Source organism: Mustela erminea, chromosome 1, assembly GCF_009829155.1.
Source record: "Mustela erminea isolate mMusErm1 chromosome 1, mMusErm1.Pri, whole genome shotgun sequence".
In the NCBI taxonomy this organism is placed as follows: Eukaryota; Metazoa; Chordata; class Mammalia; order Carnivora; family Mustelidae; genus Mustela; species Mustela erminea.
In genome coordinates this window covers 138356531-138428110 of record NC_045614.1, presented here as the reverse complement: position 1 = coordinate 138428110, position 71580 = coordinate 138356531, and the positions used below count along the sequence as shown (strand labels likewise).

At 43.2% G+C, this 71580-nt stretch overlaps 1 protein-coding gene and 1 long non-coding RNA gene across 6 annotated transcripts; both read right to left on the bottom strand.

Moving 5' to 3' along the window:
* Positions 1-32190: 32190 nt before the first annotated feature.
* On the bottom strand, positions 32191-45183 carry LOC116591148. Of its 2 annotated transcripts, XR_004285853.1 has the most exons (4): positions 44520-45183; positions 39989-40058; positions 33941-37828; positions 32191-32811 (listed from the first exon to the last, which is right to left on the bottom strand). It is a non-coding gene; the product is annotated as an uncharacterized LOC116591148 (long non-coding RNA). The 2 variants fall into 2 exon arrangements; XR_004285851.1 differs by lacking the exon at positions 32191-32811 and having other exon boundaries at positions 33820-37828.
* Positions 45184-46505: 1322 nt separating this feature from the next.
* CCNL1 (cyclin L1) lies at positions 46506-59442 on the bottom strand. Of its 4 annotated transcripts, XM_032343816.1 has the most exons (12): positions 59028-59432; positions 58641-58715; positions 58044-58153; positions 52265-52385; positions 51125-51189; positions 49310-49409; positions 49100-49204; positions 48858-48999; positions 48300-48411; positions 48099-48197; positions 47479-47554; positions 47295-47383 (listed from the first exon to the last, which is right to left on the bottom strand). In XM_032343816.1, the coding sequence occupies exons 1-11, from the start codon at positions 59328-59330 to the stop codon at positions 47539-47541; spliced, it is 1248 nt and encodes a 415-aa protein (XP_032199707.1). In that variant the 5' UTR covers positions 59331-59432; the 3' UTR covers positions 47295-47383; positions 47479-47538. The 4 variants fall into 4 exon arrangements, with proteins under 4 accessions (XP_032199700.1, XP_032199707.1, XP_032199724.1 ...); XM_032343809.1 differs by lacking the exon at positions 47479-47554 and having other exon boundaries at positions 46506-47383; positions 59028-59430; XM_032343833.1 differs by lacking the exons at positions 47295-47383; positions 47479-47554; positions 48099-48197; ... (1 more) ...; positions 48858-48999; positions 49100-49204 and adding an exon at positions 50871-50884 and having other exon boundaries at positions 49316-49409; positions 59028-59442.
* Between the last annotated feature and the right edge of the window lie 12138 nt (positions 59443-71580).

The following is a 71580-nucleotide window of genomic DNA, read 5'->3' as shown; positions in this document are numbered from 1 at the left end:
TGACCAGCTTCAGAAAGTTCATAAGTCATTGAGGTACTCGGGACTCAGAGACTGTGCTCTATCAAAAACAGGGCCTACCTTGCACTAGGTAGAGGATGAGGAGGAGATTTTCAGGAGAACCTGTCCCATTTCCTCAAACTTGGGGTGGTATCGATGCCAAGGTTTGACATACCCTGACCACTTTCCTTTCCTTAGCAGCTCCAGCTCTGACAAGGGAGCAAGAAATATACCTCTGCCTCGACAGGAACAATGTGTGTGACATGAAGGACCTCAGGTGCTACGCTGGTTTTTGACAGTGCCTCAGAAGAAAGCACTTCCTGCCTGTTCTAGTCAGTCCCAGTCCAGGTGAGTCACCACATTTTCAGTCAGGCAAGTATTTTAAGGCATGAGAAATTCAAGCTGGAGCCAGCAGAGAAAGGTGAGGGATGGAACATAACCATCGGCTTTGATGATGACTTGTTTTCATGGCAACCAGGAAGGTCATTCTGGTGAGAGTCCCACTCCCCGCTGTTTTGCTGGTATGGTGGACGGGGGAGACTGGTGGCCACCCTGATGCAGGGGTGGGGCATGGCCGTGGGCATGGGCACATGTGTGCCCCTAGAGCAGAGGGCCACCCTGGTAGGCTCATGTTGACTATTTGGGTCATGGATAGAAGTCCGCGCTTGCATGGATGGCCCTGCTGTGCCCTCTAGGTGATCTGGCAGGGGGCCAGTAGGGTCCTTCCGCAGAGTCAGTCACAACCTGAACCACCTCCAGCTCTGCTCTCGGGTTCAGCCTCGGGCTCTGCAGAACGTCACCACCAACAGCCTCTTTGGCTGCCATCCACGTGGTGAAGCTGTGCGTCATCTATTCGGACGGGACCAGGAGGCTAGCTTTGAGCAGAAATGCAGGTTGTGTCATAGGCCTGTGGGGTGAACCACGCTGTGGGAGCATCAGGATGAACTGTGCTCCTCACCCCTAAGGAGGGGGGAGCTGCAGTGATAATAGCAACAGGGCGGGGCTGGGGAGTAACCTTGCTCTGTCATTTTTCCTGAATCCCCTTAATTAAGCTTTCACATGAATGTAAGAAACAAGCAAGGTCCATCCCCGGGCCCTGCGGTCCTCTCCCCCAGAGTCTGACTCAGGGGCTTAGGGCAGGCTTATTTTTTATTAAGGGCCCAAGGGATTCGATTGCAGGTGATCCCGGATCATGCTTTGGAAACCACTAAGGCAGAAGTAAGCCAGCAAGTGTGTGAGACACATCTGGTGTGAGTGGTGCTTCATCTGGTTTCTTAAGATAGTATTATGGGCCTAACTGTGATCCCCAGCCCTGAATTTATCCATTGACATCCTACCTCCTAGAATCTCAGAATGTGACTGCATTTGGAGACCGGGCCTTTCAAGGGATAATCACATGGAAAATAAGATCACTGGGTGGACCCCAATCCAATATGACTGCATAAGGAGAGATGAAAGAGAGATTAGGACACATACACCCGCAGAAGAAAGACCATGCAAGAACACAGAAAGAAGACAGCCATCTGTAAACCAAGAACAGAGACCTCAGATTTGGGACCTTGAGAAATATAATCCAGCACGTATGTTCCATATACGTAATATAATATCAACATACGTAACATCCTACAGCATCTCCAACAGTAGTATCCTGCAATCAAACATGCTTATATTTCTGGAGGGAGATGTCTACGTTGCCTAAATAAAGATGATAAGCAGCCTTAGATCAACTCAAGACAGGTTTTGTGCCAAATGAATTTATTTCAGGTCAAGTTTTGCCATCAAATGAGTTGTAAATGGAATTTTGGGCATTTGGAACTTTTAGAGTTTTGAAATCGTGGACCCATATTATCCCTTGTCTTCATCTCAGATGAAGAAACAGAGGCACAGGGAGATAAAACAACCTATCCACATTCATTAACTCATGGGAGTTGGGGCTGGGTTACCACCCAGGCAGCCTGGTTCCCATTCACATCTGCCTGGCTGTGCCCCCCGGTACGGCCTATCCCTCAGGGCCTGCCGTGTCTGTAGAATAAGTACACCAGGCTTGTGGCCTTGCTGTTAGGACCAGATACAGTGTAGCTTGAGTTCTGTGATGGGTCGAATTGTGTTTCCTCCCCAAATTCCTATGTTGAGATCCTAACCCTAGTACCTCAGAATTTAACCTCATATGGAAATAGGCTTATTGCAGATATAATTAGTTAAATTAAGATGAGCCCTAATTCAATATGACTGGTGTCCTTATTTAAAAAAGAAATTTGGACGCAGAGACAGAGGTGTGCTCAGGGAGAATGCCAGCTAAATCCATAATGCGGAGATCAGGGCGATGCTTCCAGAAGCCAAGGAGTGCCCAAGATGGCCGGCAACCTGCGGGGAGCTAGGAGAGGAGGGTGGAATGGTTCCTCTCAATGACCCTTCAGAAGGAAGTTACACTGCCGATACCTTGATCTCAGACTTCTGGGCTTCAGAATGTAAGACAGATTGGTGTTCAAGCCCCCCAGTTTGTGGTAATTTGTTATAGCCACCCTAGCAAACGAATATACATTGTTTACCTGGGTCCCAGATTTCAAGTGGGAGACCAATCAAGGGTAGCTCCCCAAGTTACTACTTTATTATAGAGGCTGCAGGAGATAAAGCCTATGAACTAGATGACTTCTAAGGCCTCTTCCAAGTTCGGGGTCTAATTTTCTATGTTGACAACATGGGGATAGCCCAGTTCCACTTGCCACTTGCCCCAGCAGCCTGATTCTTAGGGCATTTCTTTGCTTTTTAAAAAGATGGGCTCATGTGGGGCTCCTGGGTGGCCCAGTGGGTTAAAGCCTCTGCCTTTGGCTCAGGTCATGATTCCAGGGTTCTGGGATCGAGCCCCGATCAATTGGGCTCTCTGCTGATCGGAAAGCCTGCTTCCCTTCCTCTCTCTCTGCCTGCCTCTCTGCCTAATTGTGATCTCTGTTTGTCAAATAAATAAATAAAATCTTAAAAAAAAAAAAAGTTGGGCTCATGTAAAGGTGGCCTTAAAAAGCAAAACAAAACAAAGCAAAGAATGTTTTTTCCGCCGATGTGGGTCATGTCCGTGTACTTTAAAAATGAAACCATGGGGGCCCTAATTTCCCTTCGGATGTTCCTACTTGTATCACGAACTCAGTCAGACTTTTCTGAATCCGTTTCACTTGTCCCTTCAGATCTGCCAAGTTTAACGCACAGTATGTGTTTGGGCTACAAATTCTGCAGAAGAAAGCAGAAAGCTAAGTGAGAGGTGGTTTTCTGTAAGTTAGGAGTGTATCGCTGGAGCCTTATGTTTGTCTGAAAATTTGGATCCTTCATGTGGAAATGTGTCCCCTCATTGCCATTTTATTGAGCAGATAAAGGCTGCTTTAAGAAAGTATAAAAGGCTGATGAATGCTTTTTCTGTTTGTAGAACAAGTCATGTTTGGCCCAGTGTAGAGAAGGAGGTAAAAATGCTAAACCATTTCCCTCAGGCTTTGGGATGGGGTCCACCACTGTTGAGCTGGTTTGCACTTTTAGGCCTCTACCATGAAGATACTACACATCAATTTCAGACAATTACCTGCGATAGGTGGAGTGTGGCCCCCAACTCCCCATCCGTGGAGATGGGACCTTAATGGTGAGAGCGTTCAAAGAATGAGCTTCAGGTTTCCTTCTGACATCCATTTGCAGCTGTTTATCACCTCCCTGCCAGCCCTCAGCCTTTGTCCGGCAGGTTGCTTCCCAAGGCTCTCCTCACCAAGCCAAGGGATATCTCTCGTCTCCCTACAGCTCCGCCCAGAGCCAGAGCCAGAGGTGCAGTGAGCATTAGCTTAAGGCTTCTTTTCTCCTTGTTCCTGGTTAGCCTTCCACCAATTTAAAGGGAAGTAGGGCTTTTCCTATCACAAATACAGCCACAGTGGAATTCTTTTGGGGTACCAAAAAGGTTGCAGGGTAGGAGGTGACACTTTGGGGATTTCAGGGTTGGTGACTCACATCCAGTGTCACTGGGAGAGATTTAATTAAGCCAGAGTAACTGCCTAATAGATGGGAGCTACTCCGGAGTAGAGACCACATCTTGTTCATCTTTGAATGCTTAGTGCCTAGCTCTGAGCTTTGGCACATAGTAGGTGTTCAATAAAATTAGTTGTTGAATGAATGAATCTTGATTTTCTTGCTTTATCAGATAGGTGTCTGACATGTGTTAAGTCCAAGACTCACAGCCACAAACAAGGTTGGAGAATGCTTCTGTTACATCATAATAGCTCGCATGGGTCATGTCCAACGAAAAGGTCCTGAGGCCAAGGGGTAGAGGACAGAGGCCCAGGTTTGGCTCCACCGTTGTCCAAGAGACCCTAGGATGTCAGCCTCCCTGTGCCTCAGTATCCTTCAGTGAAACACAGACATTGTAATATCTGCTCTCTGCCTGCCTTACTGGGTGATTACAAGAATGTGACAAGAGAATGGATAGGAAAGTTCCCTGAAAATTTCAAAGGCCATGCCAAGGAGATTATTTTTATTATCATTTCTATTATTACAGATATTTGTATAGTTGTGTTGCTCGTAATTGTTTCTGATTTCTTCAGTTTCCTTTCTACTTGCTCATGTTCAAGGATCAGAGTCAGGATTACCTCCTATCCCAGATAAAGGGATACTCACCCTGGGAGTCCAGGTGAGGCCCAAAACCAGCTTGCTCGGAGCTGAGTCGTCTGCTTGGTCAGCAAACATTCCTGTCCCACAGGTGGGGAGTGGCAAGTGAACTTGCAGAAGACTAGTTGACATAGAATTGCCCTCTGATGCCCTTCCTGTGCCCAAAGCCACAGAAAACAGAGGACTGTGCTCCTTAACATTATTTCTAGCCCATCCAGAGAGTCCTCAGTCTCCATTCTCTCTAGAATAGGCTGGCGGGGAGGTGACTTGTGGGAAGCAGCCAGCCAGTGGCCCGCAGAGCCCCTGCAGGAAGCCTAGCCTCCGCACTTCCAGGCCAGTTCTCCCTTCTTTCCCCCTGCCTCTCTGGTGAAGGGATCAGGGATCGGGGCCCTAGTAGGTAGTGCTGTGCCTCCTTTTGTTTCCTGTTGCTAAGGCAACTGGGTGAACCTAAAACAGAAACAGCCCACGTGGTCTTGCTGCCTCTACCCACACGGTCATCTCATCCAGAGAGCCACAGTTAGGCAGATCGATCTGGGCCGAGCGTGTGTTTGGGGATGAGGACCCCCCCCCCCCCCAGGAGAAACACCTGAGCTGTGTGGCAGTTGATATTCTCTGTACACTCTTCCCAGGCAGACAAGATGCTGAAGCTGGGGAGTGGGGGCGGTAGAGAGTGAGGAGTTGAAGTGGCTGGAGTGTGCCAGTTGGCGGAACGTGACAAGGGCTAAAATTGTCCGAGGCCAGGGTTCTAGCTGCCCGCCCTTAGTTACAGAATGAGAGAGCAGGGGGCATGGCCACTATCCCTCACCTCTGAAATTTGTGCCTCTAGCTTTTCTGCTTTCCCCAAAGAGGGGCCCTTCCGAGATTTTAGACAAGGGTCTTTTTTTTTTTTTTTTTTTAAGATTTTATTTATTTATTTGACAGAGATCACAGGGAGGCAGAGAGGCAGGCAGAGAGAGGGAAACAGGCTCCCGGCTGAGCAGAGAACCCGATTTGGGGCTCGATCCCAGGACCCTGGGATCATGACCTGAGCTGAAGGCAGAGGTTTTAACCCACTGAGCCACCCAGGTGCCCCGACAAGGGACTTTCTTAAAGAGCAATGTGATACTGTGGGGATAAGGGCAAAGCCATCTGAGAACCTGGCAGCTCTCTCAGCACAGAGCCACAGAGCTGGGAGTCACATGAGAGAAGCGCAGGGTACACCATCCCACAGCTGTCCACCCAAGACCTCCCTCCAGCTTCCAGACTCAGCTCAATGATGACCTTCTCCAAAACCGTCTTCAGATCCACCTGGACAGGCAATGACACTGTCCTCTCTCTCCTCTCGTATTTTCATCCATACCTCCCCATGCTCTCAGCACCTGCTGGCCACGTACTCACCCTTTGAATAACTGTCATTGCACACATACTAATATACGCCCATTGAAGGAAAAATCAGAAATGCAGACACCCACAAAGAAGAAAATAAAAACCTCTCTTAAACCTGCCACCTGGAGGTAATCACCGCTGATGTTTCGCTTATGTCTTTTCTTCTGCCTACATTCAGCTCGTCAAAAGCCAAGTCCACACCTTGCCCCCTCTTTGTACACTCACAGCCGCCACGTGCTTCCCATTCAACAGTGGGTGAATAAACAAAGGGAGGAGTGGACAGAAGGACAGAGAAAAGGTTCTCCTACCCAAAGGTTGCCTCGACAAAGGAACTATAAAGGGAAGAGCAGGTCACATGCAGCCCCCCTCTGTTCCCCTCCACTCCCATCGGAGCAGAGTCAATGCCAGGAAGTGAGCGGGGCACGGAGAATGGGCCGGACCTGTACAATGATCATTAGCGGAAAGACAGAGATCCCTGCCGTGTGACTTGGAAATGTCGGCCAGGGCTTAAGGGAAAAGAGGATTCATGGAAATAGCCAAGTCAAGGTCGCCACATGCGTGCAGTATTTTAGGCTCAGCAAGCAATCTGGCAAATTCAAAGCCTCTCGTAAATGACTTCCAAGAAATCTACTTTTAGCGGCGCCATTGACATGGGAGTACATCCCTATGACTTGCCCCTCACTGGGCTGAAGATTATCATTGATTTATCTGGAGCAGAAGCAGCAGGATTCCACATCACCTCTTGGAAGGCAGCCAGGGCAAAAGCAGAGAATTAACAAATCTTTATTATTAATTCCAATACCACAACACCCCATGGGTCCTGCAGCAAATCACGGGCTCTCTTAAAGAGTTTCTCTGTGTTTAAGTGGAGCTGATTTTTTTTTTTTTAACAGAACATGTCCTTATTCTTAACTGTAAAGACAGTCTCAAAATACTCATTAATCATGCACAAGTCCAGAACATGCTAAGTGCTGCAGGAGATGCAAAATAAGTAGAATAATCCCTATATTTCATTCATTCGAGCATCAAACATTGATTGGGGCCCTTTGATGCACCAGTGTACATCGTGCTGGGTTTTACCGCATATCACCGTCATTATCCTGCTTTTAAAGTGAAGAGATGAGCCTCAGGGAGGTTATATGACCTCCCCAAGTTGCCCACAGCCACATGGTCTGTAAGAGACTTGAGACTAGAATAAAGGGAAAGGATCTGACAGTTTATTATTTTTATAATCATTTAAGCACCATTTAAGGAGCCTTAGAAATGTTAAGCCAACATTTGTGTGAGCTTCCCTCTCACTAACCCAGAACCAGCTCTACAGCTCATGTCGGGTAAGTTAGGAAAGAGGTTTGGGCTCATTTCTTCCCCCACCTGTGAGCCTCTGGGGGAGGCTGGTGTGTGCAAAACCAAAGGTGGTCTGGTCCTTGCTCAGTGTTTATTCTCCATGGTCTATTGATGCCCGCCTTCCACGCGGGGCCCAGAGAGACAGGGGTGATCGCAGGCCCATGACCGAGTTGAGCAGGAGAAGAGGAAGTTTTGGTCCCTGACAGTGTTTTGCTTCTGCCCTCAGTGTTTTTTCCCCTCAACCCCAAAGCAACGCTTGGGTGCTAAGAGAAAGGAGCCTGAATTCGGGAGTCCTGTGGATGAGGGTTTAAGCCCTAGCCCAACCTCTAGCAAGTTGTGTGAGCTTGGGCAAGCCTCTTCCAGGCTTCATTTTATCCCCACGAAGTGGAGGTAATACTTCCCGGCAGAGGGGTTCAACTGGGCAGCGTAAGTACAGTGCTGCTCAGTTGATAGTCATCGTCTACTATTGTTCAGACGAAATTCCACCCAAAAAGCAGAGTCGTGATTTTTTTAAAAAACCATGAGCTAACAAGTATTTATTAAAGATCTATTTTAAGCAGGAAGATGGAGAGAAACCCTGCCCACCCACTTCAGGAGTGAGGGGCCTGGGCAGGGAGTAAATAAAACCCATGGTAATGAGCGACTTCCAACAGCTCAAGCAGCCAAGATACCGGAAGTGAGAAATTCAATTCCCGAGGGGTCTGCAGCTTTGGAGGTAACGGCTGTGAGTGTGGGCAGATGAAGGCCCCTAGGAGATCCCTGGCTGAGCAACCACCCCCCCCACAAGATCACACCACAGGTCCTCTTCAGAGGCTGTGTTTCCACACCCTGGCCCTTTCTCTCCCCTCCCCAGAGCCCACTTTTGCACTCGGTGCAGGTACTTTCCTTCCTGAGCGCCACAAGGATCCCGGGCACCCTCAGGTTATCTGTGGCGGGCCTGGCTGGCTCCTCACCAGGCGCTGACCTCACCTCGGCGTCAGCCTTATCAGGTGTGGACAGAATTGTCTCCCTGCTCGGGGAGCTCCGAGCCCAGGATTCTCTCCACACCCCAGAGAAGAGGAGGGCCAGGCCCCTCGGAGACTGAACGAGGCGGCCACCTCCCCTATCGGAAGAGCCACAGAGGTCTGTGAGCACGGCTGTGGGGCCCAGATGCGACTTGGGCAGGAAGGGGAAGGTTTATGTAAGTGTTGACAAGGACCAGAGCCGATGCTGAGCTCTGCCAAACAGGAGAGAAGGGAGGAGTGCGATGGGGAAAGACAGCAAGTCGGCAGTTCAGGTCCTCATGGGGACACCAGCAAAGGGCAGCAGGTCACCTTGGGGATCCGGTCTGCTCTGGAATGCGCTTCTTCCCAGGGAGCAGAGAGATCCAGACCGGCCCCATGTTTGGAGAAACCGGCCTTGGCATGGCGGAAAGGGAAGTGAGGGAGACGGCCAGAACCGGGGAGCTGGCGTGGTCCCTTTGCTCCCGAGCACCCAGGCATGCTACCAGTTACTGGGTGCCGACTCCTGTTCCCTAGTCACCAAGGACAGCCCACGGGGACCGCAGCTCTGTTGAGGTTGGTGAGCTTGAGTGTGCTCCTTGGCGCTCATGGCCTGGGGGTGAAGTGGGAGTGGGCTGTTGAGTTAGAACGCATCACACATGGGCTCCTTCGTCCCGCTGCTCCAGCCACTAGTCTGTGTGCCCCGAGACTCCTGCCCTTACTGGACTTGTCACTGTCTGTCAGTCAATGATAACTTGCCTGAACTGTCCGCAGAGTCACAGTCATGTAGCTGCCAGAGCCACACATCAGTGTTTGCAAATTCTAGGGCTGGGAGGGGAGGCAGGGGTCAGGAAACCCCTCACCGCTGGGACACCAGTCCTGCCTGGCCTCAGCCTGGGCTGGTAGAAGGTGGGGTGAGTCAGAACTGGAAGCTTTGTCCTTGTCAGCAAAAGAGACAAGTAGGGACATTGGAAATATGCAGCTGGACACCTGCGTCCGAGAGAAAAGGGGAACCCGAGGGGCAGAAAGTGTTTCCTTCCCCGCAGGTTATATTCCGTGTGTGGCCCTGTTGCACTCACACGGTGCCAGGCACGGCCAGGAGTTCATCCTGCAGAAACGCTCAGGTGTGTGCGGGTGATGGGGCGCAACGGTGTTCGTTGCATGTGTCTCTGCACATCACAGAAGTCTGGAAACAATCTAAATGCTATCAATAAGGGCCTGATTAAATAATTTATGGGCTGCACGTAGGATGGCACACTATAAAGAAAGCTCCTCGCGCACTGGGAGGGAACGAGCTCCAGAACATACTGTTATGTCAGACAAAGACAACTAGCTTAAGAACTGGCGTGTCATCATTTGTTTAAAAGAGAGGGGAGGTCAGGGAGGGAGGAGAATATGTATTTATACAGAGACTGTCTTTGGAAAGATTCCCAAGCTGGTAATACTGTATCCCCCTGGGAAGCAGTGTCCGCAGGTGGGTGTGGGAGCTGGGAAGGTATCAGCTGACCTGTGCTGTACTCCACCCCAGCCCAAACTTAGTAGCTGAAAACACCCATTCTATCCAGCTCACATTTCTGTGGGTTGGCTGTGTTGGCTGGGGCTTCTTCGCATGGCAGTGTCAGAGCCCCCAGAAGAAAGAGAGCAAACCCACGGCACAAACACTTGGAAGCCTTTACTTGCGTGATGTTTGCTAGAGTCTCTTTGGCCAAAGCATTTCACACAACCAAACCCAAGTTCAAGGAAGAGAAATAGACTCCATGTCTTACAGCATAGAGGATATCAGTTTTCATCTAATGGTGAACAGAGGTGAGGAGGGAGGGAGGGGCTTTTCTCTTTTAGTCCTTTGTACTTTTTGAATTTGAGGCATGTCAATATTACTCAAAAAGAAATACAGGCACCTGGGTGGCCCAGTTGGTTATGCACCTGCCTTCAGCTCACGTCATGATCTCCGGGGTCCTGGGATCGAGCTCCACATCTGGTTTCCCGGTCAGCGGGGAGTCTGCTTCTTTCTCTTACTGTCCACCTTCCCCCTCATGCCTTCTCTCTCTCTCTCTCTCTCAATAAATAAATCTTTTAATAAATAAATAAAATTTCCTACAACAGGAATTTTAAAAAATAAAAAGAGTACCAAAATCCCAAACTTACTGAGGTTTACTGACAGGGCAGGGGCATGGTCTGCATCGTCCCCTTGGATCTCCCAGCAGCCTTGGAGGCAGGCACAGTTTGGGCCCTGACAGCAGCCTTCTTGAAACTGCTGCTACCAGAGGGTCAGTGGCAGGGATGCTGGGCCTTGAGGCATCACCGGAGAGCAAGGAGGAAAGGCGGCTTCTGGAGTTGCCTCCACAGTGTGGGCAGGCCTAGCCGATGAAAAATCCAAGGGTGGTGTGCTGTGGGTGAGGGCAGGGAAGGCACAAAATGCTTAACTGTTTGAAAACACACAGAGAGAGTCTGAGTGTGGGGAACAAGAAGGCAGTATCTTCAAAGATGCCAGAGGAAAGTTATAGAGCTCATGGGCCCATCTGAAGGAAAATAACTCAGGGAGACAGAAAGGGTTTCTTGCCTCTTCTTTATGATGCAAGACAGCAGCACGTGTGCACAGGCCGTTTGCCATGGCTGACATCTCTCAAGCCAGCCACGTGGCCTTGGACCCACCTTGCGGGGTCCCACCTTGGAGCAGCTCTGGGAACGCTAGGCATCTGGGTGAGCCATGCTGTGGACAGACAGGGAAAATCCTTCATCATCTCTACCCCATCATTCGGGCCCCTAGCCAGCCCTGACGACCTTCTCCTCTGTTCCAAACAACTTCTGAGAGCTTCACCAGAGACTGTGCCCCGAGGCCATGCTCGCTCCCTTCGTGGGCATGGTAGTTCTATTGTGGTTATGTTTGGTTCTATCTTTTTATTGAAATATAATGTCTACACTGAAAAAAGTTACAGGTAGACAACTGATGAGTTTTTTTTTTTTTTTTGGAAAGGGGAAATTTCTATCTGTATTGCCAGCCTGCAGATCGACAAACAGGCCATTGTAAGCGTGATAGTACATTCAAAGAACAAGAACAAGAACAAGGAGAGGAGGAGGAGGAGGAGGAAGAAGCAGAGGAAGAGGAGGAAGAGGAAGAGGAGCAGCTGGATGGCTCAGTTGGTTTAAACGTTGACTGTTGATTTCTGCTCAGGTCATGATTTTGGGGAGGGTGGAATCAAGCTCCACAGTCGAGCCCTGCATGGGGTTCCGCTCAGCAGGTAGTCTGCTTGAGATTCTCTCTCTCTCTCTCTCCCTCTGCCCTTCCCTGTCTCTCTCTCCCTCCCCTCCTCTAAAGTAAATAAATAAATCTTTAAAAAATGAATGAGGGACGCCTGGGTGGCTCAGTGGGTTAAGCCGCTGCCTTCGTCTCAGGTCATGATCCCATGATCCCCATCGGGCCCCTTGTTCAGCAGGGAGCCTGCTTCTCCCTCTGCCTTTGCCTGCCTCTCTGCCTACTTGTGTGTGTGTGTGTGTGCATGTACTCGCACTCTCTCTCTCTCTTTTTCTGACAAATAAATAAACAAATAAAACAAAAAAATGAATGAAAAAAAGAAGCACTGTTTTTTAGGAATATATTCTTTTTTTTAAATTTTTAATTTTTTATAAACATATATTTTTATCCCCAAGGGTACAGGTCTGTGAATCGCCAGGTTTACACACTTCACAGCACTCACCAAAGCACATACCCTCCCCAATGTCCATAATTTAGGAATATATTCTTAAACATTTACAGATGAAATGATACGATGTTTTGGGTTTAAATCAAAATCATCTGGAGTTAAGGGAAGTTACAGTTTAAACAAGGTTGGTTATGAATTGGTAATTATTGAAGTTCAGTAATGATTACATAAAGGTTCTTTGTGTTCTCTGTCTCTTCATATTTAAAATTTTCATGATAAAAATTTTAAAACAATCAATAGGGAATCCTGGCTTCACCTCAACCCAGTGGCTCTGAGGCATGAGGTAAAAGCTGAGCAGTATGGTGAAAAATGTGTCTTTGGTATATTACTTGGTAATGAAGAATCTCAGAGTCTAATGGACTAAATACATAAATAATTAACTTAAAAATTTTTTTAAATGTTCATGTGCCTATCTCCTGTGTAATGGAAAGCTCCCTACAGGTGCTGGGTTTTATTCATATCTGTATCCTGAACCCTTAGCATGGTGTCCTACACATGGTAGGTGTTCATAAATGTTTGTTGAGTGAATGAATGCTTGAAGGCTACATCCTATCCTACCCAAGATCTAACAGACCAAGATAGCATGGGTGCCTCAAACTGGTTCTTAACTTGAACTGAAATTGATACTACCAAGTTCTTTTTTCTTTTGTAGCTGTTCCCAAATAATAAATTGTTCAAATCCTGAAATATCATAATTGAGAGGCCTTAGAGATCCCTTTGTACAAAATTCTCGTGTTATAAATGAGGACACTGAGGTCCCGAGTAATGACTTTTTTGAGGTCACACAGCTGGTAGGGGACAGAGACTAAGCTGGAACTCAGGCTCCTAAAGCCCAATCTGGTTCCTTTTTGTTAGAGCACCCAGCTCTACAGCTGGGAATCTGACATATAGGGGCAATCCTATCTTCCCAGGTAGAGAAAGAGAACTTCAAAGAAGTGCATATAATTATCCCATGGTCTTGGGTCATTTTGACTCCACAGTTCTCTCTTAAGAGCAGTGTTTCCCACACTGCGTTATGTCCATTATTTCAAGAACCTTAAAATTCAAAAACCTTAATTTTCAAAACAAACAGAGGGGTGATTATTCTCATTAGAAAGGGCTTTGGTGTGTGTTTTTTTAAAGTGAGCTCTCTCCAGCGTCTTTGAAATATGAGTCAGTTTTTAACAATTCCATCTGGATCCAGCTTGTTAGGAACAAAGTGACTGAATAAAATCAGTGCCGTCCAAGTCAAGGCCCCACGGTCCTATCATGTCAAGTGTCACAAGGGTGCTTTCAACATTCCCAAGCCAAAAAATAAACAAATCAATCAAAGATAATATACCGAGGGTGGAAATAAATGAAGAAAGGAAAAGGCAAGAAATGAAAACATTTTGTAACGTATCTTTTTAAAAACATGTTGATTTTGTAAAAAATTTTTAAATTAAACTGTTAGCATAACTGTACCTTATGATTTTCTTTTGTTGGCACACAAACAAATGTAACTCTAGTAGTCTTTTGTGCCATTCATGTTCTGGGCTTTTCCATGCAAAGTATTTCTGCAGCTTTGTCCTGTGCTTCTTTCAAGAATCTTGTGACACTTCCAACCCCCTACCTAACAGGGGTGGCTGGATTTTTTTGCTGTTAAGAGGATTACTGAGCCATTCCCCTTTATAGAAGCCAGAAGACTCCAGGAATAACAGGAAAGAGCAAACAAGAGATGTCAAGGAGAGAGGTTACAAGCAAGGGTTGCACTTCAGGGAAGCTCTTGAAGCAAGGAGAGGTCAAAGAATGCTCCTAACGGATGCTGATAAATCTGGGGCTCGGGAAGCGATTTACTGGGTGCTATTTTCCAAGGCGAGCAGGGAAATTAGCTTACATTCATCCATCTGGGGTTAAGCTTTATGCCCGAGAACTTCGGATGAGGCAGGGCCAGAGCACTGTGAAGAAAGGAGACACCTTATCTCTAATCAGCCCTGCCTCAAAATAGCTCTCTTTTCCCTGAGGTGGAGACTCGTCATCCTTTCCCTGCACAGCAGAGCACAGCCCGGCAGAGCACGGCACAGCAACGTGGAGGTGCCTGAGCCCCACTTAGTCAAAGTCAATGAATATGCTTCCTTCGGCTCTTACACAGTGAGATCTCTTGAGGCCTTGCATAATTCAGCAACCCTCAAGATGGCTCACACAGAATCAGGATGTTCCCGTCAAAAAGGATGTTGCAGTTTACTTAAATCAACCTGTCATTTTACAGATGGATAAACTGAGACCCTGGGAGATGAAATAATTTGTGCAAGGACGCACAGGGAATCTGGCTGTGCGGAGGGCAAAAACTCTAGCTAGAGCAGACATTCTCTTTCTCTTGGCAATGCCACTGCACTCATCTGAAAAATGAATGAGCGTCTCACGCCCCTGGTCAATTTCCCTTCCGTTGTTAAGGAAATCATTTCCAGTGCTCCAAGAGTTTGCGAATCAACACTTTCACAGGCAGCTCTTGTTAAACCCTTTCATTATGAGTCTCTCAAATTTCCTCTTCCATCTTCATAATCCAGACAGCTTTACTTCTGAGGTTCAATATATGGGCTGCCACTGTTGTTTTTTTCCCAGCTGCTGGAAGAGTATGTTACAATTGGGCAATTGAAGTACTCCAATTGTAGCTTAGAATGGGGTCAGACCAAAATGCCCACCAGTCTCATCAGCTGCTCACCCATGCCAAGGGTTGTGACTCCCAGCAAGGACTTGCCCTCCCAGCGGCCATCTGTGAGATGGCACAGTTCAAACATTCCTGCTGCCACACTTCCTACACGGCTATTTGCAGACTGGGTACCCTTTGTGAATCTGCTACTCAGTATGGGCTCTGTCGAAAGCTGTATGAGGCACACAAGGTCTAAACAGGGGTGGGGGCAACAAAAACTGGGGCTTGCAAAGTCTGCAGAAAACCAGGCAAAGTCATGGGGGTGAAGAACATAGACAAAGGGCTGGAATGTGCTATTGGGAAAATGTCTGCTTCCAGCAACTTGAAACAGTTTTGTTTCAGGTTGTTGGTATCCATGACTATTGTGCAGGAGACTGAAGAGAAAGAGCTAAGAGACAGAAATTTAATTTCAACTCCTTCTCTTTTCTCCATGACTATCATCTCTTAACTGTTCCCATTCATTTCTTACATGAGTCACTTGGGCTGGACATATCACAGCTCTTAGGTGGAAATTGGTCCTTAGCTGTTCATCATATGTGGGATTTCTCTCTTCTAGCTAGACTCCACGCTGCCCTCCAGAAAGCCAAGAGCATTGTAATTCCCAGGGGGCTCCTACCATAGAGTAGGGCACACAGGAGGTGCTTAATAAATGGTTAATAACTATGTCCTACTGGGTCAGCATCACAATTCTCACTTTGTGCTCAAGCCAGATCATGCCATGACAGGCCTCATTTTACTAATGAGAAGGCAAAAGGGCAAAGAAAAATGACCATCTACGGGTTACACAAAATGAATGACAGAACCAGGCCTCGATCCTAGGCCTTTTGAAACTAAATTCAGCTGTATTTATCTATCTATTATAAAAAATATGATAGAAAATATGCTGAAGACCTTTAGGCTGAAGTCAGTGAAAGAGAAAATAGTATTAGCTCATTGCTTGAGGGGTCTTATAATATTCATGTCAATTTTTTTAGAAGGACATTTTAACTGATATGTCCTTAGCTTAAAATATGAGTTACATAAACATTCTCATACATTTATATAATTATAAAAATATGAATTCTAGCAGTTCAGTCATAATCAATTGTTTAATTGGAATAAAAATAGATTCCTTTTTAGCTGAAGAACTAAAAGTAGAATGTAAATTAATACCTAGTAAATGAGATATCTCTCTCTGTGAGGTAAGACCCTGTTCAACTCAACACAGAGTTTGGAGGTCTTGGTAGCATGCATATTGATGTTTAAAGATCATCCTAGAAAAGGAACATCATTCAAGCATTCATTAAGTGCCTTACTGGGTACACAGCTCAGTTCTAACTGGCCTTGTAGTTTTGCCATTAACTAGCTATGGGATCTTAGGTATACACTAAAGGACATTTTTGAATGCTAGTCAAGTGCCAGGAACCTTGAAATACCCATTACATACATTGTTTCATGTGGTCCTCATGCAGTCTTATGATTTACAAATAAGGACTCTGAGGATCATTAACCTATTCAAAATCTCACAGCTAATAAATGGCAAAGCTGGGATGTGATGCAGATGTTAGTGACTCTAAAGCCCATTCCTTTCCTACTCTGCCCAAGCCTCTGGATCCTAGGTTGTGTTACTATTACCTACAGAGTTTTTATAGAATACTGATTCCTGGGTCCCCCTCCAACTAATGACATCAGAATAGCTGACAGCAGAGTTAGGAGTTTTAAAAACCTCGCTATAGGAATTTTAACATGAAACCAGGGTTCAGAACCACTATACTATCTCTGCCTTGCATCAGTTTCTTCAACTGTAAAACAAGGAGAGTAGGCAGGCATCTCTAAGATCCTTTCTACTTCTGTAGCCACCAGAACTGTGATGACAGTGGTATGGGGACAGCAGCTGCTTGAGAAGCCCCAGTTTGTACTTGGAGTAGGTCGTAATCACCTGCATGACAGATACTCTCTCGACTTTCTACAGAAGTGTAGGCTAAGAGTGAAGCTGATTAAACACGCAGGGATGAGACTCTCTAAAGCATACAATTTATTTCATATATTTATGAACAAGACCTTAAAACTCGAAAAAGATTCCACATGCCATCCTTCTCTCTTTCTATCTTCTTTTCAAGTATCAATCATAGTTATTTAGTGAAATTCCTATTGCTCAAAACTATTTTAGTGCTACCCCTCTACACCAGCACATCAAAGTTTTCTGAAAATATTCATAGCCTTTAACCCAAAATTCATCTTATAGAAATCTACTCCAAGGAGGTAAATAAAAAACAGGAAAAAACTTCATGAAAAAAGATGTTCATTGCAGTATTATTTATTACAGTCGAAAACAGACAACCACTCAGATATATAACAATAGGGAAATGGTTTAGTAAATTATGATATAGCCTACTAAGTGGATGGCCATTGTGAATTATATTTACATGCAGACTTTTAAAAATATATATTTTATTTATTTATTTGACAGACACATCACAAGTGGGCAGAGAAGCAGGCAGAGAGAGAGAGAGGAAGGGAAGCAGACTCCCCGCTGAGCAGAGATTTTTTTTCCCAATGCGGGGCTTGATCCAGGACCCTGGGACCATGACCTGAGCGGAAGGCAGAGGCTTTAACCCACTGAGCCACCCAGGTGCTCCTACATGCAGACTTTTAAGAGATGTGGGGAAATATTAACATTTATGTTATAATATTGAATGAAGAATGTAGGGTACAAAATTACATAAAGTTAATCTATTAATAAAATTGCATAGGCTTATGTCACTATGCACTTGCTTTTGTACATTGAAAAAAGATGAAAAGTACTATCATGCAAAGGTTAAAATACCTGAAATTGTTTTCACCATTAACTCCATTCCAAATGTTTGAAGAACACAACAGAAAAGTGGTTCTGAAGCAGGCCCTGTCCAGAAAAATTTTATATATGTCCATAGGCTTCCAGAACTGTATAGGCACGGGACTTACCAACAGCAGAGGAGAAACAGGAAGCCACAGGTCACATGATTCTTTTAGGCATGGGAAACAAAGGTAACATTTACAGAGTCAGGATAAGGGATAAGAAGCTAAGAAAACCCAAAGGCCAAAATCAACTCTCCTTTAATCTAGAAAGGCATCAAGAAGGAACTGTGATTCACGAGGGGGTAAGTCGCTGAGTTAAGGGCCCCGGTGGCGATTTTTGAAGCACTCTCACCGTCTGTGGTTGGCAGGACCCTCCCACGCAGGGCCGCGCGCAGGTGCTCCGCGCGCAGGTGCTCCGCGCGCAGGTGCTCCGCGCAGGTGCTCCGCGCGGTACCCTCACCACGCGGAAGCGGGAAATGAGCCTCAGGCGGCCGGCATGCATGGCGGCGGCAGCACGGCCCAGAGACCCTCTGCCTGTGGCTGCCGCCGGGCCTAGGCCGTTCGCAGAATGGCGGGAGTCCCAGGGCGGCGGCTCGGTGCGTTCCGGGTCACCCGACCTGCAGGCTCAAGGTAGGGACCCACTGCGCTTCTGGGAAGCAGCGACCTAGGACGGAGCTCTGGGCTGCTTAGCAGCCTGAGGCCGCAGTTCCTTCACAGTCCACTTGCGGCTGAGTCTCCCCACGAAGCTGGCGCACAGCATGGGGGAGAACGGAGCTCTGGGCCCGCCACTGGAGGCCCTCCCTCCCCCTGGGGCCCTGCGGATCTGCCATTGCCATTGGACCCCCGGCAGGCAGACGAGCTTTCCGGCCCCTAGCCTAGCCGAGGCCCCTGTGTCTGTGTTCCTGTGCTTTAGTGCTTGGTTTGCCCGTTCTTACAAAATTGAACCTCGTACTTTTGCAAACAGCCGGTGTTTGCTCAGCAACCCAAGCAGCATCAGAGGACTGCAGGTGGCAGGCTGCTGGCTTGTGGCCAGCGTGAAAGGCCTGGATTTCCAGATGGGAGGTGACCCAGGAGGCACCTGCTGGGATGCTGGCCACTTGGGCTGAGCCCCTGAGCCCTGCCCTCAACTCTAAAGGTTTCTTAAGCTCCCTTAGGCCAAGTTTCATAATGAAGGGTGTCCTGGGCCACAATTTGACCATCCCAGAGCCCTCTTTACCCTTAAGAAGCTAGTTTACTCTGGGTATTTTATGAGACTGATGAATCACTGACCTCTACCTCTGACACTAATAATACATTATATGTTAAGTAACTGAATTTAAATTTTAACTTAAAAAAAAGCTGATGTATTTAATAATTATAATAATAAGTTTAGGAAGACTATGGTAATTCTATTGTTTTTAGCTCTGGCTCACCCAGATTCTTTTAAATTCAAAACAGGTCCCCTTTTTGCTATTGTTGACTCCAGAAATGAAAGCAAGCTATTTCAGTTTTTATTTGAAATACAACTTCGTCCCTAACTGAGGATTTCTTTTTCTAGATTTGAAAATCTATTTGGAATTTGCACAAACTCCTTTCACCACCACACCTTTTGTCCAAATACAAGCACAAAATGGCACTTCTCTTTCCCTTCCACAGACTGCATGTCGCATATCTTACATACACATCAGACTGCTCACTGTTCAACAGACCCTTGCTAAGGAGCTACTAAATGGTGCTCTCAGATGATGTTTGTATTTCCACTTAAAAGGGGAGTGAAAGGGGGGCACCTGGGTGACTCAGTGGGTCAAGCCTCTGCTTTCGGCTCAGGTCATGGTTCCAGGGTCCTGAGATTGAGCCCCACATTGGGCTCTCTGCTCAGCAAGGAGCCTGCTTAGCCCCCCCTCTCTGCCTACCTCTCTACCTACTTGAGATCTCTGTCAAATAAATAAATAAAATCTTTTTTAAGAGGGGGTTGGTTAAAGGAATGCCTGGGTCGCTCAGTTTAAGTGTTTGACTCTTGGTCTCAGCTCAGTTCTCCAACTCAGGGTTGTGAGTCCAAGCCCCACACTGGGTGTGGAGCCTACTTAAAAAAATTTGAAAATAAAATGGGGTTGGATGTTGTCGAAACAGTCAGCAATGGTAATACGTAAGGTCCTTTGCAGTTTTCTAAACTTTTCCTTTTCTGGAATCACAAGATTCCTGATTAGATCACTCTGGTGCTCAACAGAGATGCTTTTTCGGATAATTTAACATTATGTCCCTAAACTTTTACCCAGCATCATTTTAAGGAATATTCGGGTGAAGAACAACTTTAAAATCTCTGTAAAATTTCATAGACATTATGTTGCCTAATGTAAGAAACCCTTGCCACTAATTTTCACTTGGACTTTAGTACTAGAATAAAGTTGGGCTCTGCTTTCTTTTATTAATTAATGAAAGCCATGGAATGCCTTGTACAGTACTTTTTGCTTTCATGACCAGGAGTCTCCGAGCTTCTGAGTTTTCTGCTCAATTTCAAGACTCTCTCCTAGCATAGGCTTTCTGGATTTGTTCCCATTCCAACCCCCCCCCCCCCTTCCCCCCCCCCCCCCCCCCCGCTGGCCCACAACCAGCACCAGATTTTTCTTCCTTTGATTTATTTATCCCATCTTTGAGGCAACTGTATCTTTAGTGATTCCCCTCAAAACTTCTCAGAAGTGAGAGGCAATTATTCTAGATTGCCTCAAATGTTCTTGCGATCTGCTTAAATGGCATATGCAATCACGTTTCATTTTGGCCTGCATTTGGGTGACATTCACTAGCAAGACTCCCAAAGTCCCACCCAGAATTGTGTACCATCCCAGTGAGCCAGGCTCTGCTCCCGCCCTCCCCTCCAGAAAGCCTCTCTAGCTGACCGTGTTACTGCTTGAGTGAGTCACAAGCTTCAGTACTTTTTGATTAGTAACAACTGACTTGAAGCACACCTTGCACCTGTGGGTGCCCCACCCAGCACCCGACCCTTGGCGCAGGGCAGCTGCTCAGGGATCCCTGGAACACTGCAGTTTGTAAATCACTCCTTACTTCCCCTCGACTAGTAGCACAGATTTCCTCAATTTCAAGTGTCGTGAGTGTGCACCTCATTGTTCAACAAAGCCTAACATCTGTGCTTCCTTCCATCAAGCAGGAAAACTTCTCATTCCCCCCCCAAATTTATTTGTTCAGTCAGTTGTGAGGAAAGTTGTATTTTCAAAGTCAGTCAAGGAGCAATTGGGAAAAAACCAAAAAAACTCTTTTGGGTTCTTAGGACCCTTAGAGGAAAGGCTGACAGAGAAGGGGAAGGGAAGAACATTTCTTGCAACTCAGGTAAGTGCCAGGTGCTGTACGGAAGACTTGGCAATTTTTTTTTTTTTTTTTTTTTAGCCTTCCCAGCAGGCCTATGAAGTAGGCACATTTATACCCATCTTCCAGATGAGAAAACAAGCTCAGAGGGGCTGAAGGACTCACTCAAATTATATCACGATTACATGGTAAAGCCTAACCAGGATTCTAACCCAGTTTGATAAATGATGGGGTTCATTCCATTTTCACTATAAATACTGAGTGAGAGTAGAGATTTAACACATTCCTATGGACTGAGCATGCAGGGCTCTGTAGTGCAGGCCTCTTGCAGGGACTCTGAGACCGAGGTACCTGAGTTCAAAACCCAGCCCTGTCACTAGGCACATAGATAAATTACTTAATTTATCTCAGATAAATTACTTAACCTCACTGGGCTCCAGTCTCATCCATCTGTCAAATGGGGATGGTTGTTGGAAGGAGTAATTTAATCCTGGCACAGTAGCAGCATAAAACAGTGTTAACGCCCATTCCCCAGTTATTCCTGTTTTATTTTATTACAGGATAGGAAATGGTGCTTTCTTGCCCAAACAATGGTGTTTTTATGTCAGGCTCTCACTTAGAAATCATTCGCTTAGAATGGTATATCTAATAGCTGGTCACCTTTGGAAACACTCAGGGAGTTTTAAAAAATACTGATGCTTGTGCCCCAGCCCCTAGAGATTCTGATTCACTTGGTCTGGAGAGTAGCCTAGATGTGGGGGCAAAGGGAATTCTTAGCGGTTCTCAAAGTGTGGTCCCTGGCCCCACAGCTCAGTATAACCTCAGAGCTTGCTTGTTGAAAACACAGAGCTCTTGGATCAGATACCTGGGGAGTAGAGCTCAGCAAAACAAGTCTTCTGGGTGATCTGATGTACATGAAGGTCTTAGAACCATTGCTCTAAGGGAAGGAAGTTCTCTAAGACTCTTTCATCCTAAGCACAAGGTCCAAAGATTGAGGCTGACCTAAAGGTATTACCTCTTTGTTTACACTGAGCAGTGAGTCACTACTGTCTTTGTCCCCCCAAAACGATAATATGGTGTGGGTCTATCGCCCATCATCTCCCAGTCACAAAGAAAGGCGGGTCTTCATCAGAAGTCTTTTTATTAAGTGCTGAAGGATATCAAGCTAAGGTAACCCAATTTGTATATTTCATGGTAGGGATCATGAAACTATGAACCAAAAACATGGAATTCCTCTGGATGCGCATCACCCAGAGTCTACTGGCTACTGATCCACCATCATCTCTTCATTCAGAGTAGCCCAACCACAGGTCTGCAGGCAGTAACACTCCCTCTCCTCTCCTGGGCACCACAGGATGGCCATGGCCATCCTTTGCCTCTTCCTTCTCTCTGCGTCCAGCATCCTGCTCCCTGGCCCGTGATTGCGGCAGGCTTTCCCCTGTATCAGTATACTCCAGGCCAGATAGCAACTTGTCCCTTCTGATGAATCTGTATAACTCTGCTCTGACCTCTGTCGTGACACTTTGACGCTCTCAGGGGAGTGGCTATCTGCTTCCCACTTTTTCTGTAGAGAGCAACCCCGAGAGCACTCAGACTCTCCTTCAGCTGTGTCTTGTTCCTACTCCTTCAGCCATCAGGAGTCTCTTCTGAAAATAGACGTGTTTGTGTTGAATACTTGCCTTCGTTGCTTCTCCGGATTCTGTGGAACTTGTGATCAGAAGTAGATCTGATGTCATTCGATTGATCTTTCATCATCATTAAAGAGAAAAGCGGTTCTGTTCATCTGTGTGTTTTGCTGTTGTGACTTCTCACAGGGAAGAATGTTCATGTTTGCCCCATGCTTTTGTGTAACCACCTGCTGAGAAACTTACAGTAAATTTTATAACCTTTAAAAAATTATTTCCTTCGGGATAACTTTGCCTCAGCATTAAGCAGATGACCTGAGGTCAGAGTGGTTAAAGCAAAGGGCAAAAGAACAGCAGCAGGGAGTGAAACAGGGAAGAAAACAGAAGGGAGAGGCTATGTGTAAGTTAGCAGAGGGGAAGCGGGAGGGAAGCAGAGGGATAGATGGGTCGCAGGGCGTTTTGAAATCTAGGCTGAGGAGAAGCTACTGCGGGCAGGTATCAAACTCAGCCTTGACAATTTAAAAGGGAAGCAAGACAAATCCCATTGCTCTGTAGCAGGAGGAGGGCTGGGGGCAGGGGTGCCATTCGATAACTACAGAATTTCGGGTCAACCCTCAAAGCTAAAAACAGGAGTATTTTGTGGCCCCTACATATTCCATGTAGAGAAGCTAGACCCCCCACACAGAATTTGCTAAGCAGTGACCCATAAAACCCAGCTCCGTGACCCTGAGCCCATCCCCTGTACAAGGGTGTGGAAGGAAGAGAAGGAAGTTGATGGGGAGGAGAGCAGTGGGACTTGTTTAAGGACAGTCATCAGTGTGCTGAGAACATGAACCTCCACTGCGGGCCAAGTGCAGGGAGAGGCTTTGAGAGAACACTAGAAAAAGGCAGCTGTCTCGCAAGAGGGAAACAGACATCTTCCCTCCTGGTTGACCAAGGCAGAGCTGCAGAAACTATAGTCGAGTCCCATGCCTTCACAGACCCGAGACAGAATGTGGGAAGAGGCTTCTTAGGAGGACTTGACTTGTGTCATCAGGAGTTTAGGGAAAGACTGGAGCCTGCCTGTTATGATGTCTGTAACGGAATCGGAAATGCTCCAACACAGGCAGGTGATGCTGCGTGTGTTTGCTGAGCTCTGGCCTTACCCGTACTCCAGAAACAGCTACCCCAGGATACACAGTCACCTTATCTTTGAGCAATGGCAGGGGCTTTCCTAATTAGCATAATGAATGCTTAAAATGGGTTTTATGCTGCAAAATTAAAATTATTCAAGTTGGGTGGATTAGCCAAATATTTACAACTCTTGTCACACTTGCATGGATTAAGTGTAGGTCTGGGGGGCCTATAGCCCGTGCCCTTAAAGGCACCAGAAGCTGGATCTCTAATGTCCCATAACTAGGAATTGGTTTGAAGGAATCTGGTTGTCTAGTGCTAACCCTAGAGTTTATTTGAAGCTTGCCTCTACAACACCAAGATGTTTCCCTTAGATGAATCTTTTGTGCAAAAACAAAGAGCTTTCATGATAAGCTAGTGACAAAATTGTGAAGGAATAATTAACCCTCACCTACCTCGACATACTGATGGCTACTGTGACTTCTCACTGCCCCGGTGCCTAGGACAGTTCCCAAGACAGCAACTTACCTGGAAAAATCTAAGCTCCAGGCTCTGGCTGGTGCTGCCTGGGGCAGGAGAGTGGGAAGGGCGGGCTGCATTTGGATGGGTGTGCACCCCAGTGCTAGGCAAAGCAAAGAGGTGCATTCACTTGGGTCCAATGGAGACTATGGAGGGTGTGACTGCTAAAGAGACCCCCACCCCAGAAGACGGAGTGAGGGGCTCCTAAAAGAGCTGGCTTCTCTCTGGAGTGTGCCATGGGTGGGGACCGAGGGAAGGGACTGAGGGAAGAGCTGTGGGGAGGCAGCCAGTGACTGGGATGTTTGTCAGGGGACTGTGTGGTTGGACATGTCCAGAATGCTCCCTGAGGAATGCCTGCCACACTCCAAGCTAGGAGAGTCCTCCTGCCCCTTACCTTGCCACTGGGAAGGGGCCGAAGCCAGAAACATGAGCATGAGCAGCGGAGTAACAGGAGAATCCAGTGGGAAACTAGGAAGCTAACCACATTTCTCCCAGCATACCTCTGCCCTTCTGCAGGATTCAGAATCTTCCTCAGGCCCCAGTGAGGGCGGGAAGAAGCTGTATCCTAGATCAGAGACTACAGCTTGGATGTGAGACTAGCCTGGACTTTCCATACCTAGAAACGAAATGCTTATTAATACCCGAATGTGACCAGAAAAGCTTGAGGATATGCCCAGCATTTCACCCAGGGAAGTGGAAGAATAATTCAACAGAGGGACCTAAAAGGGTGGCGATGAGGGAAATACTAAGTTACTTATTTTTTATGTATGACTGAGTCCAACTTGATCAGGCATCTACACCTTTCATTACTGAACGAACAGGAAGTGGTATTTTTACTGTAATTTTCCAAATCATTTATTTTTGTATCTCACTGAGTCGACATCAAGGGGTGGCAAATTAGTATTCAAACCTATTCCTTAAAGCCACAGACTAAATAGCAGTGGGATGGAAAGGTAGGCATGTATTAGTTTTTTACTGCTGCAGGAACACGTTACCATAAACTTTGTGGCTTAAAAATGACACAAATTTCTTCTCTGAGTTCCGGAGGTCAGAAATGGGTTTCTCTGGACTAAAGTCAAGGTGGAAGCAGGGCTGTGTTCCTTCTGGATGCTCTAGGGAGGAATCTGTTCTCTTGTCTAGCTCCTAGAGGCTGCCTATACTCCTCGGATTGAAACCCCTTCCCCATCTTCAAAGCCAGCAGCAGAGGAAATTCCAATCTCCTTCGGACTCTGCCTCTCCTGCCCCTCTTTCACTCAGACAGACTCTCATGACAGCGATGGACTCACCTAGAAAATCCAGAATAAACTTTTTACCTCAAGATCCTTAATCACCTCTACATAGTCCTCTTTGCTATGTAAGCAACATATTCACGGGTTCTGGGAATTAGTGGGAGGCCATCTTGGGGTGGGGAGCATTATTCTGCCTGCCATAGGATAGGCCCAAGTTTATCTCTGAGAGCCCTCGCACCCTTACCTACCAGTTAGCATAAAGGTGGCCTTGAGGAAAGAGGCTCTAAGTAATCTTGGGAGAAAGTATATAATCTAAACAAAACAAAACAAAAAATTTTTTAAAAAGCACATAATCTGTTCATACCTCAGTTTCTTCATCTGTGAAATTATAGAAATAGGCGTGCTCCTATATTGTCTTCCAAATCTAAACCCTATGCTCCTTTCTCTTTGGCATAATAAGTACTTGATGAAAACTGGCTGCTTACCTCAAGAAAATAAATGGAAGTTGTTCTAATGACATGGCTAACACCCAGCCCTGCCCTGGGCCACGGAGACTCCGACAGCCTGCACCATGGGAGCCTCAGAGGACGGCAAGCAGGCTTCTGCTTTCCTCCCAGAGCAGGGACCTAGATGCCACAGGTGGGAGGTTCTGGCTGACCAGCCTCTCCCAGCAGAGCAATTCATCGTCCTGTCCCCTTCTGCTGAGTCACCATAGAAGGCCTTGAGCAATGGTGCCAATCTCAGACATGGCTGCTGACTCAGAGCTGCTGGAGTGGCCCAGGGAAGCTGCAGGGGCATGAGTCACAGCCCTCCGTATTTCCCCTCTCAAGTCAGCACACAGACTCCTTCCTAGCTCCTCAGAGCCTTAGGCTCTTAGAGCAGCAGCCCTCAGAACAGGGAGATGGAAGAAACCTCAAACACTGTGTCACACAAGTCCTTCCCAGCAACCTTCCCTTGTCATGTGATCTTGAGCTGGTTTGTGCGTTTTGATTTTCCACCTTCTCTGATAAATTGCAGTGTTTTAGTGGCCTACTTCCTTCTCTAGTCTGGCTTCAAAGTTAAGGTTCATTTTGCATCCTTGGCCCGATGAGTCTCGGCCCAATGAAACACCCAGCTCCCCAGGACTCCTCTAGGTCCCCTTTACTTTCTGCTTTCAAGATAGTGTCATTTACCAGCAAGAGCTCTGGGCCATAAATCAGGAAGCTGGGGCTGCTTCTTCCTGTTCCCTGAGGTTCTGTGGGGCCTTTAGCAAGTCACACCATCCTTTTGGGCCACCTTGGCATTTGACTCTTTCCTCCAAAGTCCCTTCCTGTGCCAATGTGAGGAGATCAGAGCAGCCATCCTAAAAGTCCTTTTCAGTTCTGAAAGTCAATCACCCTCTATCATGGAGTTCTTAAATACAGCGGGTCTGGCTCAGCCTGCCCCTGGCGGCAAGCCTTCTATGGATAAGTCTTTCCCCGTGGCTCGCAACTGCCATATCTGCTCCCTCCCAGGAGAGTACTGAATACATAGCTTCATGAATGCCCTGGCACTCTGATGAGGGTTCCTGTCCTTTCTTGAGCAGGTTTTTCAGCCCCTCTCCTCCCAACCTGGGCTGGACTGTCACCTCTCCCCACCAATCCCTGGGAAGTCAGGGGTTGGACTGTGGAGACTCAGCAACTGAACTGTGACTCTTCATCCATGCAATAAGCCTGTCGTCATTGCTCCTTGAGGTGGGCCTGCCAGACGAGTACTGGTGTCACTCTGTTGACATAGGGAGAGATTCCTGCCTATTTGGTGACCTTGAGGACAGATGCTGTTTGGTGGATGGATGTCACCTCTGTCCTTGGAGCATCTGGAGCCCCCAGGGTCCCCATAATGCTGTGTCCCCTTGCCTCAGCCCTGGCCACACTTTACCAGGAACTTCTTGTTTCCAGAACCTTCTTGGCTCCTTTGAATCACAAAGATGCTCTCTGGAACTCTGTGGACTTTTGCCACATCCATTCAGTTGGGTTCTCGTGTTTCCCCTGAAAAAGTGAACCACCCTTTTCTGCTTGTCCAGCAAAGAAATCTACCTTTTATTTATCACATGGGCTCAGGCACTGCCCTCACCTTGAAAGGAGGAAACTGAACACAAATTATCTGTGTTGTAAACTAGCTTCCCCTTCAGTCCAGATCCCAGTGCAGAGTTGGCCTGCACAAGCCAGGCTCTCTTCCTCCTGGGTGTGTGCTTAGCTGCCGAGAAGAGAGAAAGGCCTATTGTTCAAGCATAGCTGGCGCTCTCCATCAGGCCACGGGCTGGGTGTTCCCCCTGGGACGTGGGAAAGCAGCCTCCAAGATCCCATCATCTCCTGCCTGTGCTCTGTTTGCTTTTGTTTCTGGTCTTTCCTTCTCTGCTGTGTGCCTTTGCCAGGCACTCGGTGCCTCTCTAGTGCTTATTTCTTCCTTTAGCCTTTGCACAGTGAATGCCTTTTGTATGCTTCTGGCATTGCTTACCCTTCATGGAGCAGAGTGAATGTCTCTCCCACCTAAGAGGCCTGCTCCTGGCTGGCCAGTGGATCAGCGGGGCCTAGGGAATGAACAAAGGCACATTTGGTCCCCAGGGAGCTTGGGGGTAGGGCCTGGGTCTGGAATGTTGGGTCTCCTCTGCCTGGATTCAGAAGGAGGGCTGCTGCTTCCCAGAGAGTTGGGGGTGAGGAGTGGTGGCAGGGGAGGCGTGGGGGTTGGAGGTTGAGTTTGGCCTTCTGGTCCTACCCTTGTCTGCTCAGTATCCAGCCCAGCTCAACATCTGAAAGAGAAGCATGGCAGGAGGAGCCAGGAAATTCTAGTTGGGCCCGCCTCTGCCACCGTGTGACCCAGCGCCCCACGGGGCCTCCCAGGGTGAGCCTTCCTTCTCTGTCCCAAGTGGGGCAGTAACTCCAGCCCCACCCGCCTGCTTCCTGGGGCTGATGTGAGGAGCGAACATAACACTCTGTGAGAAGCAAAAGCCCTTTGTGAGTCAGCGGTGGGAGTCATTGCTCTGTCTTTCCCCATTATTTACCAGGCCGCCCCTCCACCGGGGGCCCCATAAGCATCTCGTGAACTCGTGCTGCCCCCTAGTGCCCAAAGTGCTCCTCAGCATGCATTTCTTTTAAAGTAAATTTCTATTAAATCCTAAAAAGTAATCCTGATGAATATGCAGTAATGGGCCCCGCCTGGATCGTACCCATTTTTATATCAATTTGTCATAAAATTTAATTTTAGATACCATTTTAATGGAGCAAGTGGACTACGAAGAAAAAAGTGCCTACTGCAGCCCTAGACTGGAAGGGGGAGTGTGTATGAGCTCAGTGTCCCCCATGTTGCTCCCCAGGGGCTGGCTGGGGCCTGATGGTGGCCTTTCCCCAAAAAGGCCCATGTTCCCCGCAAGATGCTGGGGATGGGGAGGAACACGTGAGAGAGCAAAGCACTTGGCTCTTCTTCAGGCTTTAAAACCTTTAAATCCCCAAAGATGATAAAAGGCCTTGATAAATCGCTATCTTTCTCTTTGCTGATAATGAGACAATGCTAGTTGGCCTGGAGAGAAGTTAGAGTTCCTACAGATTAGAAATAACAAGTGAGGGCGCCTGGGTCACTCAGTTGGTTAGGTGACTGCCTGGGGTCCCACGTCAGGATCCCTGCTTGGAGGGGAGTCTGCTTCTCCCTCTGATCCTCTCCCCTCTCATGCTCTCTCTCTCACTCTCTCACTCTCTCTCAAGTAAATAAATAGAAAAGAAAAAAGAAAAAAAGAAAGAAAGAACAAGTGACCAGTAGCTGTGAGGTTCCCTTCTTTATGAGAAGCCTCCTCACACATGTTCTCCCAAGACTGCTCACTGCAGCCTGGAGGTAGCAATTGCTTTTATTTTCAGGTGAGGAATTTGAGGTCTCAGGGTCACGTGTGGGTCAGAGGGGAGCAACAGCTTGAAACCGGGTGTTCTGGCTTCAAAGCCCTCACCTTCTCACCACACTGAGTGCTTGGAATTGAGTTCCCCCAGCCTTGCAGGATGAGAACAGTCCACAAGGTGGGGAGGAACCCACTGCACACAAAAAAGTAACAAGTCTTTCCCTCCGTACCTGTGGAATGAAATAATCTGGTCAACAGTCCCTCTCCGGTCATGATGAATAGTAGACTGAAAACTCATGCCCTTTGTCCTGGATAACCACTTTCCTTTTCCTTTCTCATCTGACAGATTCCTTCACAGCATTCAACATTCCAGTAACTCTTTACTTCCCTAACCAGCTTTTCCCCAGGCATCTAAGGAGTTTCCTTTTAGATTCAGCTTCCTGTCATTGGGACGGGGTGAAAGGTTGCTGGACTTCTGGAACTTTCACCCTGTGTCCTCCCCTCCTGCTCCATGCCCTCTCTGTTCTCCTCCTCCTAAGCAGGCAGGATGGTAAGCGTCTAGGGATTCACTGCCCAACTGAGAATTTTGTCCACTGGTGCCAAATATCATCCTGCTTTGAGGGAACCAGGGAGCATAACCCTGAAACGCTTAGAGGGGGCCTGACAGTGGAGGGGCAGGTGGACAGCTCGTCACAGAGGCCTGGGGGACCCAGGAAGGCAGTTGACAACCCATCATGGGAACTGCTAGTTCCAGGACTGGGTTTTCTTAGACGAGCCTCTGACACCCACAGTGCCGAGAAGTGACCTAAAGGCTTGCTTCTCTACCCACAAGAGACAGGTACATTCCAGCACGAGTGCAGAAAGCCTTTTTCCAGATCCTCCATCTCTGGGGTGGAACTAAGTGAAATTATACCTGGTTTCTTACCTGATCTAGGAAATTTTACATTTTACAAACCTCTCTCGCATGCCAGCCCCTGGCATTTTTGCCTATGGCACTGCAGTTAGCTCTAGCAAAAGCCTATGAGGTGGGGGTTCTTTGCCTTGTAAATCCTGGTCCGGAAAGCTTCAGAGATCACAAAGCTCACAGGGAGAGTACCAATTCAAGGCATGATATAAGCTTCAGAAACACTGTTGAGACTGTAGTTTGCCTGGCCCCACACACCTCTGGATGCTTTTCTGCTTTGGGGCTGAAGGGAGTCGATATGAGTTTCCCATCGACTGGATTTATACTTTGGTGACCAAGTGACACATACATGTGCCTGCCACCGGCACTGGCCTTTGCTCTGGTTTCCTGTTTCCTCCCACCCCTGCACGTGGAGGCCAAGGCATGAGGGCCAGTCCCTGTGGCCTCATTTGTCTGTCTCCCACAGACGTCTGGGCAGCATGGGGCAACTGACCCAGATAAGCACGGGAGAGAATATGTGCTTTGGAGCAGGTGGGGTTAGGTTTAAATTGAACATCTGCCATAGTTTGAGGAAAAACAACGCCGTTTCTAGGATGGGGGTGAGGGCAGGGATGAGGAGGAGGGATGGAATCCTGGGGTCTCAGCCTGCTTCTGAGGAGAGGAAGGAGCAGGTGACAGGGCCAGCCCTCTCCAGAACCACAACCAACAGGACCTTCCTGCCCAGACGGGAGCACTGCTGGTCACTGGTAATCCTCAGCTCCCCGGGATGCAACTTCTGGAGCCCAGACGAGACTCTGTGGCTCCTGTTCTCCGGTTTCTCTTCCACACTCACTTTTAAGGCTCCGGGTGTCGGCCAAAGGGAACTCTCCCTGGAAGGGAAGTGACACACTAGTATCAAAGCAAAGCAGCATGTAATGCAGAGAGGGCCCTGGTATGGAGCCCACCAGAACCTAGGCTCTACCCGTGCTTGTGTGGCCTCCATTTTCTCATCTTGAACACACAGTAGCTGATATTATATAATAGTGACTCACACTTCTGTAGGGTTGCTCTTAGCACTTTTTACATGAGTTAACTCATGTAATGCTCACAGTAACCTGATTCTCGTTTTCCTGGTGACGTGGCCTGTAGGTCAAATCACCTGCCCAAGGTTACAAACCCAGACTTGAAATGCAGGCAGCAGCATCCCTGCTCTTGACCTCCACATGGCACCAGCTCTTATGGTAATAATGGGGCCTTCCTCTAAGGTAGCAGGGCCAGATTAAGAAAGATCATGCTTCTAAAGCTCCTGGCACAAAGCAAAGACTCAGTTCATGCTCTTTTCCTTCCTCAGTCTTTGGGTTTGAGAGGAGAGCGCCACAGCCTACCTCTCCCAGGAGGGGTCTGTCTTGCACATATACACGGTCAAGCAGAATCTGAGGGACAAATGGAAGGGCAGATTTGGATAAGGTCAGAGGTGGTAGTAGGGGCAGGTGGGAGGGGTGGGCACTAGAAGTAGAGGCCTATATGTGAGGCCAAGGTCAGGGGGCTAAAGCTGTGTCAAGTGAAGTAGTTTTCCTGGGGACTCCCTGCCTGTGCAGGCATCACCAGGCTGACTAGGGGGGTTGATGCCCTGATGTGGGCTTCAGCTGTTAGCCATCCTCATGTAGGGGTGTGTGAGTGTGTGTGTGCGTGTGTGTGTTGTGAAACTGGATCCAGCACGGAGGACTGGGGGATGGGAAGGAGGCACTCGCCCCACCACCCCTCTGTTGCTGAGAAAAATGTGAGGCTACTCATGGCAGGAGGGGCAGCATGGTGGCAGGGATGGGAAGCTGGTGTAAGGAGATAGAGCTGTCCTGTTCCAGGCTGAAGACAGCCCAGGCCCACACCCAAGTTGAGGCTGCCCCACCTCTGCTCCCGCCTGCGTCAGCCAACCACTGACACAGGAAGAGTACTTCTTATAAGGAACCGGCAGAAGAGGTCCTGTAGGGGCAGACAGAGCCCAGCTCTCTGATGGAAGGTCTCCAAGCCATCCTAGTCCAATTCAGCCAGACCCCGGGTTCACCAGCACAGGCTGTCTGGGCTGCGGTTATGGAGGTGGATTCCTTTCTGTTTATCGAGATCACACTGGCCAAGGCCAGGTGTACCCGGGCCAAAACAAGCAAACCTTGACCCAGCAACATAACAACCCATTGGCTTCACCATGTTCTCCCTGAATGTCTTTCAGCTCGACTGATATATCACGATGGGGATGGTTTACGTTTGACTAAAACCAACTGCCCCCTCCAGCCCCCCCCCCCCCCATGCCAGCTTCAGCCATTTCTGTTCATAGGCACAGCCTGCATGTCCGTGCAAAGTGAAGTAAGGTGGGTTTTTTTCCCTACAAGGTGGAGGCACTGAATCCCCATTGCTTGGGATGTTTTGGGAGTAGTCACTTAAAAATCCTACCCACTGCTTCAGTTTGCTCTGCTCTTTGAGAATATGTCCCAGCTCCAGGAGAGGTTAATCCACTGTGCTTGTTTTATTCCATGTGGCCAGCTGAATGGGGCTTTTCTTCTTCAAGATTTGCAAAGGATAGTCAAGATCCTGCTTCAATCACTGGCATTTTAGAAGGGTTCTTGAAATAACAGAATGGTTGCTTTGCACTGTCGATGTTTTGGTCAGTGAATGTTTATGAAGTGCCCACGCCGATGTTGCTTGCCAGTTCTGAACCCAGATAAGAGGGAAGGTTCTTTTTTCTGTTGCAGAGGGAGGCTTGGTCAGTAAATTGCATTTCTTCTAATTTCTGAAGGCCTTCCTTTTCCTGAGAGGGGGGTTGGGGAGAGGGGAAGTCATTTTGTTTTTGCAAATGAAAAAGTAAAGTTTTTGCTAATGCACTGTATTTCCTCACTTATCTCTTGGTTTTCCAGACGGTGCTTTGTTTTCCAAAACCCTCAAATCACCTGTCTTTGCACTAAAAATAGTCAAACATTGTTTGAACTCATACTGTAGCAACCTGTGAATTTAACAGATAGTTTCAGTTTTTCTGACCCACTCTCTCTCTTTTCATCCACTCCACCCAAGAACAAATCATTCAAATGCTGCACGGCTGGAATGAGTCCCTCCCAGGGAGGGAGTCCATCACTGACCAACTTCTCTAGCCTGGGCAGTCTTACACTGACCCCTTGTGGTGAGGACAGCGTGGGCTGTGTCCTTGTGCTCGCCATGGAGGTCAGGGGCTGCTGGGCTGGTCTTAAAGAGCAGGTGGCAAAAACAGCTTGTGAGGTCCCGAATGGCCCCGGGTCCTTGGGCACTCAGTGCCATCATATGCACTCTCCACAGTGAAAAGGCTCTGGGCTGTGGGCTTGGCTTTACCTCTTGTTTGAGACACAGTAAACCAGATTTCCTCAACAGAAGAAGTCATTCCCTGGGACGAAAAGGTGCATTACCTGTTCTAGGTCTTAGCAGGAGCTTTTAGTCGGAGCAGGAGCTCCTTTGACTGGGCATTAAATCACCTCACTCTTCTCAGAGCCTGGCCTGTTGCCCGACACTTGGTAAACACTCCATAAATCCTTGTGAAGTAACTTCTGTTAGTCTCTCATCAACAGTCCTTTACTGACCACTTACTGTTTGGGGTCCTTGGTTAAGCCTAGGGATATGGGGGCACCTGGGTGGCTCAGTGGGTTGAGGCCTCTGCCTTCGGCTCAGGTCATGATCTCAGGGTCCTGGGATCCAGCCCCGCATCGGGCTTTCCGCTCAGCAGAGAGCCTGCTTCCTCCTCTCTCTCTGCCTGCCTCTCTGACTACATGTGACCTCTCTCTCTCTCTCTCTGTCAAATAAATAAAAAATATCTTAAAAAAAAAAAAAGCCTAGGGATATGAAAACGTGTAAAGGACAGTCCCAGACTTGAGTCTAGTTGGAGAATTAGGCCAGGCACAAGAGATGACACTCACCGGCATGGAGGGATGTGTTTTCATTTCTCAAGGAGTAACAACCAGCAGAGAGAGGCACTAGTGTTTGGGGAAAAGGCAGAGCCACCTAGGACACGACATCAGTCAGTCACTCGGATTGGGAATAGGGCTCTACTTTTAAGGAAGTGATAAAAGTAAAATCTACCAAGTACCTCCTACCCTGCACCAGCATCCTTTACGTACATCATTAATTCTCACAACACGTGTGCCGGGAAGTGTCTCCATCGTCTACCAGGGGATGAAGGAACTCAGGCTCATGGAGCTAAGCAGTTCTGCCCAAGGCCACTGAGCAGGAGCACCAGGCTTTTGATGCAGGCTGATCGAACACCAGAACCCATGCCCCCTTTCACCACCCTCTCTGCCAAGGAGGAGAGGTCGGGAACCTTATCAAGTACCTTGGAGAATTATTTGAAGCTTCTTCCAAAGCCAGATGCTGCAGCTCCTAGGAGGCAAAGGCCAAACTGGTGGCCTCAGGTTGTCTGAGTGCAACACTGAATGGGGTGGTGGTGAAGCTGCTGGGTTCCTGGGGTTGATCCCAGGACCTGGCCAGCCTGCAGCCACAGAGGTCACATTGGGCTCAGGTGTGGGCACAGGCATGCATCCACTGGACTAGTTCCCAGTGGCACACAGCTTATAAGAAGCATCCACCGCTAATCTCCAAAAGAGCTCTGATGCTTTATAAAGAAGCCAAAGTTTCCAGGCTTGAATATAGAAAGATTTAATTACAGTGGGACTCTAGAAAAGCCACGCAGGTTGATGCACACTTCGATCCACACTCTGGAACGAAGTATTTGGGTTTGAATCATGGCTAAGCCACTTACTGCCTGGGTGAAATCACCTTTCATGAGTTCCCCCCAACATACCCCATAGGGTTTTTATGAAAGATGTGAAATGAGTTAACATATGTAAAACATAGTGCTTATGTAAACAGGCATCTCTGTCTTTATTTTTCTCCCAGCAGAACTTAGCAAAGTTATGTACTCTTCGGGTTGTCATCCAGGATTCAAGTCTGGATTAAGGATTTAAATGAGGCTTAAGTGGACACGTCTAAAGACATTAGTGTTCCTTTGGAAATAGACAAATCCTTATTGTGCTCAGAGTACAACTTGCCAGTCAGCTGGTAAGAGATTTGGAGAGAAATCTTTCACATCTAGCCAAAAGTGACCTCTAATGGGCGGAAGTACTTACTGCTAACTCTTACTGCAAACTAAAATGTTCTTGTAAGGCAAGGACAGACTGTTGGGAGTATGGGAGCTGATCATGGGTGAGGAAGGCTGTCATGGGCCAAAAGGAAACTGTCGTGAGAAGCCCTATACATTGGCATTGTAGTGACCATGACCTTTAAAAGTCACTCTATCTCCTCTACAGCCAGTGCTGATGAGACAGCCCAAGGGCTTCTCATAACACACTCCTAGAGAACGTACAAATGTTGTGAATATTTTGGAAAGTCACATATGTGAAGAATAGTCTTAAAAATATTCATCAGTCAGTTAAGTGGCCGACTCTTGATTTTGGCTCAGGTCATGGTCTCAGAGTCTTTAGACTGATCCCTGCATTGGGCTCCACGCTCAGCATGGAGTCTGGTTGAGATTGTCTCTCCCTCTCTCTCTGTCCCTCCCTTACTTGTGCTCCCTTGAGTGTACTCTATCTCTAAAATAAATCTTTAAAAAAAGTATTCATCTCAAAGGACAAAGGAACTAGCTTAAAAGCAATTCTTATTGGCCACATCTTAGATAATTATAACAAAATAAAGGATGGTAATGGATTATGACCCACAAGATGGTTACACACTGATATACATAAACAAATGAGTAAATGAAGAAGGGAAAGCTCTTCCTTATAGTGGGATTCCAACTAATAAATATGGAAGGAATGCTGGAATTAGAAAATCATTTTCAATAAATGTTTCAGGCTAACATCAGTGGATGCTAAAATTAGTAGGCAGAATGATGATGAAAAACAGCATGTATGTGATCTCAAAACACCTCTTCTGTAAGGTTCTATTACTTATAAAGGGGGAACTAGTAACATTTAAGTAGAGAACACTGGTAGACACCACCTTCATCGATGACCAATGTTAACACCATCAGTCATGAAACCAATCGACATGGGCCTCCTAATCTGATGCACTGAGGAAGATACAACCTCACTTCTGTTGTACACCTACCAAAAACACAAAACCTGAGTCTAATCATGAAACACCGGGCAGACCTCAATTAAAGAGCATTCTACAAAGCTCCTGGTTTACTCTGGAAGGAAGGAGCAAAAGAACTCTATAGTGATGGAGTAGAATTGGAGGTTTCATACGAAAAGACGTAGAAACGATGATACCAAGTAGCAATGAGCTTACCTTCTGCCAGAATTTGGTCCCTCACTAACAGGAACTTGTGGTTCTTAGAGGAATGGCTTGTTCCGGGGTTGAAGCAGAGAAAGTAGAAGGTGAACCTGGACTATCTTGTTGTACGAGAAAGTAACATAATGCCCAAAACTAATGGGGACATATCGAAAGGCCAAAGGAGCTAGCCTGTAGGAGTCTCCACTGGCCTAATTTGGGGTGATGTCAGCATCACAATGAGAGGAATTTTTTTTTTTTAAGATCTTAAGATCTTATAGAAACTTGAAATAGTAAGAGATGAAGGGAAAGCTCTCTTCATAGAAGAATGCCAACCAACAAATGTTTAAGCAGCTAGAAATAGAAAAACCACCATTTTCCAACTGCTATAGTAAAACCTAAAACAAAACAAAAACTTGACTCCAGTAAGACCATTAATGGATGCTAAAGCCATGGGTGAAAACTGTCAAGGAACAGGGAATTCACTCAGTCTTCATGTATAACCCCACAGAGTACAGATTAAAAGTACCTTTATAATGGAGGACTATGGTAGACACCACTTTAGTCAAATGACCAAACTTAATGATAATGGGACAAACTGACATGTGCCTGCTAAGTGATACACTGAGAACACAGTATCATCTATGTAGTGGGCCTACCAAAAATGTTTAAACGTGCATCTAATCATGGGGAGTTTTCTAGATTAATGCAGCTTAGGAGATAGTAAACTAAATACAATATATAAACTTTGGACCCTGCATCAAACAACCAACCCCCAGTTATAAACAACAACAATTACAACAATCTGGGAAATTCTAAGATAACTGTATATTACATATTTGTATCAATGTTAAATTTCCTGTGATGACAGTTGAGTTGTGGCTATGGGGGCAAATGTCCTCGATCTTTGGTAATATGTGTTAGAGTATTTAAGGGTAAAGTAACTTAAATGGTTCAGAAAACAAAAATATGTGGCTACATATATATACCCAGAGAAATCATACGTGTGTAACAAAATATAATTACTAATGAACCTTGGGTAATGAATATAAAGGTACTGGTTTTTACTGCTCTTAATTTTCCTTAGAGGTTTGAAATGTATCAAGCTATAATGTTGGAAAAAATAAAGCTCTTCAAAACAAAAAATGTCGAGGTCATGAAAGACAGACAAACTGAGGAACTATTTCAGAAGAAAGTAAATTAATGGCAATATGTGATTCTAGATTGGATCCTGGACCAGAAAAGGGCATTGGTAGGAAAACTGGTAATATCTGATTAGGTCAGTATAATTTTTTTTTTAATTTCCTGACTTCGATAATCCTACTATGGATATGGAAGATAAAGATCCTTATTTTTAGGGAGTATACAGTGAAATACAGGTAAGGGGACATCATGACTGCAACTTACTCTCAAATGTATCGGAAAATCCAGTACACACACATGCAGAGGGAGAGAGAGTGATGAAGCTAGTTGGGAAATCTGGGTGAAGGCTACACGGGAATTCTTTGTACCATTTTTGCAGCTTGTATTTTGTAAGCCTGAAATTATTTCAAAATGAAAGTTAAAAAAACATGTTCATTTCAGTTTTTTTCAACTTGGTTTTCTTATGTCACTGCAGTGGGTTGAAAAGTGTCCCCCACCTCCCCCAAATTCATTTCATCTAGAACCTTAGAATGTGACCTTATTTGGAAATAGTCTTTGTGGCTGTAATTAGATGAGGTCATACTGGATTAGGGTGGGGCCCAAATCCAGTGACTGGTGTCCTTATAAAGAGGGGAGAGGACATACACAGAGAGAAAAAGGCCACATAAAGAGGGAGGCAGAAAATGCAATGACATGGCTACGAGCCATGGAATGCCAGGGACAGCTGGGAGCCACCAGTGGCTAGAAAGAGTCAAGGAAGGATTCTTCCCTAGAACCTTCAAGGGGAGCACGGCCCTGCCAACACCTTGATTTCAGACTTGTAGCCTCCAAAACTGTGAGAGAATCCATTTCTTTTTAGTCAGCAAGTATGTGGTAATTTGTTACAGTGACCCTAGGAAGTTAATAGTCACCCACCTGCTTAACACAGTGGCTCTCTGGTCTACAAGTCACCACAGTCTGACATCCACAGGCCTCTGACAATGCTAAAATGGTGATACCACTGACTGACCATTCGCTACAGGTCTAACACTGTGCTAAGTGCACCACATACATACATCACGTCTTTTAACCCTCGTACTATCTGAATACAGCAGACTCAATGACTCACTGTTCAGATGGGAAATGGAAGTTTGGAGACATTAAGTAGTGTGTACAAAATTAGATAAAAACAGTGACCGCCAGCAGTCTGACTCCTTAAGTCCACTATTGCCTGCCTTCTCTGGCCACACAGGGCTGGTGTTCACCCCGGCACGCACTCCACAGTCCCCCTTACGCGCTACCTCTATATTACATTGCCTTTCCTTCTTGGCCTTTCAAACTCTTTCCCATCCCAGGCACCCCGCATGTTTCGTGTTCCCTGTGAAAACTTTCCAGGGTCTTTTAGGCCACAGGGGTCCCTCTTCCTTCTTTAAACTCAGCACTCATTATACTGCTTGCCTGGCCCTAAACTATACTGAAGATCATTTTGGATATTATTTGGATTACTCTGGATGTTATTTGGCTTTTTAAAAAATGGCCTCCAACTGGAAAGCAAGTACCCTGCAAGCAAGTATTAATTATCTGTAGATATTTGCCACATATCTAGCCATCGAGACTTTCTCTGCCTTATTTCTCTAGGTAGAAACCTATCATGGTAACCCTCATCAGGTTAAGTGTAATTATGGTGACACCTGACATTTATAATTTGACTATTTTCAAGTAAATCGAAAATTAATTTGCTCTTCATTTCATTTGTGTGGAAAATATCGTCTGCCAGGACTAACCAGTTTCAACATGACGTCATTGTACATTGTTAATCCATGTTGCAGTAATTATTAAATGAATAAGACTTGGTTTGCTTGAGAAGATCCAAGGAAATAAAACATGTTGAGCAGGAAGTTAGTTTTGTAATTTAGGGTGGAAAATATTGAACCTCATGGTGGCTTAGATTTATGATGTGCCTTGTCCTTGTGCTGTGGACAAAGATCTGATGTGTCAAATACTCTGTATAAAAACAGGAAGACTCCACTTGCGGAGTTTTTCCACAAGTGCTCCAATAATGCAAAAGCTCGTCAAAGGAGAAATTCCAGTTTGAAAAGGTTAGCCATAGAATACTGGTCAGCCAGTAAAGAGAGGTTGGGCACAGTATGCATATGGCCACTTTCACAGACGTGGAGATTTGTGTAGGTCTTGGATTATCCTCTGTGACATCAGGTGCACTGCAAAAAGACCAGGCAGGTAGCACCAACAAGCAAAAAGAGCAGGATTCAAGAAAAATACCGCTGTCAGCACATCGACGGATGCAAACTGACAGCTGGCTTCAGCGGCGTCAGTGCTGTGATTAAGAGGGAAGAGAAAGAACTATGATGCATTGGTGTGTGTGCACCCCAACCAGAGAGCTACTTGGGGCCAGTCAGTTGATGCCAGGGATTGTGGATCTCATATATTTTTTGAAAAGAAGCTGGAAGTTTAGGTTTTTATGTGACTATTTCCAATAAAAATATGTAGCAGCTAGTTCATTTAAAACTAACATTGCACAAACCAAATACATGCGCAAGGATTTGGCCATGGCCTACCAGTTTGCTACTCCTTGGCTGTTGTTTACAGGTCTCTGGTCCCCGTTTTGAGCTCCAGGAACCTAGAACCCTGTGAAAGGAATACATACATTCATAGAGGGGCAGTTGGATAAAGAACACATTGAAAGTTGAGGGCTTAAAAACGTCCATATTAGCAGTAAGTGAAATTCATTCATTCCTCAGTATTTACTACACACTCTATTATGGGAGCAGGCACAGTTGTAGGATTAGGTGAGGGGCATACGATAATGAACCACTTTTTACTGCTCTCTTGAAGCTTATATCTTATGCATAAGAGTCAATGATAAAACTAAGGTAATTTGAGATAGTGGTTTTAGGAAAAAATTAGTGCTAAGGAATAGAACATGCTAAGAGTGGTGTCAAGAAATGCTTATTTTGGATATGGTGTGAGAGAAGCCCCCTGTGGAAGGGCACATGGATGATGGAGCCAGGGCATAAGATTTGGGAGAGCATCCCAAGTAGGAAAGACAAATGCAAAGGCTCAGGAATAGATGTGCATATCTGAGAAGGAGGAACAGGTGTTGGTTGATGAAGAGGCTGACAAACATTGGATTATGTACAGCCAGAGTCAAGGGTGTGTATTTTATTCCAAGGGAAGGGGAAATCATTGGAAGCATTATGTATTGGAGGAACACGATTAATGTTTTAACTAAATTAGCTGCTGTCTGAAAGACTGTGGCAAAGGCATAGACAGAAATGCTGCTACCATAGTGTTGAGGTGACAGCTGATGAAAGAAATGGGGTGACATATAAAAGCAGGCAGAGTAGCAATTTCCTCTGTACGTGGAACTGGGTTAGATGTAAACTAAGCATCAGTGGCAAAAACAGAAGGGTCGAGAGAACACCTGGACCAGTGTTCTCATGAAAATCTTGTCCAGAATCAGATATAACTTTGGTAAAGTAACATTCTGAAATTACTCTATTTTGAACTGTGTTCATAGGAAATGTAGAATTCGAACTCTTCTAAGTAGTTGGGGTGCTTTCATATAAGAAACTGTTTGAATTGCAAGCTAAAATTAACCCTTATATTTGCCCAATATATAGTCAAACAAAATGCTCTGAGGTAAGGCCAAGGGCTGATGAGGTTAAGTAACTTGCCAAGTCCCCTTAGTGGAGGGGTATGAAGTCCATCTTCCTTTCATTAAAGCAATGAACAAAATTCAAGTGGCTACAAAGTCAAGCTGTGACTTCCAGCCACACACATAGCTACTCTAGGGAACATGCAGGGATCAAGGCCCAACCAATGAATACTGCCCCCCATCCCAATTTCCCCAGTGGGGAAGTGATGGTTTTCCTTATCAAACCCCATGTACATCTTCTCTCATCCAGCTAAACTAAGCTCTCAATATGCCTATTTTTTTTTTTTTTAGATTTTATTTAGTTATTTGACAGAGAGAGATCACAAGTAGGTGGAGAGACAGGCAGAGAGAGAGAGAGAGAGAGGGAAGCTGGCTCCCTGCTGAGCAGAGAGCCCGATATGGGACTCCATCCCAGGACCCTGAGACCATGACCTGAGCCGAAGGCAGCGGCTTAACCCACTGAGCCACCCAGGCAACCCGACTATGATTTTAACATGAATTCTGGAAAAACCTGGTCTTTAAGGAAAAAAACAGAAACAAAAACATCACCATTATCTATTACAGCCCTAAGAAACAGCCCTTAGGACAATGAATATTATTATGAAATTCCCTTGTTTTTGGAAACTCATGAGAGCTACCTTTAAATTTTTAAAGAATGGCTTTTGATGCAGGCTGTGGGTGTAATAATGTGGTTACTAACTGATGGTAACAATATTTAAAACTTGGGCGCCTGGGTGGCTCAGTGAGTTAAGCCGCTGCCTTCAGCTCAGGTCATGATCTCAGGGTCCTGGGATCGAGTCCCGCATCTCGCTCTCTGCTCAGCAGGGAGTCTGCTTCCTCCTCTCTCTCTCTCTCTCTCTGCCTGCCTCTCTGCCTACTTGTGATCTCTCTATCAAATAAATAAAATCTTAAAAAAAAAAAAAATCTTAAAATCTTATAGAACAGCTTTCTCCTTGAGAACACAGGCAGCAGCCTCTTTGACCTCAGCCACAGGAACTTCTTCCTAGGAACATCTCCAAAGGCAATGGAAACAAGAGCAAAAATGAACTATTGGGACTTCAAGATCAAAAGCTTTTGCACAGGGGCACCTGGGTGACTCAGTGGGTTCGGCCTCTGCCTTTGGCTTAGGTAATGATCTGAGGGTCCTGGGATTGAGCCCCACCTCGGGCTCTCTGCTCTCCCGGGAGCCTACTACCCCCCCCCCCCCCCCCCGCCTACTTGTGATCTCTGTCAAATAAATAACATCTTAAAAAAAAATTTAAAAAAGCTTTTGCACAGCAAATGAAACAGTTACCAAAACCAAAGACAACTGACAGAATGGGAGAAGATATTTGCAAACAACATATCAGACAAAGGGCTAGTATCCAAAATCTATAAAGAGCTTATCAAACTCAACACCCAAAGAACAAAGAATCCCATCAAGAAATGGGCAGAGGACATGAACAGACATTTCTGCAGAGACGGCACCCAGATGGCCACAGACACATGAAAAAGTGCTCCACATCACCCGGCATCAGGGAAATAAAAATCAAAACCACAATGAGATACCACCTCACACTAGTCAGAATGGCTAAAATTAACAAGTCAGGAAATGACAGATGCTGGCAAGGATGCAGAGAAAGGGGAATCCTCCTACACTGTTGTTGGGAATGCAAGCTGGTGCAACCACTCTGGAAAACAGCATGGAGGTTCCTCAAAAAGTTGAAAATAGAGCTACCTTATGCCCCAACAATCGCACTACTGAGTATTTATCCTAAAGATACAAATGTGGTGATCTGAAGGGGCACGTGCACCCAAATGTTTATAGAAGCAGTGTCCACAATAGCCAAACTATGGAAAGATAACCATCAACAGATGAATGGATAAAGATGATGAGTACATACATACAATGGAATACTATGCAGCCATCAAAAGAAATGAAATCTTGCCATTTGCCAGGACGTGGATGGAACTAGACAGTATTATGCTTAGTGAAATAAGTCAATCAGAGAGAGACAATTATATGATCTCTGATAAGAGGAAGTTGAGAGGCAACGTGGGAGGTTTTGGGGGTAGGAAAGGAATAAATGAAACAAGATGGGATCGGGAGGGAGACAAACCATTAAGAGACTCTTAATCTCACAAAACAGACTGAGGGTTGCCGGGAGGAGAGGGGTAGGAAGAGGGTGGTTGGGTTATGGACATTGGGGAAGATACGTGCTATGGTGAGTGCTGTGAAGTGTAAACCTGGCGATTTACAGACCTGTATCCCTGGGGCTGATAATACATTATATGTTAATAAAAAAATTCAAAAACAAACAAAAAAACCCTCAAAACTTAGACCTCAGTATGGGCAGCCTGGGTGGCTCAGTGGGTTAAGCTGCTGCCTTCGGCTCAGGTCATGATCTCAGGGTCCTGGGATCAAGTCCCGCGTTGGGCTCTCTGCTCAGCAGAGAGCCTGCTTCTCTCTCTCTCTCTCTCTTTCTGCCTGCCTGTCTACTTGTTATCTGTCAAATAAATAAATATTAAAAAAAAAACAGAAAGAAAAACTTAGACCTCAGTAAAAAGCTGGTCATTTTGATGCTCACTATTTACTAGCCTTCCTTTAAGGTTAAGATACCAATCATTAAGGACAAATGTACATTCTATACCATGGAAGGACTTAAGTATTTAAGAATCAGATCATTAGAACAAACACTAAACAACTCATCTGCATTACAACTTAGGGCTATACAGGGGAAACACAAGATAATGAGAGAACATATACAGAGTTGGGAAATATGCACACAAAGCTATCAAGGTGCAGGCACTAATTAAGAATCAGGAACTCAGGGACGCCTGGGTGGCTCAGTTGATTGGACGACTGCCTTCGGCTCAGGTCATGATCCCGGACTCCCGGGATCGAGTCCCCCATCGGGCTCTCAGCTCCACGGGGAGTCTGCTTTTCTCTCTGACCTCCCGCTCATGCTCTCCCTCAAATAAATAAATAAAATCTTAAAAAAAAAAAAAAGAATCAGGAACTCAGTGAAACCACTAGTCAGTGAGGCAGCCGTCTAGTAACACTTGTAGAGTAACACATAGTCTGGGTTGCCAGACTTCTAAAATTTCAGACTAGTAAAAAAAATAAGAAAAAAAACACAAATTACCAGATCTGAATCTGACCAAGTCTTGAGATCTATGAAGTTTGTAATACAGGAGACAGAAATTTATGTCCAGGGATTCCACAGGGTTAGTGAGCAAACCCAGAATATGAAAATGATCTCAGAACAATTTTAAGGGTAAATGGGTGGGAGAATCTGTGATTAAAACCAATGTAACATATATGGACTTTGCTTGAACATCCTAATATAAAAATAAATTAAGAGACAGTAAAGATAACATGGATATTGACTGGGTGGTTAGGCATTACTGTTAGTTTAATAAAAGTACTGTGGTTATGTTTAAATCCTTACCTTTTAGACTGAAATAGTTGGGGATGAAATCAGTTGTCTGGGATTTTCTTCCAAATAAGCGTGCAAAGTAGAATGGTGAATTGGTAGGTATGAACAAGGTAGGCTGACCACGAACTGATCACTTTTGGAGCTGAGATACGGGTATTGTACTACTTCTACTGGAAATTTTCCTTAATAGAAGTTCAAAAATTGATATACTTCAGTTTATAAATTCAGGTAGAGCAGTAGCAGGATGTCAACTTCTTGACAAAACCTAGAAAATGGTTTTTTTTTTTTTTTTGCCTGTTGCACAAGGCAAAAATTAGGATACATGGAAAAAGACATCTCTGCCAATACAAATCTCACCCCACATGCAGGTGTGTTCCCTGTCTCTTCCATCTTCACAAACCTCACCCCATAGTAATCTTTCCAACAAGGGTAAGTACATAAAAATTTAAAAACTATTAAGAGTTCAAGACTATAACAAACGGCCTTTGCTGACTTTTACCTTTGCCTTTCTTCAATGCCTGTCTTGTAAAGGAAATCGTTCCTGTTTAGATATAGTTTAGGCTCTTAAGGAACAGCTATAGTTCAGCAGTATTACAAAATCATATATAGAAAGGACATTTTCCTTTTAAAGATTTGACAGATCACAAGTAGGCAGAGAGGCAGGCAGAGAGAAAGGGAATTCCCTTTTCTTCCCGCTGAGCAGAGAGCCTGATGGATCCCAAAGCCCAGAGATCATGACCCGAGCCAAAGGCTGAGGCTTAACCCACTGAGCCATCCAGGCACCCCTAGAAAGAATGTTAATACTATTAATCCCCTTTCAGAAGTTACTCTTTTATGCAAGGTCATGTTAGTTTCTAGTTAGATATAGAACTTATTTAAGTAGCACACCCAACATTTAAAAAATCTAAATAAGTCTTGTCTCCTTCAATGTAGCTGCCTTTTCTTTTTCCAGCCCCACTGCCCACCACTGGTGAATCTGTTTTAAGTCTTTAGAATCCTCTTCAACAGGTTTTTTTTTTTTTTTTTTTTTGCTTTTAAACATCCTTAGTGACAGCAAATCTTTGTGGATCTATTTCATTTTTTTAATATACCAAAAAATCATTTGGAGCCAAGTCTAGTGGACTAATTATCAAGCTATCAGGTGTGTTAAAAAATTAATGGAAAGATGTGTTTTAATTATAAAATAAGGAGATCACACATGGCCTTCTACGATTTCTAGATTCAGGGGCATCTGGGCAGCTCAATCAGTTGAGCATCTGACTCTTGATTTCAGCTCAGGTCATGCAGGGTTGTGGGCCTGCCCCACATCTGGTCCCATGTGGAATCTGCTTGAGTTTCTCTCTCCCTCTTTGTCCCTCCCTGCTGCTTATGCTCTCTCTCTAAAATAAAGTCTTTAGAAAGACTTCTAAATTCACTTGCAAATTATTGGGAAAATAACTCTCAGTGTGAATAACTTAAGAATTCATTTGAATATAAGGACCTGTGGCTTTTTCAACAATTTCATTTTTCGATCACACTTTTTATCAGCCCCAGCCAAGTCCGGTGGAGCCTCATTTTACTACTGAATCTTCCTAGCCTAAATAAAAACTATCACTAAATATCTAATATAATTTTAAAAAGAACTTTAAAGGTCAGTAAGTCTGATTTAGTGTCATTTTAAAAGTTTTTGATTTGTTCAAGAGGGAGCTCACTTAAAATAATCCTATGGTACCATTTCTTAATTTTAAGTACTATTTATGTGCAAATAGATTTCAATTTGGAGACTGGTTTAGTGCTACAATGTAACATTTAATATTACATTGTTGCACAGCTCCCATTTGTTTTGTCCATGTATAAGGCAAAGACTTTTACAATAGCTCCCAATGCTATTATAATAACTGCATTTAATAATCTTAAACCATAGCTAATAGAAAAACAGGTCATAAAATCAGTACAGGCATTTTACTATTAAAATTTCACTCTTTTAAATAATTTATTTAAATAAGATATTTGAAGCAGTTTAGAAAAACAAGATTTGCATTTTATTTCCTTGTAAAAATCTTTACACATGCAGACAAACCAGTGTTAAGAAAGTATTCACCATCATTTAAACAAATAACCACTTAAATAGAACAGTGTCTGCAATTTTATCTGTATAAAAATAAGATACATTTTTACAGAATTCACGCTCCAGTTCTTATAGCAATAAACAATACACAACTATAATAAGTACATTTGAACCTGACCATGGTTTTCAATTAGATACTGCTAGGGCATTTTAATGTGCAAAAAAAAAAAAAAAAAAAGAAAAACAAAAACAAAACAAAAAAAACCCCAAAAACAAAAACCAAAAGGAAAATAAAAGAAAGTAAGAACAGAAAAAACATAGTTCTTTCCAAAAGAAATGTCCTCAGTGTTTCTAGAAACCTAGAGGGTTTTACAAAATCAAATCCTAATCAGTTCACTTTTAGTATTTTTGATTATGAGTCCATACATCACACTGCAGATAGGCAAAACCAGGAATTGATGCAGGCTCAAAGGAAGAAAGTCAGCGCCTGTGCCTGCCATGTCCTGAGCGACTGCCACCATGGTGCTTGCCTTTATGGGACCTCTCAAAGGAGCGAGACCTTTCACGCCTGTCCCTATGATGTCCCCTTTCATGCCTGTGTTTCTTGGCAGCATCTGAGTGATCCCGAGACTTGCTCTGAGATCGAGAACGAGATTTTTTCCTTTTATGACCATGTCTATTTGAACTTTTTAAATCATCTCTGGTATGCTTGGCCTTAAGGTGAGGAGAACCATGATTATGATGTCTTCTTGGGCTTTCACTGTGACTGCGGGACCTGCTTCTTGATCTTGAGCTGTATGTTCCAGATCGGCTCCGCCTATTATTATAACTTAGATAATAAAAATTTGAGGTTTAGATTCAGCTTCTGCTGAGAGCAGATTATTTTGGTGGTGCTTATAACAGGTTCAAAACAAATCTACTGACCTGTAGCATGTAGCAGTACATGTCAGATGGAAAACTTCCATTAAATCTCCCTACTCCCCACTAACTCCCATGCAGCCTATATTAGAGAAATCTTAAATGTACTATATTGTACCTATATGCCAAAATTTTTACAAAGCATCCTGGATAGCTATGCTTTTTATTGAGTATCTCACAAATGTTCAAAGAGCCACCAAACAGACACAAGCAGCTATCAATCTAATTACAAAGCTAACCAGGAGAGACTCTGGCTATGATCAACTTGAGTTTTTGTTGTTAATTAACAGTTAATAAAATATTAGTATTTTCTAACTGAAATTGAACAAAACCACCATTTTCACACATTATAAATAGGATTATCATAGCTTTCCACAGCACTTTGTGGCCAGCCCCTACACTTCAAAAAAATGGGCAAAGACAGAATAGAATTGGCTAGCTACACCACCCCAAAATAAAAAGCCACATATAGGCAGGACATATTTCTAAACTCCTTTTCTCATAATGTATCTCATGTTAAAAAACTAAATCTAACCCAACTGTGAAAATATCTAGGTTCAATTTTTTTAAAAAGCAAGAACTTCACTCCAAATATGACTGCTTTCTCTTCAAGAGTATTTACTTACTGTCTTCTTGGAGTATGTGATCTAGAACGTGATCGTGTTCTTGACCTTGATCGACTAGCACTCCTGCTATTTCTACTTCTCTTGCTGTCTTTTCTTACACTTTAAAAAAAAAAATCATTATTTTAGATACATGTTTAGTATGTTAGAAATTAAATACAAAGAAGATTCTTTAGACTGGTTTTCTAAGTCAAGTATACTCACCCATTGTAAGGGCTTTTGGAAGCCTGTTGTCTGTCCTCAGGTTCTTTCTTGACAGTCTTCACATTAACGGATATTGGTGACTTCTCTTCAGCCTTCACTTCTCTTGGTGATGCTTTAAAAACAAAAACAAAAAACCAACAAAAAACAAAAAGACATGTTACCTGTTGGGATTTAACAGAGAGCCAAAAAGTTGTTTCTAAATGTAACTCAAAGTACCATACTTTCAAGTATTAGTCTTGAACTATCATGAAAGAAAACATTAATAGCTTCTCATATCACTGTTTCTATGCCACCATTAAATAATGCTATTTTTTTTTTAAAGAAGTTTTATTCATTTACCTATAGGGGTAGGCAGAGGGAGAGAAAATCTCAAGCAGACTCTGCACTGAGTATGGAGCCTTGACACTGGATCTCATGACCCTGAGATCATGACCTAAGCCAAAATCAGGAGTCAGATGCTCAACTGACTGAGCCACAGAGGAGCTCCTAAGCGCTAAAGCTTTCTAATAACCACACACATGCAGTGCTCAAATCATTTTAATTCTGAATATATCTTACATGGTTTGGAGGCTGGAGAAAATCCACCAAGGGTTGAAAGGGCTGGAGTTCCATCGGGATTCAATCCCTTTGCTTTTAATTTGGCTTCCTGTAAGGCTACTTTTCTTTTCTCTACTTCCTTTTCTAGCAATTCATAGTTTGGCTGATGGAAAAAAATGAAGTTAGTATTTTTCCCTTATAAAAGAGTTGAAACTCTTTTAAGTACTGAAAAAGTATTAACAAAAACATGAGTAAACTACTACCTTTTTTCTGGTATAAAGCCTAAGTGTTTCTATGCAGATTTCTTGGATCTCTTCTTCCGTAGTACCAAAAAGAAGAAACCAATGGGGACGAGTTGGTAATGGAATCTAAACCATAAAAACAGAATGGTTTAGATCAAATTTCAGTCTTTACCGAGAATGTTAATTCTTGAGATTTATCCTATAGAACAAAACAGACTATATATACCTTACCTGAAGGGCTCTAGCCGCAAGGTAGATACAAGCACATGCTATTGTCTCTGGTTGAAATCGAACAAATACATTCGTTCGAAGACTGTCATTCATATAATTCCTGAAAAACATTTCAACCATAAGCTCTGTACATAAACACAGTCCTTCTGAAGCTTACATAAAAATTGGAGACTCAATCTACTTTATTCTTTTTTCTTCTCATGTTTATATTCATATCCTCATATTCTAGCATATAACAATTCTTAACTCAAAAATCAATAAGAGATAAGAATTTAACACTAGAACCATTCTTCACTTTTCCTATTTATGACCAAAGTTCTTTAAAATAATTCCACATTATTATTCCAAATAGAACTTTAAATAAGTTTTCATGTAGTTCTATGAAAAGCAATGCTTTCAAAATCAATTTTGACATAACTTGTTTCAGAAATGATAAACCACTCCAACAATACTTCGAGCCATTAATTATTGACCATCTCTCCTTTTATCCACAATGAAAAGCAGTGTCAACCAAGTTCTTTCAAAAACTCAAAATACTGTGACAGGGGTAAAAAGGCATTTTCAGTAAGCACTCACCAAGTTATATTAAGAAATCTCAGCTACTGCAGAAAACTTAGGTAGGGAAGAGCAGTAAATACATAAAACAGCCTTGTTTACATACCTTTTTTTGTGACTAAGTATAAACAAAAGCAATAAACTACTGCAGTTAATAAATTGCTGGACAATATCCCTGAAGTATTAAAGAAATTTCACAAATTGTTTAAAAGGTTAAACTAAAAGACTATTTCTTAAAAATCCTTACCCGTGAAATAACTGCTTAAATGTTTTATAGAGCATATATTTAAAATGTCATGCATTTTATAAGAGCAATTAGACTTTTCTAATATTACTAATATTTACTGAATCCTAAAGAAGCATGGTAGTCATTAAGTCCAGAACATAAAAAATTAACTTAAGTCCTGCACATCATTAACAGTCTTGAAAAAAGTAGTTGTAGCTGGACCAAATTCCTTATTTTACCTTAAAGTAAGCCAGCCCTTCAAATCAAACATCTTCATGTCAAAAGTTCAAAGTTCTAAAGTGCTTATGTTAATATTAACATTTCTTTTAAAGACTGTACTTCTATTATTGCCTCAACAGTCCAGCAGCTGTACTTCATCCAATATAGGAATGGTGCCCATTTTAAGCTGCAAGCTGTAGTTTCCTTTGGTAGAATCCATGCTATACATACTAAAAATAGAAATCTAAGTCAAATTCCTAACAAAAAAAGTCATTTAATTCATAATGGCTGGACAACAAATCTATCAAAAATGAACTATTCATTTTGATAGTTACAGGTATACATTATATACATAGGCATGTTGAATAGTTACTTCTAGAAGCAAATATACAAATCCTTTTGACACCCCGACAGAACTAGAAGATGCTGCCAGATGGATATGGACCACTTCAGTGAATCTCGGATCAGAGCTTGCACTGGATTGGCTGGAGAGCAGGGCAGCCAATCAGGCCATCCTGAGGTCATGGGCTGAAGTGCAGAGGGCAGAGTTCTATGACTTACCATCATGGACTACCCTTTAATTAAAGAGTAGAAAAAAGAACAAAGTTAAATTGAGTTCTCCACTGAAAGCAAACAGTCAAGCCAAGAAAACAGGAAGCAGAAATAAGCATTATTTACCTTTTGGTTAAAAAACAAAAAAAAACAAAACGCACCAAAACAAACTCCTCTCATTATTTTGGAAAGGGAAAATGAAACTTACTTTATTTCTGCTTCTGTTTTCCTGGCTAGGAAAGAAATGTAAAAAAGCAACTTACCAGGCAGTCTGAACCAGGGTTTGATTACGTTCACATTCTAAGACTTGTAAATACATAACAATGATCTGAAGGACAAGGGAAAAAAACTCAATTTAGCATATGGGTGCATTTTTTAAGAGTACTGAGTTTAATGAATTTAAATAACTGAAATGTTAGATGCAAGTTTTAACTCTTCTACAAACTGCACAGATAATACAGACCAACCTAAAAGGTACATTACAGGCAATGTGAGTTATTATGCTACTAGATTATCTAAAAACTTTAAATATGAGCCAAAATTGCACAGGAAAGAGTTAAATCAAAGACAATACCTAATTTCTCATGAACACTTGAGTATGTGACAGGCACTGTGGTAGGGATTATTTCACTTATTTTCCAAGGTACACCTCTCTATGTCTAAAAACCATGCAGACTACGTTTTTAAAGTTACACAATGAGTGTGATATTATGTAATACTGTGGGTATTACAACAAATAAACACTACACTTTCTGCAGTGAAGCTAATCATGTTTAAGAGTATAAGTAAATACTACATATAAGTAGCTTCACTACAGTTCAAGTCAGAGCTTTCTGAACCTGTATAATCAATTATTCCCATTTTACGATCTTGAAGATGTAGAATCTGAGGGACAGATATATTTACCAGAGTCCCAGAGCTAATGGCAGACAAGTTTCTATCACAGATAGTCCTATCCCCAGAGCACCCCTACAGTAATCACTGTGCTCTAATGATGATGTATCATCCAGCCAAGAGATACTGCAGAAATCTATAAACATACAATAATGGTAACAAGAGAGCAGCCACCACGCTTTCATTCTACTGTGTGACAGGTAGTGTCCCAGGTACTTCTGCAGATGTGTATTATTTACTCCTAGAAATAAAGTATTTCACTATCTGTTTTCTAAGTAGGGAAACTGGGTTAACCACAGAGGGAAAAAGAATTTCTCTATGCTCACACAATGAAGAGTGAAGACCTGAACCCAAATCTTTTTGACTCCCATTTTACTGGTAAACTTATAAAGAACGCCTTTTAAAACCATGGTTACCTCTAAAAAATAACCATAACAAATTCATGTAAGACACAATTTTAAGAAAAACCCTAATACTTACGAATGTAATTTCTGCATTCTACAACTCACCTTATGGGGATGCTTGACATGAACACAAAATCCCAACTCCTTTAGCACCCTCCTCTCTGCCTTGATAACTTGATTTTTGGTGTTAATGTAGTTCTGATCAAGGATCAGGGGGCTTGGAGTCCTATAGTTTGTAAGAAATAAAATCAAAACTGTTTTGCACATCCAAAAAATTTTATTTGTGGCATCTCCATTTTCCCTTCCAACCAACTATTGGCAACAGAAACCAGCTTTTTAAACTCCTGCAAACAAGTTAAAGCATTAATCTTATGCTGTCCAAGTTATGCTAATTAAACATGTACTTAACTAAGTTTCTACAGGAACTAGCTCTACCCTGTAGTGGAAAAAGTCACTCTAAAGCTTCTATCTAGCCGTTGCTGATCTTTTACACAGGTTTATCTATTAGGTGTGATGTATATAAGATAAACTTAAGTGACTGTTGATTTATCATCACAAATGCCATTAGTCTCTATTCATAGACACTTTGTGATGACAAAACTAATTTTTAGCTCTTGAAAATATTTACTATAAAGACTTCATAGATTACAGTGATTTTACTCATTTTCTAAAATAGCAACTCTTGGCTAGGTGATGGCCAAAGTAAAAATCAGAGAGGAAAAAATGGTAGATAGTTAATCCAGATTCTAAGTGGACATTCTGCTTAAACAAATTTTTCTAAGAATCCACCGTCAAAGAAAATCTAAAAACTAAAGAGCCCAATTAAAAAAAGAAACGTTTTAAAAATCAGACTCAAAATTAAAAGTGATCAATGAAAACTAAACTTGAATTTGGTCTGATTTGTCCTTATCAGGCAGAAAAACTTTTATTTAGTATGCAATGTAAGAGAGAAGGGAGCATGAGGGAACCAGAAGAACACTCGAAGTGTCTGTGCCAGACTAAATTCTGAAAGCTTCTAAAGCTGTAACACAGAAAGCTATCTACCAATGGTTCAATGCTTTGGAAATAGCATGTTCAATTAAAAGACTACCTGCTTTAAATCTTAAATTCAAAACTGGTTTCTTCCTGAGTCCTGAGAAGTTTGTTTTCAGTCAGGGCTTGTGGACTTTCATTTCCCAATGTCCTTCATTTGATACATTTTTAGATCCAACCACTAAGAAATACATTTTCATTAAGACAAAATTGTAAGGTATATATATGGGGAGAACATGTAAGTATTTTCCGCCATACTGAATTCATTTTCAGCCAAAATATTCAAGAGTTTTTGTTCTGGGCAGAATGTTACAACACCTCAATTCACAACTCATTTTTACCATGCACACCAAATCCAGAAAAATGCAAGCTCATATTTAAATACATCCACTTGAGTATTAGAAAGCAACTGAAATGAGCTATCATTAATAACTAGCCCTGCAATGACATACTATCTAAAAATCTTTCATTTATCTTCCTTTCTTACACCCATCTAAAATTATAAAAACTAGAATGCTCACTAGACTATTTCAAATTATTTATTTCATACAATATGATTTTTATCGAATTACATTAAACAGAGTTGGCAAATCTGAGATGGAAACTAGCTTACTTAAATTAACAATGCTGAAAACTGGCTCCCCTCAGTTCAATTCCCATTACAGCTATGAAACGTATGAGGAATGAGGCCACCAACTGGACAGGGGACTGATTTCTACCATAAAAATGTAACAATGAATCTATCTGATCAGAACAATAGACTACAAGTTAACTGCTCTTTGGGAAAAAATTAACTTCAGAGCAATCAATGTACCCAGGAAACTGTACCCTAAAAATCTTCAGGTTTATAATTTCTCAGGGTTTATCACCCTAACAGGAAATTTGGAAAAAAGTCAAACCCACACCTCAGACTCTCAAAACTAGTTATTTCATGGCCCTCCTTCAACAGGTTATTAGGAAAGAGAGTATCTCCACTGTTATAGCTGCCTGCCACTAACTCTCTACCCTGTCATTCATACCATAAACTGCACCATTACAGTCCTAAAAATAAAATTTTACAAAATTAATTTTCTTTCCCTCTTTTTGTGTTGAGTAAACTCATCTACACCTTTTACTAATAAGCATGCTTTAAAGAGTTGCCTTCAAATTCTTAAATTCGTTTTTTCTGCAATTAACCAGCAAACACTTGTTTGAATAATGGCTACTATCTGATCCCAAATCAGGCTTACTCATCCACTAATTCAGCTTAAGTGAACTGTTATTTTCCATTTATTCTGCCACAATTTTTGCTTTCCCTTCTTTATATATCAAAATCCCAGTGACACCAAAACTCAACTAAGGAAAGCAAACTCATTATTTATTATAATTCAACTATAATATTCTTCTTGCTTAGGCCTTCTGTCACCTAGTTTTGATAGGTATACTTTTTTTTTTTTTAACTTTGTACTGATGTAATTTGTTATCTTCATTTTGTTAAGAAGTGGTTTTAAATCAAGGAAGGCTGAATGGACATGTAATTTACAACTACCTTATAAAGATTACTTTGTTTCAGAAAGAGAAATGTGTCCCCATAAGTCAGCAGTAAGGAAAGCTTAAAGAAAACTGTCTAAGCAAATGGTTTCCTTACTTATGTTAACAAAGTATCAACTAGTACTGCCTATGGCAACAAGCATATAAAACTGAATTGAGGCTTTAGAATTTCTTCATCTCCAATTTGGTAAACTTTCCAGTAAGATTTAGGAGATGACATTCTTAAATGTCTTAAAAAGAGAACTTTCATCTACTCAGAGAAAAAATAATTTTCATTATCAACAACCAACCAAACCTAACTCCACCTCTCCCGTTTTTGAGTTTGTCAGATTTTCCGAATTAAATTTCAATGAGAAGAACAATTTTCAGATTTTAGTTTTAATAGGAAATCTTGGGCTTTGGTCACTGGAAATTTTTTCTGGTCTCTCAGAATAATTTTTCCTTCAGCATAATCAATCTAGTTGAAATACAACTTAACAGGAAAAAATAAAAAAATAATTAGAAATAGAAAATCCAAACATGGTCACACTCACTCATGTGATACAAAGACTCTGAATATTTGGAACTAGCTCTTCAACAGACTCTATTCAAAAATGAGATTAAGTAGTTTATAAGGAGCCAGATTGTTTTTCAATATACAGAAATGTGTTAATACCTATGCCAAAGGAATATTCCCTCTTTAGCAGTGTTTAAACAGATGAAAGCCACTACCTTTAAAGCCACAAAATAAACAGAGAAGTTGGACTAAATGACAAGACCACTTAATACCCTTCCAACTTCATCTATGATTTATATACCTATTGAAAATACCACACCGTATTCATCAATAAGTGGTTCCATCAGCCTGAAAGATTATCTTCCTTTAGAGAAGCCTTAAAGGATGCATGTGGGCTCCTTACAATTACAGAAAATGCTTAATTTTCTGGAAATATGCTGCATTATCAAAACCAAATTTGGAAACTACTAAAAAGGCTATTTTCCTTTTTTGATTCACCCATTTATTCCGAGCTTAATTATGAAACTACAAAAAATTGGAGAAGGGGAGGAATCAAATAACCCAGGACAAAACTTGGATAATGGTACTTTCTAAAAGCTCCTCTGGTGATTCAAATGTGTAATCAGGACTAAAAAATGACCTAAAGGCTACAAAAATGATGCCTCCTCTGTAATTACCAAGACCATACTACAATTTAAAGCTGTACATAAACCACATTAAAACAGCATTATTAAGATAAACTGATACACTATTTAACTGAAGTATGATACTGATAGTACTTTCTAGTGGTATTACTCTGCATAAAAATAAACCAAACTACAGTTCTAATAACTTGGACAGCAAAGACAAAAGCTTATAACAAGAAACAGGAGTTCTTCTAAATGGTTCACCAGTGGCCAACCTGTTAGTCCCCGATTCCAGTGACCTATTCTCAGAGCACTGGCTTCTCCTTGGGGATTTTCGATACTTCACTCACTGTTGCCATGACGACAGCTTCATCTCTATGTACCACTCCACATCACCCAGGCTTTGGTAAATGTAGCTGGTCGCTGTATAGTCGGTTGCAAGGGAAAAAAGAGTTGAAGTTAATAACATATACAAGTTATGTGTCTGAGTTAACTTGTAATATGCATAGAAACACTTTTACATCCTGCTTTAAGAAAAAGGCTTCCATGCAATTAACAACTCCTTTTAAATTTCATGCTATAATCAGACTTGTAAGATTGAGACAAAGTCAATTTCTCTGTAATAATGACCAAAACACACTATTACATCAGACACAACAGTCAGTCAGATGAGATGTTTTGATTCCAAGGTTTTTATGGTTAAGACCTACTCTGACATCAAGGAAGAATACTCTAAGTCTCACGGAAAAACTTCAAAGTAGATAATCATTATTAAATGATAATACAATAGTTGGCTCAATGATTTGAAGAATACGGACAGAATACTCCTTTAGGCAAACACAGAATCCTTTGACTAAAGATAAAAAGCCTTTCCACTACTGTCTTTTTGTTTTTAACACCCTGAAGAATCAGCTAAGTATCTAAAAACAAATTTTAGCTCAAACCATACTAAATACCAATTTGAAATCTTCCCAATTTCCAGGGATTCCTCACCAAGAAGCTAAAAGGTATTTTAAAATGAAATAAAAAATTAGTCTATCCCTGGATATGGTTAGGATGAAGGAGAAGAGATGGAAAAAGAATGTAAGAAAACTGAAAAATGCTGTGAAAACCATCTGGGTAGCAATGTTTCAAACTTTGTAACTAGACTAAAGATTACTTTACTGTTTGTCTCTGGATAGTTCCATTACTGCCAACTTACAGATTCAACCAATAACGACCACTCACAAAGGATTACTAATTTGCCACTAACTGACACCCAACCCCCAACAACTTAAAATCCTTTTATAACTAACTCCCACAGTGTAAGTTTATCTAACATCACCACAATTTCTTAAAAAGTTAACACGAAAACTAACCTACACCAAGTATATCCTTCTGCAGCGTGTACTAGAAGTCACCTCTAGATGCAGGAAGCCCTGCAACTAAAACTTTTTGGCACTGCCTCACATGAACACACAGGTCCACATACAGTGTTGTCATGTAGCCACAAAATCTGTAAAATAACACTATTCGGTCTCTATTTTCTTACTTCTTACAAGATTGAATAAAATAGGCCTTATCTAAATATAACCCAATCAATTAGTTATTTCTCTACCCCACTCACTGATACTGTATCTGACCAAAACAAAATACCTGTTTAATCCCTTTGACTTCAAACTTCAACCTTTATCATCCTGCAGTCCTTTCAGATCCGGTATTATGCGATATATCGTAGTTCAATGTTGAGAAGTATTCTAACAAAAGCCAACCTCAATTGATAAAGGATTAACTGGACTTCGAGTAGAAAAACATAATCTACACAAAACTTTGCCACAATATTAACTTGAACTGCAGTGTTCACACTTCCAGCCTTCAGTCTTCCAAGAGAGGGGGGAGGGGAAATAACTTACAGAATACACTCACACTTGAGCCAAACGTATTCCCTTTCTTGTTTAATCTTAAGCCACAGGACTGGCTTCACAGCACTGTTAGGATTGTCCATAAATGCAACTGCCTCTACAAACTTTAGATAGCTGGTTAATTGTGGTTTGTTTTAAATTAATTTAAGTATTAGTGAGTTCCTATGTGAATTTTAACACCTAAATTAAAGCCGTTTCTCCTTTGCATCAGTTTTGAGAGGAAAGAATGTTTTGATTTGATGATTGGTGTACAATACAGTAGCAGCAGGAAATACTGTGTTCAATAATGCCAATCTTACCTTTTTCCTCTTAACTGGCGTAGATGGTGAAATACATTAATCACATCTCTTATTCTTCTAGGTGCTTCTTCAATTTTGGATGCAAGATTAATACAAGCCATGGCAACAATCTGAAAGAACCCACAATCCAATAAAATGTTGTTAGATTACACCAAGTACAATTAAATCAAGTACAATTAGGAAGACGTACACCCCTTCAAAATTTAACTAATTCTGATGAGAAAAAGTTAGGACACAGCTGGGACTTTTGGTGAAATAAAAGTACGATTGGCTTTTCTAGGCTATAGGCCTAACAGATTTGCTAATACTATGTTTTTTATTGCTTAAATAATCTTAATTTTCAATCTAGAGTCAAGCTAAGTCTCCAGAAACTCTGAATTTGGTTAAAATGTTAATTTCTACTAAGAGAGAAAATAGGCTCAAGATACGCTTTCTAGTTTTCAAACACATTCCAAAAGTCCCTGCTGCTGGGCGAGAACTAGGTACAAAGGCCTAAAGTAACCACTCCCTTTCTAGAAAAGCTGGCTGGAGACACTACCCCCTCCTCCCCGCTTCCGGATGAAGAAATCCCTTCACACCCGCCCCCGCGATGCTTACCTCGAAACTATGTTTGACGAAAGACTTGGAGTAGAAAAAACGATGAAACAACACCTGCCCCGTTGCCATCGCCACCTGCAGACGAGAGAAGAACGGAGGCGCAGGGGTCAGGCGGGACCGCACCAGGCGCCGCCGCCATTTTGTGCTGCCGCTCGCTCCCCGCTCCCCTTCCCCCTCCCCCTCCCGCCGCGAACTGCTCGCTACCGGGTCCTCCCTTCGCCTCCGCGCCCTCCCGCCCTCGACACGCCCGGGATCCGACTGGGACCCGAGGCTGGAGAGGCCGAGGAGGAATCCCCACCCTGCCAAGACACGGTGAAACCGGGATGCAGCGGAAGGGACAGCGGGGAGGGAGGGCGCACTCTGCCGGCCCAGGGCCGGCGCACTGACCTGCGGCAACCGGAGGAGAATGCCGGCGGCCTGGATGAGCTCGCAGCCCAAGATGCGCAAATCGGTCTCGCTGGGCAGGTCGAGCCCGTCCTGCATGGACGGGGTAGGGGAAAGCCGCTCCTCCGGAATCAGCGAGTGGTCGATGGTGAGCGAAACTTCCGAGTAGAGGCGGTCGCCGATCAGGATCCCTCCTGTCGTGGTCGTCGTCGTAGTTGTCGTCCCGGAGCTGGAGCCGCCCGCGCTCGGGGCGGCGGACGAGGCGGCGGCGGCAGCGGTCGCGGTCGGGTGAGGCCCGGACGCCATAGTCTCAGCGAGCTGCACGCACGCCCAACGCAGCCGGAACCCGGAGCGAGACTAACCAGCGTCCTCGGCGCGACGGATATTCCCGTGACCGCCGGGTTCTGGGCCGCTTCACGCAGCGTGCGCTTCCGCCCTGACGTCACCACGCCCGGCTGGTGCGCGCCAACTAGTCCCTTCAGGCCTTCTCTAGGCTTGCGTCGGCGGGGTCGCTGCGGGCACCCGTGTTCAACTCTCCTGTCGCCTGGTGACCTCCCGGCCGGGGCCCCGGAGTGGTCGAGGAGGTCGTTTTTTTAGCTAAAATAGGTCTTAGCCATCGCGTTTTTAATCGTATTAGACACAAGTATAATAAGGGAGCTTTACAAGCTATCTTGTCCCCAAGGTAAAGTTGGCAGAGTTTGCTATAATTCCTGCGCGATTTCGGTAATTTAGTCTAGAACGTGTGTCGCTTTGCTCCCGTCTCTCACCTTCTCCTAACTTGTGGTATCTGCGCGGCGCAGTTCAGCCGGTACGAAGGGAAACTTAGGGCCGACCTTTGCCTGCATTGGCGAGTGGAAGCGGTTACTCGGGTGTCGTGCGTGGCCAAATTCGTAATTTAAAGTGACCCGCAGGGAGACCGAAGAGGGCTGCTTTTCAGTATTTTTAGATAACACGAATGTGAACTACATTGTCTCCCCACCACCACCAAAGCTCTCCATATAATTACCCGTGGTATCGGAGTAAGGCGAAGGCATCCTAATGACTTGGAGAGAGGCTGCTTTCGCCTATTGGCTTGCGAAACTCAGGCTTGAGTCAGTGACTTCGCCACAGTTAGAGTAATCTGGGAAAATCCCTACTTTACAAAAGTAGGGCGAGAACTTTACAGAAGTAATTGGATTTTATCCGGGGATCAATGTATTCATATTGGTTACCACAGTTGAGCAGAATAGGAAAAATCGGTTTCATTTGTGTTTTTGTTTTTTCTTCTGGGATATTAGCTAGCGATTCCCAGAATTTCCTCAAATTTGAAGAAAAATAAAGATACTGTTACAAACTACTAGAGTCAGGAAAAAATGAGTAGATCTTGGTTTACTCCAATTATCTTTTTATCCCACACTTGAACCTCTGAGATGGTTGGCTAGGGATGAGAAGTCCCGTTATCTTTCTATTAACAGCTTCGGTTTAAGGCTTACTTTAATTATAAAAAGTGCACTGAACCTTGGCTCTTCAGAGCAAAGGAAATTTGAATGTATTTTGATATTTGTTAGTGATATCACTGAAGCAAAGCATACTCAGAAACCTCATTTTAAAAAAAAGCATTAAGTCAGTTTTATTTAGTAAATCCTTAACATGAGCAGTTCTGAACTCTTGCTGCAAATTAGAATCTTCTGGGGAGTTATAAAAACATACTGATGCTTGAGCCTTACCTGCAGAAGATAATGTAATTAATTTAGGGTGGGCCCAGCCAGTGTTTGGATTTTGCCCATCCTACAGTGATTCAAATCTTCAGGCAGGCGTAAGAAATACTGGTCCAAGAGAGTGTAAAATCCTGGTGCTGACTAGAGCGCTTGACTTCTCTGCCCATCATCTCACTGACCTTTCTGACCAGGCTGTTTCCAAAGAAACTTCCCTTCCCAATATTCACAAGGGATTTAAAAATTCCATTAATTTTGAAAATTTCGGAATCTCAAAAACTAGTTGATGATACGCTATTTTCCTGATTGTCATAACCTACTGTGGTTATGTAAAATAGTAGTGTTGGGGAGATTTGCATCAGTGACACATAGGAACTCTGTCATTGTTCCAAACTGAAAAAAAAACCTAATTGTTGACATTGAGTTTCAGTGAAATCACCACCTGTATTTTTAATGACCCGAAAGTAATATAATTTAACTTACTTTTAAGATATTTCTTAATGGAAATTTTTTTCTTCTTTGGGGGTTCTTCCCACCCTGCCCCCTCAATAAGCTCTTGGTGTTGTCTTGATATATTTTAAAATATATTTTTACTCTCTAGGTCCACAATATTTCAAGTTCACAGGTGTAAGAGGGAGTTCTGGGAGGTGGTAGGGTTCTTAGCTCTGTTCCTAATATCTTTTCCCAGGACTTCCCACCCCTCGCCTCCCGTGTCTGACACTGATTTCCAGAAGAGCAGAAACACCCTGACTATTCTATGCTTTGGGCCTATTTCAAACTCCTTCTGATTGTACCCTAATTTATATCCAATAGTTATGAGTATTTTCACTGTTCTTCCTTCAGCTTTAACAAAGGTGGTAGAGGGAGTGGGCCAATACTTATTTGTTTAGCATTAACTCAGCAAAATGAGGTTACTTTTAATTTTAACTTAAAAAAAAAAAAAAAAAAAGAGCCGCGACTAATCCAGAGGATGGAATGCAATAGGTCTGGTGGTTCTGCTCCACAAGGTTGTGTAAGGACAAGTGTTTAAAAAAATATATATATATTATTATCCTTTGCAGGCTCAAATTCCAGAAAAATCATGGTATAGAAAATTGTTACTTATTTCTGAGTTATTTTGAAGAAAGTAGTTTTCCACATACCTATTTCCAGAACATCAACATTAAATTGTAGAAAGACGAAGACCTATTTAGAGCTGTCAAGGTTCCAGAACTGGAAAGAGTAAAGCATACATTTTAATTGTTTAAAAGCATTGGCATTAGGAAAATTATTCAGTGAGAGAGTTCCATTAGTAAGGTAAATGTCTGAGTTGTCACTCAAAAGAAAAATGGAATGGTCTGTCTGTAATAAATTTTGTATATTTCTCTGTTTTTTTTTTTTTTTTTAAAGATTGTATTCATTTGAGAGAGAGAGAGCACAAGCAGGGGGAGAGGCAGAGGAGGAAGCAGACACCCTGCTGAGCTGGGAGGCTGAAGTGGGACTCAATCCCAGGACCTTGGAGATCATGACCTGAGCCTAAGGCAGATGCTTAACCATTTGAGCCACCCAGGTGGCCCTGTACATTCTTCTCAACAAACAGATGTTCTGTTAGTAGACCCTGAGTTCACCCATGTCTAGAAGGAAATTAGTGATAACTAGAGTAAAGTTGCAGTTTTTACTGTTTTAAGCCCTCCAGGCTTCAGATGATGACTGGAGAGACAAATGGACTTATTATTGGCCTTCCTGTGACTACTGAAGAATCACATTCTTGCTGCTTTAATCAGTTCTCATTCCATTAAATTGTGTAGCCTCTCTGGGGATCATGTTTTTTATTATTATTTAAACTTTCAGGTTCTTTAATCCCAAAATAATAATTGATTAGTCTCCTTACTTTCTTCAGCAATTGATATTTATCAGTATACTACCAGAGGCTAAAGGCAAATGAAGTATAAGTCCCCACCAGAAGAAGCTACACTTAAAAAAAAAAAAAAAAAAAATATATATATATATATATATATATATATATATATATTTATTTTTATATATTTGAGAGAGAATGGTGGGAGGAGGGGAAGAAGGAGAGAATCTCAAGCAGACTCCCTACTGAATGCCAAGCCTGACACAGGGCCTCAGTCCCAGGACCCATGAGATCATGACCTGAGCCAAGACCAAGAATCAGATGCTCAGGGGACTGAGCCACCCAGGCTCAGTGTATCATTCCCTTAAAAAAGGGAATTTAAGTGTATCATTAAGTGTATTAAGTGTATCATTCCCTTTATTAAGGGAATATATAAAGGGAATGATACACACAAAGATGAATGTTAAGGTCACCAGTAAGTGTAAAAAGCAGGCAGAAAAGAGGTAAGTTATCATGGCTAATGTGATCAGGGAGAATTTATAACCTTAGGAAGTTGCTAATCAAGTTTCTGTTTATAGCAGAGATCATAGAATATTTGACTTTACACATGAACTCTTCATGTGGCTACATGATTTTTTTTATTTAGTCTTGTGTTATATGACAATAGATTCTGGTCTCGTTGCTGCCCTCATTAAAATAGTTATTCTGAAAATGATTTATATGTAATTAACCCTCAGGCATATACTGCTTGGTAAATCCCATAATAGCACTGGCCTGGCCATTCTGCTGCTGGCTCTGCTGAGCACTAGTTCTGAGATTTTAAGCAACCCTAGTTGTCTCATTTCTTAAAGTGAGGGGGTCTAACTGGACCATGCATGTTTAAACTTATGTGACTCTGCTTATCCAAACATTTTGAACCTCAGACTCTTCTTTGGTTCTTAATTCTTTATTTTAGTCACCTAGTCCTATTGTTCCTTCCTTCAAGGAAGGAAATTGTTCTTGAATCTGTTGTTCCTCACGCCTGGACCATTATAGTAGTTTTCTAAATGGTCGTCTTGGCTCCATTCCCACCCGTTCCTCATTCATCCAGGTCAATCTCTAAATTAATCTTTGAAGTATCAGTTTCCTCACCTCACTTTCTCAAATAAAAACTTTGGAATAAAGAATAGAGATCAGGGCGCCTGGGTGGCTCAGTGGGTTAAGCCGCTGCCTTCGGCTCAGGTCATGGTCTCAGGGTCCTGGGATCGAGTCCCACATTGGGCTCTCTGCTCAGCAGGGAGCCTGCTTCTCTCTCTCTCTCTCTCTGCCTGCCTCTCCATCTACTTGGATCTCTCTCTGTCAAATAAATAAATAAAATCTTAAAAAAAAAAAAAAAGAATAGAGATTAGACACCTTTTGGCAGTTGAGGCTTTGTACAATATAAACTTACCAGGGCACCTGCCTGGCTCAGTTGGAAGAGCTTGTGACTCTTTTGATCCTGGGGTGGTGAGTTCAAGCCCCATGTTGGGTATAAAGATTACTAAATTAATAAAACTTAAGAAAAAAGGTTTAAACTTGCCTTCTCATTCATTTCCTCATCAAATTACTACCTTGCCTTGTTCCCATCTATGTGTTTGCCTGAACCAGTACCAGCAGCACTTGTCTCATAACAGGCATATAAGTTACCTTCCTGATTTCAGATTTTCTCTCATTCTGTTTCTCAAGCCTGCATCGTTTTTACTGTTCTTCTCTATTAATCAGATCTTTCCTAGTTGTTTGGGATCTAGATGAAGCTCTACCTCTTGCTGGAAGGCTTCTCTACCTGATCTGGCTTGCATTACTTTTCTTTTTTGGGATTCCCTCGTAGTATTTATGACCTCTGGAATACATGTTGACACATGATTTTATACTGTTATGCATTGTTACTTGATAACGTCATGAATGGGTGTCTTAACTCCTTAATAATAGGAATATTTTTGCATTTTTTTCCCATTGTCTACAGAATCTGGTAGACATTGTGCCTATTGGAAGTAGTTAATCAGAATTTATGGAACTGAATTCCCTCTTTTCTTCTAACGCCTGGCATAGGAAGCCTGGTTTTGTCTTTTCCTTTCTGTCCAGCAGCCAGTTCTGTCCTCAAGTATCTGTCCTATCTCCACAACCATCTCTCCCTAATAGAGAGGTACTGTACTCTTTAATGGAGGTCCCCATTCATCCTGTTCACTTTGTAGTACCCAGCCATATTTCCACGGCTTGTCTGTGTCCTTACGGTGGACTACTTATATAGCCCACGGGCTCTGTTCTATATAGGCATGAGCTGCAGAACAGAAGGCCTGTTGGCATTGTTATAACCAGAGTTGTGGCACAGGGACAGGAACTCAGGGAAAGCAACAGATAAGTAGTTTGATGTTTGAGTGTAGACGGAGGCTCTGGGACAGTTTTTGAAGGTGTGTCCCGATATTTGTCATGTGTGATGAAGAATTAAGGCCGGCGCCAGTTAGATGAAATGAACTGTAAAGCCACTAAAACCATCGGTTTGCTTTGGGAGCCAGACAAATGTTACTACCTGGTCTGATCTCTTTTTCACACTAGGAAACAGGTCCAAGGAGGAGGCTGCAAATAATAGCTACTCATTAATATTTGCTGATTGCAAAAATTGCATGCAGACTGTGCTTGGATGGATTCATTCTTTATAGTATTTAATGTCAGAAATTGGACAACTAGTCTTGGTTTTAGTCACCTATTCAAGAATAGTAAGAACTTGTTTGTATGACCTCCAAACAGACTACATCAGGGGAGTGTGCCTCTGCCAGCACCAGGATTTTGGCCCAGTGAAACTAATTTGGGACTTCTGTCCTATAGAACTGTAAGATAATTTTTGTTGATGCAAGCCACTAGATTTGTTGTAATTTTTTATAGCAGCTCTAGAAAACCAATGCAGTAGGATTAGCTATTTCCTGATATTATTTAAGAAATGTTCCTCAAACTTAAGATGCTCTACCTGGGTGGAGCCTGCAAGTCTCAATTCTAAAAAAAAAACCTTACGAGTTATGCTGAAACTGCTAGTCCAAGGGCTACACTGAGCAGCAGGTTTTATTTTTATTTATTTTTTTTAAAGACTTTACTCATTTGTCAGAGAGAGAGTGTGTGTGTGTGCCCAAGCAGGGGGGGGGTGCCAGGCAGAGGGAGAAGCAGGGCCCTCACTGAACTAGGAGCCTGATGCAGGACTCAATCCCAGGACCCTGGGACCAGGACCGGAGCCAAGGCAGATACTTAAAAGACTGAGCCACCCAGGTGCCCTGACAGCAGTTTTTAAAACACAGGAGATGATTTTATGTCTTTTGTAACTCCCAGTATGAAGGGAGTAGAATCCAATTGTTGAGAGTATTGGAGGCTCTGGAGTTAACTGACTGGGAGAGAAATCCTGTCACTTAATAACTATATAGGTAGCAACTTTTGGCAAATTACTTAATTTGCTTAAGTTATTTAGGCAATTACTTAAGTTCAGTTTTCTCACCATTAAAATGATACTGATAACACCTGCCACCAAATACTATTTGTTGGGTGAAATGGTTATACATACGTTCATTTAACAGTCCTTGGAAATGCAATTTACCTAATGTTGGACAGTGGTTAATGCCTGTAATTCTGGCCCCGGGTACTTTTGGGCAACTGAACAGTTCGTAATCATTCTTTCATTTACTCATCTTTAAACTCTTATTGTTGACAACTGAGTACTAGGCTCTATTCCAGGCTTTGGGGATATGGTGATGAATGATACATTCTGCCTTCACGGAGCTTGTAGATGATGTGGATATACAAGTATGATAATTTTGACTATTTTTTTTAAATGGAAGGATCTTTGAGATAGTAAGTGAACAAAAGAAAGTTCCAGCACCATACATATAGTGTGATTTTTTAAAAAAATATTTTATTTATTTATTTGACAGATCACAAGTAAGCAGAGTGGCAGGCAGAGGGGAGGTTTTTTTTTTTTTTTTTTTTTTTTGGTTTGCAGTCTGTACTTGAGTAGTGTTTATTTAGTGGGCTTTGGTAAAGCCCTTTATACATATCATTAATCTCTTTACAGTACACATTTAATGATGGTCCAGTAATCTCAAACAAACAACCCCCCCCCAAAAAACCCTAAAACAAAAAAACCCTAAAGACTAACCAATAAATTAAACAAAACAAAACCCATACAACTTCCCCCCACCCCATCCCCCAAGGCTAGCAGTTTTGAGTTGTATTTATATTGAAACCTAATGTTTTAAAAATAGTTTTGATTCTCCAACCATCCCACCCCACCCCACCCTGGGTATGCAGCAATAGTAACCAATTAATTATTTTATTCTACCCCCCCCCCCCAAAATTAATCCAGTGTTCTTTAGCTTTTTTTTTTTTTAAAAATACAAACTGGGAAAGTATTATAAGCTTTTTAAAAAGGCATATTCTTCTATAACAAGAATGACATTTAAACCAATCAATAAAAGCATTTGACAAGACATTAAATTACCATAGGCACCAGTTGTTGTTTCAAGCTGGGATCTCTATCCCAGTATCTTACATTCATAGCATTATTGAGGTAGTTAAAATACTGAAAGTTGGACTCTAGGTGCTGGGTTCTGCATGTGAATGTGAAAGATATATTCTCTTTTTATTCTCTGCTGAGCAGAGAGCCCCATGTGAGGCTCTATCCCAGGACCTGAGATCATGACCTGAGCCAAAGGCAGAGGCTTAACCCACTGAGCCACCCAGGCATCCCTAGTGTGATCCTTTTTATATGAAATTAACTGCGTATTTATGAATTACTAGTGAAATGATTTTTTAAGAGTTTGAAAATGCCTATCTTGAATTGTTTATTAGATTCAACATATGTAAGTTACTTTGCCAAATAGCCATAACCATTTCTAGACACTCTGAATTTCTGTACTTATCTTATTAACTACCCATAACAAACAGTTCAGATTTTGGTGCCAGCCCATGGGCCATTCTTTGGTATTTTTCTTTGAATTTTTTAAAATAGTGAACATTCATTTCTTGTAAAATTGCAATTGTTTTGAAAAAAATTCCAGTTCAGTCTGATAATCAACATATAGGTACATGGTATAGAAGTGGTTCCGAGGATGGGGTAGTTTTATGGACAAGCAACAAAGAAGGTGGCAAAAAGGAGGTGATACATGATCTGAATTTTAAAGGCTACATAGGCATTTGTCAGAAAGGTAATTGTGGAAGAGTATTTTAAACGGAGGGAAAACAGGAGCCATGGCAGGGAGGTATGAAATTGCTAGGTGAGTTGAGAAAGATAGTGGACATCTTTCCCTTGGGGATCCATAACTTCTCCAGTGTAGGTGGTTTGGGTAGGGATGACCTCCTCCTGGCTCACAAACTAATCAGCATTTCTTACCCCTCTTTACTTCCTCCCAGTGATTGGTTCAGGACATCAGTTAAGTCCAGGACTTTTGCTGTAACCCTGGCTAGGGCAGGAGAAAGAAGTATGTGTCAAGAGAGGAGATCAAAGCCCAGACCTACAGAGTGCCATCTCACTATTGGACAGGGGAACCAGTTTGAGAATGGAGCCAGCAGAGAAAAAGAACAGGGACCAGAGATAAAAACCCAATCTAAAGACTTCATTTAACATTTGCATGTAGCCATACCTTATCTTCTACCCTTGGGATTTTCAGTTACATGAACAAATGACTTCCTTTTTATTCATTTAATCTTAAATCCTCTTTTTAAGATTTTTAAAAAGATTTTATTTATTTGACAGAGATCACAAGTAGGCAGAGAGGCAGGCGGGGGGCGGGGGAGCAGGCTCCCCGCTGAGCAGAGAGCCCAGTGCAGGGCTAGATCATGACCTGAGCTGAAGGCAGAGGCTTTAACCCACTGAGCCACCCAGGTGCCCCTAATCTTAAATCCTCTTAACTGAAAGACCTACATAAAGAGTATTATGGTATGCTAGAATATTTCTGTGTGTGCGTACACTAGGGACTAATATAATGCAGGAGTGGGCAGGGTCTAGACAGGCTGAGGAATAGGTCTTCATTTTAGGAGGCTCTCAGGAGCTCTGGAGGCTCTAAAGCAATGTTAAAAGGGAGTCACTAGTGCTAAGCCCACATTACCAAACCAAAACTTCTAACTTAATTGCAGTTTCACCCTGCTCCAGGAATGTAATCTTAACCTATCAATCTAGAATTTCTTGATAGGCAGTAGTGAAGTGATTTGTCTAGTAGGTCCCTTTTTGTCCCCCAAAGGAAGGTGATTTTGCCTGACAATTAATGACTTCCTTGTCCCACTCCTTCTCTGGCTTTAAAGCCTTTCCTTTTCTGTAGTTCTTTGGAGCTCTTTTCTGTTTGTTAGATGGAGTACTGCCCAATTCATAAATTGTTCAATAAAGCCAATTAGATCTTTAAAATGTACTCAAGTTGAATTTGTTTTTTTAACAGCAATGATTACCTCAAGAAAATGAAGAGCTATAAATCAGAAATATTAAGAACACTTCCTTCCTCAGGTTTTTCTAGTGGTTTCATTTTTATTCTGTTTCTTTACCTCTGGTTGGGCAAGGCAATTAAAACTGAAAAGGACTTAGCAAGTTCTTGAAAATTACATATTAAAAAATACTGTTTTCCTTTTAAGGATTGAGAGTTATAATTTTACTATAATTTACAAAATTATAACTTGGAGCAAAGAAGTAGCTGATTCCATTGACTGGTGTTCTGTTTCCAGTGAGCATTCAGCATAAGCAGACTTTCACTGAAGAAACTTTTAGGAATATTAAGAATCAACTTTTCTGAAGCACCCTACTTATTTAATTAGTTTTCTTAACAGGAACAAGAAGTAACTGGGAATCTGAGGAACACTTTGGCCATTTGGGACATTATAACAAAAATAAATGAGCTTTACATCTATTTCCCTATATACAATTATCATGCCTCTTTAATATAGAATAATTACCTAGGGTTTTTCGTCTTCTATAATATTTTTCATGATTCCAGGCCAGTGGTTTTGCCGGATATTCCTCAATTTGGATTTTTCTGATTATGATTAGATTCAGGTTGAACATTTTTTTCCAGGAATGTTCCATAGATGATGTACCCTCAAAGCTTCATAGCAATACAATGTCAAATTACTGCTCAATTTTTGGTTAATTTTGATGATTTGGTTAAAGGTGGTATCTACTAGGTTTATCCATTGTAAACACCTTTACACCTTTGTAATAAGTAACCTGTGGCAATAAATAACCTTAGGTACATTGTTTCAAAGAAGAAAAATGGCCCAGTTGAATCCTTATAGAGTTGGAAAGGATTATTTCAACAAATTTCTGGTGAGTACCCACTAAACTAAACTCTGTCATGCTAGTACTAAGACCACAAAGTAGTGAGACCAGAGTCAAAGAGCAAAATACTACAGGAGAATTTGGGAGAAGGACAAAGACCACATTAAAAGTGAGGAAAGGAAAGTTCAGAGATATGAAATGCCCACGATCAAGTGTCATAAGTGAGATTAGAACTCTGGTTTTTCTAATGCCCAGCCCAGTGCAGTATTCTCTCCATGACAGCATCTGAAGTTAGTATTGGAAGGCTGGTTCTCTGGGACATATGTAACATTTGTTTCCGCAGTGAAAAAAGTTCATGACACCTTTCTGTAACTAAAAGAACAAGCTTTCTCCAGGCCCACCATAGGGTGCGTTAGAAGAAATGTTATGTAGATTGGTTTAAATTTCGCACTTTGTGACCTTAAACTCTTTGGAGACCTAGTCTCGTTTTATCTCAGGGAAAGATTTCCTCATAGTGATAGGGACACACACACACAGTGTTGCTTATCAGCCACACCTTTAAACTACCTCGGAACAAGATTTTTCTATTCACAAGTCAGGAAACAATTAGAGGTATTTAAATCCTACATCCTGGGACCACTTAACGGTCGACACGTAATTCACGTAATTGCTTTATGAAATACGGAATGTTTGCATATGTATAACTGGAAATCTCAAAAAGTTACCCAGTAACTCCTCCAGGTGGGAAGCACGGATCAGAAGATAGAGGCTGGATTGCTAATTGTCTTTGCATTTAAGAATCTCTAGTGTATACTTCATTTTCAGAGCAGAAACATAAGGGGGAATAGTCTCATACGTTCATTTATTCATATATGTATGTCATACATTCACTCATTTTCAGGACTACCTCGGCTTCAAACTTAGAAGCTAGTCTGGAGACCGGCTGTTTTAGGCATGTGATTCCCTTTGAGCTCAGTTTTGGATCTACAGACACTGCAATCCCGACGTGGCTTTTCCCTGATGGGGAAGTCCAGGGAGAAATAGGTGGACAGGCTACAAGCTGGAAAAGCTCAATTCTACACCCTCAGACGTTTCAGTAATTGTTTGTAAACCTAAGACCACGGTATCAATTGCCCTTTACTCGCTCTTCTAATACGGAACCTCGTAACGTTCCGCGTACTTGGAATAAATGAATGTATTTTAACAGGTAAATGTTATTGACAATTTTTACATTAGGACTCTGATCGCTTCTCGGTCTTTTAGCTAAGATCAAGTGTACATGAGGACTCTGGCGAGAACTCCCAACGGCAGCGGCCAAAGGGCCTTCCCTAATCTAGAGGAGGCAGGGTTCCTCAAGGGCTCTACCGTGGAGGAAGTGACTTAAGTGAGCTGCGCCTTGCTACAAACTCGCCGAAAGCTCAGTGTCCACACCCCGTGAGACAACTGACCTGAATGAATCGCCACCACCCCACACCCCCAGGCCCCAAGCCTTATGGTCCGCCCAGGGACAATCGCGCTCAGCTGTCACTGAACTCATACAAGTCCAGACTGGGCTGCGGAGGCGCCAGGGGAGAAATGATTTCTCAAGGCTCAAGAGGAAAAAGCGCGCCGAAGCACTCCGTCATTTCTAGGAAGCCCAGCGTCTGCCAGGGTGCGGGGGCGGACGGACAGGACCTCACACCAGCCAGAACGGCGATCCCGGCGCCAATCCGCGCACGCGCAGCGCGCTCTTACTTTCCGTGGAAGCGGTTAAGCGGCTCCCTCCGCCAG

What these genes read in the sequence shown, in the direction of transcription:
- CCNL1 (XM_032343809.1), bottom strand. Translation starts at nt 59,330, where the DNA reads ATGGCGTCCGGGCCTCACCCGACCGCGACCGCTGCCGCCGCCGCCTCG. An exon ending in CGCCAGTTAAGAGGAAAAAG is followed by an intron (nt 52,386 to 58,043) that starts GTAAGATTGGCA and finishes TACAAACTATAG; the next exon opens with GACTCCAAGCCCCCTGATCC. An exon ending in GGCTTTATACCAGAAAAAAG is followed by an intron (nt 49,000 to 49,099) that starts GTAGTAGTTTAC and finishes TTTTTCCATCAG; the next exon opens with CCAAACTATGAATTGCTAGA.